General features: G+C 65.3%; 5 protein-coding genes across 7 annotated transcripts in view; 3 read left to right on the plus strand and 2 right to left on the minus strand.

The window, feature by feature from the left end:
* The first annotated feature begins 5,777 nt into the window (after window positions 1–5,777).
* Window positions 5,778–9,163, plus strand: TRIM56 (tripartite motif containing 56). Its single transcript, XM_039499717.1, is given in 3 exon segments — window positions 5,778–5,846; window positions 6,689–7,403; window positions 7,406–9,163. Coding segments are annotated over 2 exon segments (2,331 nt in total). The 5' UTR covers window positions 5,778–5,846; window positions 6,689–6,733; the 3' UTR covers window positions 9,067–9,163.
* An 11,071-nt stretch (window positions 9,164–20,234) lies between these two features.
* On the plus strand, window positions 20,235–26,876 carry SERPINE1 (serpin family E member 1). 2 transcript variants are annotated; one of them, XM_039499562.1, is made up of 9 exons: window positions 20,235–20,368; window positions 21,149–21,411; window positions 22,278–22,511; window positions 23,209–23,403; window positions 23,560–23,758; window positions 24,503–24,603; window positions 24,721–24,807; window positions 24,989–25,072; window positions 25,722–26,876. In XM_039499562.1, the coding sequence occupies exons 2-9, from the start codon at window positions 21,150–21,152 to the stop codon at window positions 25,757–25,759; spliced, it is 1,200 nt and encodes a 399-aa protein (XP_039355496.1). In that variant the 5' UTR covers window positions 20,235–20,368; window position 21,149; the 3' UTR covers window positions 25,760–26,876. The 2 variants fall into 2 exon arrangements, with proteins under 2 accessions (XP_039355496.1, XP_039355495.1); XM_039499561.1 differs by lacking the exon at window positions 20,235–20,368 and having other exon boundaries at window positions 21,148–21,411.
* A 1,547-nt stretch (window positions 26,877–28,423) lies between these two features.
* On the plus strand, window positions 28,424–35,627 carry AP1S1 (adaptor related protein complex 1 subunit sigma 1). The gene is made up of 5 exons (XM_039499980.1): window positions 28,424–28,561; window positions 30,560–30,738; window positions 32,483–32,591; window positions 34,106–34,243; window positions 35,107–35,627. Exons 1-5 carry the CDS (start codon window positions 28,460–28,462, stop codon window positions 35,152–35,154), a joined length of 576 nt encoding a protein of 191 aa, XP_039355914.1. The 5' UTR covers window positions 28,424–28,459; the 3' UTR covers window positions 35,155–35,627.
* Window positions 35,628–39,443: 3,816 nt separating this feature from the next.
* Window positions 39,444–46,147, minus strand: VGF (VGF nerve growth factor inducible). The gene is made up of 2 exons (XM_039499996.1): window positions 46,091–46,147; window positions 39,444–42,373 (listed from the first exon to the last, which is right to left on the minus strand). Exon 2 carries the CDS (start codon window positions 42,364–42,366, stop codon window positions 40,939–40,941), a length of 1,428 nt encoding a protein of 475 aa, XP_039355930.1. The 5' UTR covers window positions 42,367–42,373; window positions 46,091–46,147; the 3' UTR covers window positions 39,444–40,938.
* Window positions 46,148–62,375: 16,228 nt separating this feature from the next.
* NAT16 (N-acetyltransferase 16 (putative)) overlaps window positions 62,376–67,643 on the minus strand; it is a 13,656-nt gene continuing 8,388 nt past the window's right edge. For both annotated transcript variants that reach the window (XM_039499781.1, XM_039499782.1), the window contains exons 3-4: window positions 66,659–66,883; window positions 62,376–64,830 (exon numbers count right to left, since the gene is read on the minus strand). In XM_039499781.1, coding sequence (XP_039355715.1) covers window positions 64,276–64,830; window positions 66,659–66,883 — 780 coding nt within the window. In that variant the 3' untranslated portion in view covers window positions 62,376–64,275. The remainder of the gene's footprint in view (window positions 64,831–66,658; window positions 66,884–67,643) is intronic.

Raw genomic sequence — 67,643 nt, forward strand, 5'->3', positions numbered from 1 at the left:
CCGACCCTAACCCCTGACCTCTAACCCCGACCCTAACCCCTAACCCTAACCTCTAACCCTGACCCAACCCCTGACTTCTGACACTAACCCTAACCCCTGACCCCTGACCTGACCCCTGACCCCAACCCCTAACTCTGACCCCTGACCTCTAACCCTGACCTCTGACCCTGACCTTGACCCTAACCCTGAACCTGACCCCTGACCTCTGACCCTAACCCCAACCTCTAACCATGACCCCTGACCCTAACCCTGATCCTAATCCCTGACTGCTAACCTTAACCCCTAATCTTGACCCCTGACCCTAATCCTTTACTGATTTAAAACACCAACCCTACCTAACTCCTGATCCTAACACCAACCCTAACCTCTGACCCCTGACCCTAACCCCGACTCTGACCCCTAACCCTGACCCCTGAACCTACGCAAACTCTGACCCCAACCCAAATCTGAAACCCGTACCCCTCACCCCGCTTCTCCCTTGGGCGGGGAGGTCTCTGTCTCGCCCCCGGCCGTAACTCCTGACTCTAGCCCCATTGGGGGTTGGGGGCAGCCCGGGGAAGGGCCCATTCTCACCTGCGGCGTCTGCCCCCCACCCCAGCTGCCCAGCGAGTGGCCGGTTCTGGTACCTGGGTGCCAGCTGCGAGGTGCAAATCGACCGGGTCGGCGGCACCGTCGCCATCGTCGTCATCGTCGCCTTTGTGCTGCTCAACGGCGCCGTCCTGCTGGTGAGAGAGAACCCGCCCGGCCCGGGGGGGGCTGCGGCTGGACCCCTGGGGAGGTGGGGGGGACCCTGCGGCTGGACCCCTGGGGTGGTGAGGGGGGGACCCTGCATCTGGACCCCCAGGGAAGTGTGTGTGGGACCTGCGGCTGCCCCCCCCGGGGTGGTGTGGGAGGGGGGACCCTGGGGCTGGACCCCCAGGGAGGTGTGGGGGGACCCTGAGGAGATGAGGGGGACCCTTAGGCTGGCCCCTGGGATGATGTGTGGGGGGGGGGCCCTGTGGCTGCCCCCTGGTGAGGAGTGGGGGGGACCCTGCAGCTGGCATTAGGGAGCTGTGGGGGGGGACCCTGTGGCTGACCCCCTCCCCCATGGAGGCGGGGGGGCATTTTAATGTTAATGCTCCTTCCTTGCAAGATCTCACAAGTCTTCTCTGTGTTCTCCTCCCCCCACTTTTGGCTGCAGACCTACAGGTCAAAGGTCAGGGGGTGCCTGCGCTGCCGTCGGGGGCGCTGACCTCATCGCCCCCCCCCCCGGCCCGGCCCCGCATGGGGAGGGGAGCCCCGTGCAGCCGACGGACACTGACTGGAACCTGGGCCGGGTCACCCAGCACTGCAGTGTGGGGGGGGACACACGTCCTATCTGGGGTCTGTACAGCGCCCGGCGCGGCGAAGGACCCCGGGTCTCAGCCGGGGCTGCTAGGATCTGCCGAGATCCCCACCGCAGAGCTGGTTTCACCAGTGGACGGGAAGCCGCCGCCCACGGTGCTGGAACGCCGACCGCCGACCACATGTGCCGACAGCGGGGACTTCTGGGGAGCGGGGGGTTCGTGGGTGCTTGACACGTCTCAGCCGGACCCCACCCCCATCATCCTGCCCCAGCTGTGGGCAGGCAGAGGTTTCGGGGCACCCTGAGCAGAGGGCTGCGCCACCGACCCTCTTGGCGAATAGCCAGACACGGCCCCATCCATCAACAGGGGAGGACGGGGTGAGGAGACCAGGGGACAGGCTCAGGTTAGCAACAGGAGCCGGGGGGAGGTTTGGGGTTGCAATGGGAGCCGGGGGAGGTTTGGGGTTATGGGGGGAGCTAGGGGAGGTTTGGGTTTACGGCGGGAGCTGGAGGGAGGTTTGGGGTTACGGCGGGAGCTGGGGGAGGTTTGGGTTTACGGCGGGAGCTGGGGGGAGGTTTGGGTTTACGGCGGGAGCTGGGGGGAGGTTTGGGGTTGCAATGGGCGCCGGGGGAGGTTTGGGTTTACGGCGGGAGCTGGAGGGAGGTTTGGGGTTACGGCGGGAGCTGGGGGAGGTTTGGGGTTGCAATGGGAGCTGGGGAGGTTTGGGGTTACGGTGGGAGCCGGGGGAGGTTTGGGGTTACAATGGGAGCCGGGGGGAGGTTTGGGGTTACGGCGGGAGCCGGAGGAGGTTTGGGGTTACGGCGGGAGCTGGGGAGGTTTGGGGTTGCAATGGGAGCTGGGAGGTTTGGGGTTAAGGCGGGAGCCGGGGGGAGGTTTGGGGTTAAGGCGGGAGCTGGCGGGAGGTTTGGGGTTGCTATGGGAGCTGGGGAGGTTTGGGGTTAAGGCGGAGCCGGGGAGGTTGGGGTTAAGGCGGGAGCTGGGAGGTTTGGGGTTGCTATGGGAGTTGGGGAGGTTTGGGGTTACGGGAGCTGGGGAGGTTTGGGGTTAAGGCGGGAGCTGGGGAGGTATGGGGTTGCAATGGGAGCCGGGGAGGTTTGGGGTTACGGTGGGAGCTGGTGGAGGTTTGGGGTTACGGCGGGAACTGGGGGGAGGTTTGGGGTTACGGCGGGAGCCGGGGGGTGGTTTGGGGTTACGGTGGGAGCCGGGGGGAGGTTTGGGGTTACGGCAGGAGCCGGGGAGGTTTGGGGTTATGGCGGGAGCTGGGGGAGGTTTGGGGTTGCAATGGGAGCCGGGGGAGGTTTGGGGTTACGGCGGAGCCGGGGAGGTTTGGGGTTGCCGCGGGAGCCGGGGGGAGGTTTGGGGTTGAAATGGGAGCCGGGGGAGGTTTGGGGTTGCCGCGGGAGCTGGGGGTGGTTTGTGGTTACGGCAGGAGCTGGGGGAGGTTTGGGGTTACGGTGGGAGCCGGGGAGAGGTTTGGGGTTGCCGCGGAAGCCGGGGGGAGGTTTGGGGTTATGGCGGGAGCCGGGGGGAGGTTTGGGGTTGCAATGGGAGCCGGGGGGAGGTTTGGGGTTACGGCGGGAGCCGGGGGGAGGTTTGGGGTTATGGCGGGAGCCGGGGGGAGGTTTGGGGTCGATGGAACAGAGGCAGGAGGCAGGTGAGGGAACCCATGTTAAACGGGGCGTTCAGACCCACGGGGGGGCTCATACGAGACCCCGAGGAAAAGGGGGCAGAGAGATCGTCGCGGCGAGCGAGTGGATCCTGCCAGCAGAGCCTTGGCTCCGGCCCCTCTGAATCCTGCCGTCACCTTTGTGACCCACTGGTCGGCCCCCCCCAAGTAGAACCCAGGGCCCCAGATCTGCCCCCTGAGTCCTCCCCAGAGCCGAGCCCAGTTGTGGCTGACGGAGACGCCGCCTGCCCCCGGGGGGCGGTTCCAGGGGCGAGTTTCAGTCACCGTGCGACGTGTCTTGCCCCCGTGGCCGGGCTCACGCTGTCTGGACGGGACGCCAGAGCCCGCTATTAAATATTTGCTCCCGCACCGTGGCGGCACTCGCATCGGCCTCGCGTCGCCCCTGCACCGGCTCCGGGTTCAGCCCCGTGGCCGTTCTCCGAGCCGGATCCGCACGCCCAGCCCCCGAGCTCACCCCCAGGAGCAGGCAGGGGGTTGGAGGCCGCGGGCGCCGGAAGAGCGGGACCCCTTGAGGGTCTGGCTGGAGCACGGCACTGGCCCGGTGGGTTCACGGCGCTGCCCCGAGAGAAGGATGATGCTGCTCACCTCGGTGTGCAAACTCACACACACCCTGCGCACACTAACCACACGGACACACTGATAGTAATGCACACGTCTGCGCACACACTGACACACTGACACTAATGCACACGTCTTCACACACTGACTGCACAGACACTAACACACACTGACACACTAACCACACAGACACACTGACACTAATGCACACGTCTGCAAACACACTGACCGCACAGACACTAACACACACACGTCTGCACACACACAGACACACTAACCACATGGACACACTGACACTAATGCACGTCTGCACACACACAGACACACTGACCGCACAGACACTAATGCACACGTCTGCAAACACACTGACCGCACAGACACTAACACACACACGTCTGCACACACACAGACACACTAACTGCACAGACACTAACGCACACACATCTGTGCACACACTGACACACTAACCACACAGACACACTGACACTAATGCACACGTCTGCAAACACACTGACCGCACAGACACTAACACACACACGTCTGCACACACACAGACACACTAACTGCACAGACACTAACGCACACACATCTGTGCACACACTGACACACTAACCACACAGACACACTGACACTAATGCACACGTCTGCAAACACACTGACCGCACAGACACTAACACACACATGTCTGCACACACACAGACACACTAACCACATGGACACACTGACACTAATGCACGTCTGCACACACAGAGACACACTGACCGCACAGACACTAACACACACACATCTGTGCACACACAGACACACTAACCACACAGACACACTGACACTAATGCACACGTCTGCAAACACACTGACCGCGTCTGCACACACACAGACACACTAACCACACTGACATTAACAAACACACATCTGTACACACACACACTAACCATACACTAATCACACTGACACTAACAAACACACATCTGTGCACACACACTAACCACACTGACACTAACAAACACACATCTGTGCACACACACGTGCCCACACTGACACTAACACACACGTGCCCACACTGACACACTGGCACTAACACACACACATCCGCATGCACACACAGACACACTGACACTAGCCCATGCACGTCTGCTCACACACACGTGGACACACTGACACTAACCACCCACGAAAGCTTATGCCCAAATCAATCTTAGTCTTTAAGGTGCCACCGGACTCCTTGTTGTTTCTGTGGCTACAGACTAACACGGCCACCCCCCGATACTGAACCTCACAGACACTAACCCATGCACGTCTGCTCTCTCACACACACACACTGACAAATGAAGCTGTTACACAAACACTGCGGCTCACACACACACATGCACGTGCTGCCATAGCACGGTGAGACGTGCAGAGGTGCACACAGGCTAACAGCCACTGCAGCCGCACACCCCCTGCACACAGAAATTAACCACACACCTGCACCCCCATGGGGCCTGTGACCCACACACACAAACCGCAGACCCCCGTGCGCACAAACATCCACGCAGAGCAACCCAAATGCACCTGGCCCCACACGCACACACGTGTGTGCACGAGGAGACACAAACACAGCCGTGTGAACGCACCCCCGCCCCTCCCCAGACACAGCCGTGCGTGCTGCACTCTCCCCTCCAGCACCAGCTGGGGACACAGAGCCAGGCGGGGAGCTGTGATTTTGGGGGTGGGGGAGGCCAGGTGCCCAGAGCTGCAGCAGCGCCCCCCCCGCCCCGCTTTCCGTTAATCTCAAAGCTCTTTGTGCACAGAGACCGTCTGCTGGGACCAGGCTGGCGGGAGGGGGACACCCCAACTGCCCAGATGGGGAAACTGAGGCACAGGGATGGGGGCACGCAGCCCTGTGGGGCTGGCGCAGTTGCTCTGGCTGGGGGCCTGGGAGCGGGGCTTGCCACGATGCTGACGCAGGGGCTGGGGGGAGGATGTTGCTTTGGGCTGTGGGGGGTCTCGTGGGGCTGGGAGAAGGGGGCTGTGCAGGGCCAGAGGGGCTGGGAGCCGGCCTGGGGCTCTGGGGCTGTGTAGGGCACTGTGGGGCTGGAGCTGGGGGGCCGGTGTTTGGCAGCCCGGGGGTCGCTCTCCCATGCGCGCCTGGGGGAATCTAAGGGACCGAAACACCAGCCCGGGCAGAGCCCGCCCCTGGGCCGAGTTTCACTTTCGTTTCTCTGTCGGAGCCTGCATCGCGGGTAGGCGAGAGACCTGAACCCCCCCGGGCTCAGGTAACCCCCCCCGACCCCCACAGGCCCAGCCGCGGCTCCCCCCGCGCTCCCCCCACTGCAAACAGAGCGGGAGCTTCTGCTGTACCCCCCAGCCCCCACTCCCCTCCCGGAGCGGGGGAGAGAACCCAGGAGTCCTGGCTCCCAGCCCTCCCTGCTCTAACCACCAGCCCCCACTCCCCTCTCAGAGCTGGGGAGAGAACCCAGGAGTCCTGGCTCCCAACCTCCTCTGCTCTAACCCACCAGCCCCCACTTCCCTCCCAGAACCGGGGAGAGAACCCAGGAGTCCTGGCTCCCAGCCTCCCCTGCTCCAACCCACCAGCCCCCAATCCTCTCCCAGAGCCGGGGAGAGAACCCCGGACTCCTTGCTCCCAGGCCCCCATGGTCCTACCCCCCAGCCCCCACTCCCCTCCCAGAGCCGGGGAGAGAACCCAGGAGTCCTGGCTCCCAGGCCCCCCTGCTCTAACCCACCAGCACCCCCTCCCCTCCCAGCGCCGGGGAGAGAACCCAGGAGTCCTGGCTCCCAGCCCCCCCTGCTCTAACCCCCCAGCCCCCACACCCCTCCCAGAGCCGGGGCGAGAACCCAGGAGTCCTGGCTCCCAGCCCCTGCTCTAACCCACCAGCCCCCACCCTCCCAGAACCAGGAGAGAACCCAGGAGTCCTGGCTCCCAGACCCCTGCTCTAACCCCCCCGCCCCCCCTCCCCTCCCAGCGCCGGGGAGAGAACCCAGGAGTCCTGGCTCCCAGACCCCCCTGCTCTAACCCACCAGCACCCCCTCCCCTCCCAGAGCCGGGGAGAGAACCCAGGAGTCCTGGCTCTGAGTCCCGTAACCTCACTGTACCTAGGTGCTTCCAGCAGACTCCCTGCCGCTGTCTCTTTGCCGGGGCGTCATGGCCTCGGCCACCCCGTCCCTCTCGGACGCTATCGCCACCGACTTCCTGACCTGCTCCATCTGCCTGGAGCGGCTTCGCCGGCCCAAGATCCTGCCCTGCCTGCACACCTACTGCCAGGGCTGCCTGGAGGGGCTGCTGGGCGCCGGGCCGGGGCTGCGGTGCCCCGAGTGCCGGGAGGACGTGTCCCTGCCGCAGGGGGTGGCCGGCCTCAAGACCAACTTCTTCGTCAACGGGCTGCTGGAGCTGGTGCGGCCGGCGGGCGAGGCGGGGCTGACCTGCGCCCTGTGCCCGCTGATCGGGCAGGAGGGCGGCCGCCCGGCCGTCTCCCGCTGCCTGGACTGCGCCGACAGCCTGTGCCAGGCCTGCGCCGCCGGGCACCGCTGCTCCCGGCTCACCCACGCCCACCGGCTGGTGAGCCTGCAGGGTTACCTCTCCGGGGAGCACGACGTGGAGATCCGGCAGCGCCAGGCCGCCTGGTGCCCCGAGCACCCGGCCGAGGAGGTGCGCTTCTTCTGCCAGCCCTGCGCCAGCCCCATCTGCCGGGAGTGCCGGCTGGGCCCGCACCTGGAGCACCCCTGCCAGACGCTGGAGGAGGCGGCCGAGGCCCGGCGGCCCCTGGTGGCCGAGCTGCTGGCCGGCGTGGAGGAGACGGCGGGGCGGGTGGCCCGGGGCGGGCGGCGCTGGAGGAGGAGCTGGAGCAGCTGCGGCGGCACGAAGCCGGCCTGCGGGACGTGGTGAAGCGCGCCTGCGCCGACGCGGCCCGGCGCCTGCTGGCCCAGCAGGAGGAGGTGCTGGCCGCCCTGCGGCGCCACGTGGAAGGGCGCGAGAAGGCGGCCGGCCTGCTCCGGACCGAGCTGCAGCTGCAGGAGCAGCTGGCCCGCGGCACGGCCGACGTCGCCCGCCAGGTGCTGGCCCTGGGCCGGCCGGTGGAGATCGTCTCGCTGGAGGCCTTGCTCACCCAGCGGCTCGCCCGGCTCCGGGGCTTCCACTGGGAGCCCCTTGGGGGGCCGCGCCCCCGGCTGGTCGTCCGGGCCGATCTCCAGAACCTGAGCAGCCTCTTCCAGCTGGACACGGGCGAGGCCGAGACCCAGGGCCGAGGGGAGGGCAGGGCCCAGCATGACGCCCCTTCCCCGGAGCTGCTGGCCCCTTCCCTGGAGCCGTCGGCCTCTGCCCTGGAGCCACGGGCCCCTTCCCTGGAGCCGTCGGCCTCTGCCCCGAAGCCACGGGCCCCTTCCCTGGAGCCGTCGGCCTCTGCCCCGAAGCCACGGGCCCCTTCCCTGGAGCCATCGGCCTCTGCCCCGAAGCTGCCGGCCCCTTCCCCGAAGCCATGGGCCTCTTCCCTGGAGCCGTCGGCCTCTGCCCCGAAGACACGGGCCCCTTCCCTGGAGCCGTCGGCCTCTGCCCCGAAGACACGGGCCCCTTCCCTGGAGCCGTCGGCCTCTGCCCCGAAGACACGGGCCCCTTCCCTGGAGCTGTCGGCCTCTGCCCCGGAGCTGCCGGCCCCTGCCCCAGATCCACCCTCGTGCCAGCCGCCCCCCACCGCCCGCTTCTCCTGCAGCTTCTCGGTGCGGGTCCCCGGGGACAAGCATCGGCCCCGAGTCACGGGGCTTTGCCCCCTGGGCTCCAAGGAGCTGCTCCTGGCCGACGAGGAGAACCGCAGCCTCAAACGCTTCTCGCTGCAGGGGGACTTCCGGGGCGCCGTCCCGGTGCATGGCGGCGCGGCCCCCTGCAGCGTGGCGGCCGTGGGCAGCCGGGTGGCCTACACCGCCGGCTCCCGGCTCTACCTGGCGGAGCGGGACGGCGCCCTGGTCTGGCAGAAAGCCCTGCGCCCCACCCAGGCCAGCCACGCCGTCACGCCGGCGGCGGAGGGGGGCGAGGCCGTGGCGGTGAGCGTGGCGGGGCACCTGGAGGTCTACGATGCCCGGGGGGAGCTGGTGGAGAAGATTTTCCCGGACGGGCACGACCGTCTGGCCATGGTGTTCGTGGCCGGCCGGCGCGGGCGCTACGTGGCCTTGGACTGGCACCGGCGCAGCGTGGTGGCGTTTGATGGGCACGGGCAGCTGCTGGCGGAGCTGGGCGAGGAGCGCCTGGAGCGGTGCCAGCCGGGGGCCGTCTGCGCCGACGACAGGGGCCATTTCTACGTGACCCTGCGGGAGCTGAACAAGGTGATGGTGTTCGGGCCGGGCGGGGAGGCGCTGGGGCCCTTCCTCACCACCCGGCACGGCATCGAGCGAGCCCGGGTGGCCACCGTCACCGGGGACGGGCACTTCGCCGTGGCGCTGAGCGATGGCACCGTCCACGTCTTCCGCATCCAGTACCCGGGTCAGTGAGCGGGGGGAGCACGGGGACGGGGAGCTGAGAAGAGTGAGAGTGTGTGTGTGTCAGTGTGTGTATCGGTGCGTGCATGTGTGTGTGTGTCAGTTCATGCATTAGTGTGTGTTTGTGCATGTGTGTGTGTGCATTAGTGTGTGTGTTTGTGCATGTGTATGTGTGTATTAGTGTGTGTGTGCATTAGTGTGTGTGTCTGTGTGTGCTAGTGCATGCATTAGTGTGTGTGTGCATTAGTGTGTTTGTGTGTCAGTGTGTGCATTAGTGTGTGTGTTTGTGTCAGTGTGTGTGTTAGTGTGTGTGTGTCGGTGTGTGCATTAGTGTGTCTGTCTGTGTGTGCTAGTGCATGCATTAGTGTGTTTGTGTGTCAGTGTGTGCATTAGTGTGTGTGTTTGTGTCAGTGTGTGTGTTAGTGTGTGTCAGTGCATACATTAGTGTGTGTGTCAGTGTGTGCATTCGTGTGTGTGTCAGTGTGTGCATTAGTGTGTGTGTGTCGGTGCGTGCATTAGTGTGTGTGTTTGTGTGTGTCGGTGCGTGCATTAGTATGTGTGTCAGTGCGTGCATTAGTGTGTGGGTATGTCAGTGCATAGATTAGTGTGTGTTTGTGTGTCAGTGTGTGCACTAGTGTGTGGGTGTGTCAGTGTGTCTGTGATCTGTGAGTGGGAGTATCTGAGGAATGTCTGTGTGTCTGCAATGAGTGTGTTAGTGGCAGTGTGAGCACACACGTGTGAATGTGCACTGAGCATGCGCCCGCGTGTGCAGTGGTTGTGGCTGAGTGTGCGAGGGATTGCACTGTTGTGTGCATGCTGGGCTCAGCCTGGCATTTTCTGGGCAGGGTCCCAGGAAAGGAGGGGGGGGCAGACCCCCATCCCTGCCCCCTCAGCCCAGCCCACACTCTCCACCCCCCGGCTCCCCATGCCCCCCCATGTCGTCCAGGGCAGACCCCCCCAGGGCTATTGGGGAAGACCCCCAAACACAGGACACCCCGCCCGGCACCCGCCCCTGGCGTCTGAGGGGGGCTGGGTGTGAGGGGCTTGGAGCGGGGCAGGGGGCGTGGCCCCGCTGTGGCTGGGTCTCGGAGGGGGGCACCGATGGTGGACAGGGGGCCCGGCAGGGGGAGCTGTCTGTCTGTCAAACCTGCCCTGTGTCTCGCGGGTGTAAAACCAGAAGGACTCACCAATAAAGAGATGGATTTTATTCTAGAGCTGCTGCCTCTCTGCAGGGGCAGGAGATCAGTTGGGGGGCTGGGGTCAGGCCCCAAGGGGGCAGGGTCTCAGGAGGGGGCTTAGGGGCAGGAGGAGGCAGGGGCTCAGGGGCTCAGGAGGGTGGATCGGGGTCTCAGGAGGGGGTTTCGGTGGTGGGGGCTCAGAGGAAGGAGGGGGCTCAGGAGGGAGGCAGGGGGCTCAGGAGGGGGCCTGGGGGCTCAGGGGAAGGAGGGGGCTTGGGGGGCTCAGGAGGTTCAGGGGCTCAGGAGGGTGGATCGGGGTCTCAGGAGGGGTTTCAAGGGGTGGGGGCTCAGGAGGGGTTTCGGTGGTGGGGGCTCAGGGAAGGAGGGGGCTCAGGAGGGGGCAGGGGGCTCAGGAGGGGGCCCGGGGGCTCAGGAGGTTTGGGGCTCAGGAGGGGGCTCAGGAGGGGCAGGGGGCTCAGGAGGGGATTTGGGGGCTCAGGAGGTTCAGGGGGCTCAGGAGGGGTTTCAGGGGTGGGGGCTCAGGAGGGGTTTCGGGGCTCAGGAGGTTCAGGGGCTCAGGAGGGGTTTCGGGGGCAGGGGCTCAGGAGGGGTTTCGGTGGTGGGGGCTCAGGGAAGGAGCGGGGCTCAGGAGGGGCAGGGGCTCAGGAGGGGGCCCGGGGGCTCAGGAGGTTCAGGGGCTCAGGAGGGGGCTCGGGGGCTCAGGGAAGGAGGGGGCTTGGGGGCTCAGGAGGTTCAGGGGCTCAGGAGGGTGGATCGGGGTCTCAGGAGGGGGTTTCAGGGGTGGGGGTCTCAGGAGGGGTTTCGGTGGTGGGGGCTCAGGGGAAGGAGGGGCTCAGGAGGGGGCTCAGGAGGGCAGGGGCTCAGGAGGGGTTTTGGGGGCTCAGGAGGTTCAGGGGCTCAGGAGGGGGTTTCAGGGGTGGGGGGCTCAGGAGGGGGTTTTGGGGGCTCAGGAAGTTCAGGGGCTCAGGAGGGGTTTCGGGGGGGCAGGGGGCTCAGGAGGGGGTTTTGGTGGTGGGGGGCTCAGGGGAAGGAGGGGGGCTCAGGAGGGGATTTCAGGGGCTCAGGAGGGGGCAGGGGCTCAGGAGGAGGGCCCGGGGGCTCAGGAGGTTCAGGGGCTCAGGAGGGGGCTGGGGTTCAGGGGCGGGGCTCAGGAGAGTGGATCGGGGGCTCAGGAGGGGGTTCAGGGGCTCAGGAGGGGGCTCAGGTGGGCTCAGGGAAGGAGGGGGCTCAGGAGGGGATTTCAGGGGCTCAGGAGGGGCAGGGGCTCAGGAGGGGTTTCAGGGGCTCAGGAGGGGGCAGGGGGCTCAGGAGGGGGTTTCAGGGGCTCAGGAGGGGGCAGGGGCTCAGGAGGGGGCTTTCAGGGGCTCAGGAGGGGGCTCAGGGGCTCAGGAGAGGGGCTCAGGAGGGGGCTCGGGTGGGCTCAGGGAAGGAGGGGGCTCAGGAGGGGATTTCAGGGGCTCAGGAGGGGGCTCGGGGGCTCAGGAGGTCTGGGGGCTCAGGAGGGGGCTTGGGGGCTCAGGAGGTTCAGGGGGCTCAGGAGGGTGGATCGGGGGCTCAGGAGGAGACAGGAGGTTCAGGGGGCTCAGGAGGGGGTCTGGGGGCTCAGGAGGTTCGGGGGCTCAGGAGGGGGTTTCAGGGGCTCAGGAGGATGCAGGAGGTCTGGGGGTCAGGAGGGGGCTCAGGGGGCTCAGGAGGGGGCAGGGGCCTCAGGAGGAGACAGGAGGTTCAGGGGCTCAGGAGGGGCTTTGGGGGTGGGGCTCAGGAGGGGGCCTCGGGGCTCAGGAGGTTTCAGAGGGTGGGGGCTCAGGTGGGTGGATCGCGGGCCTCAGGAGGGGGCCTCGGGGCCTCAGGAGGGGGTTTCAGGGGTCTCAGGAGGGGGCTCAGGAGGGGCTCAGGGGCTCAGGAGGGGGCTCAGGAGGGGGCTCGGGCTCAGGAGGAGACAGGAGGTTCAGGGGCTCAGGAGGGGGCTCGGGGGCTCAGGAGGGGTTTCGGTGGTGGGGCTCAGGGGAAGGAGCGGGCTCAGGAGGGGGCAGGGGCCCAGGAGGGGGCTCGGGGGCTCAGGAGGTTCAGGGGACTCAGGAGGGGGGCTCGGGGGCTCAGGAGGGGGCCTGGGGGCTCAGGAGGGGCTCAGGGGCTCAGGAGGGGGCCTGGGGGCTCAGGAGGTTCAGGGGGCTCGGGGGCTCAGGAGGGGTTTCAGGGGCTCAGGAGGGGGCTCAGGAGGGGCTCAGGGGCTCAGGAGGTTCAGGGGCTCAGGAGGGTGGATGGGGGCTCAGGAGGGGGTTTCGGTGGTGGGGGCTCAGGAGGAGCAGGGGCTCAGGAGGGGGCCTGGGGGCTCAGGAGGGGCGGGGGCTCAGGAGGGGTTTCGGTGGTGGGGGCTCAGGGAAGGAGGGGGCTCAGGAGGGGCAGGGGCAGGGCCCCACACGGCCCAGCCGAACCCGGCTGTGGCCGGCGCTGGGAACCGTGACTCAGCCCCCGCCTCGCACTCGGCCCCGGGGGACGTGACTCAGCAGCTGGGAGCCGAGTGGGGGCCTGGCCTCTGCCCCGGCCTGGGTCACGTTGGGGGCCACGTGCTGGGAGGGGCCCAGGAACGGGCTGGGGTGGAGGGACGTGGGGCAGGGAAGGGTGCGGAGATGGGGGGTGGAGGAGGGATGTGGGGCAGGGACGTGGGGCAGGGAAGGGTGAGGAGATGGGGGTGGAGGGGGGATGTGGGGTAGGGAAAGGTGAGGAGATGGGGGGTGGAGGGGGGATGTGGGGCAGGGAAGGGTGAGGAGATGGGGGGTGGAGGAGGAATGTGGGGCAGGGAAGGGTGAGGAGATGGGGGGTGGATGCGTGTGGGGCTCTGTCCCTGCGCCAGGGGCCAACCCTTCCCCCCAGCCCCAGGGCTCCTGGACAGGCACGTGCCCCCCACCTGCCCCCCATCATGGCCCCTCGCTCCGTGACTCCCTGGGGGGCTGGCCCCGCCCCAAGGGACAGACTCTCTGCTTGGGGGGCCGAGCTTTCAGGAAATGTGGGCCCCAAACAATGGGGTTCCCCTGCTCACGTCCGGGCGGCCGACCCCCGACGGGGTGGGAGTTGGGGGCACGAAACCCCGGCGAGTTTTAAGGCCAATGTCTGACCCCAAACCCCGTCCCCACTGCAGGCTTTGGGTGTGACAACCCCCCCCCACGCACGCCCCGATCTCAGTGCCACGGCCCCCAGCGTCCCCCCGCCCCGCGTGGGGCGAGAAAGGGCCGGCCCGGCTCTGCCTGAGCGCAGGGCGAGGCCGCGCTCCCGTGACTCCGGGAGCTGCAGATTTGGGGAAGGCACCCGGGGCCGGAGACGCCGCAGCAGGAGCCGGAGGGTGCGAACCCCACGGGTGCCGCGGTCCCTCTGTCCCCGCCCCCCGGACACCTGGGTTCTCGGGGAAACCCGCTGGCAGCTCCCGGCGTCTGGCTCTGGAGCGCTGCCCGGCAGGAAGCGTCTCCACCGGGGAGAGGAAACCAGGGTCGGTGTCTGGGCGAGAGATGAGCTAACGGGGGCCGGGGGGGCACTCGGGAACCGCGCGCCCGTGACGTGACCCATCCCTGCGCCGGGAATTGCCGGCCCACCCCCTCGCGGGGAATTTCAGGCTGATTCATGCCGCGCCATGGGGCAGGGGCCTGTCCCCTCTGGGGGGCGCCGGCTCCCCCCCGGCCCCAGGGCGGGGACTGGCTGGCTCAGGGGGCCGGGGAATGGGGCAGGGGCCTGTCCCCTCGGGGGGGCGCCGGCTCCTACCCGGCCCCAGGGCGGGACTGGCTGGCTCAGGGGGGGCGGGGAATGGGGCAGGGGCCTGTCCCCTCTGGGGGGCGCCGGCTCCCACCCGGCCCCAGGGCGGGGCCTGGCCGGCTCAGGGGGGCGGGGAATGGGGCAGGGGCCTGTCCCCTCTGGGGGGCGCCGGCTCCCCCCCGGCCCCAGGGCAGGGACTGGCTGGCTCGGGGGGGTGGGGAATGGGGCAGAGGCCTGTCCCCTCTGGGGGGCGCCGGCTCCCACCCGGCCCCAGGGCTCAGGGCCCCCATGGGGCCAGGCACCGCCCAGACCTGGCTGAGATCGGGGGCACTGCCCAGCCCTGGGGGGGGGAACGGGGGTGCAGACTCCCACGCCCGCTGTCAGACCCCCCCAGGCCCCGTCTGGCGGGCGCGGTGAGGGGGCCGTGGTGGCGGCGGGGAGCCGCAGGCCGCAGGCAGCCGGGCGCCCGGGGGGGCCGTGAGTAAGAGCTGCCTCATCCGGCTGAGCGTGCAGGGAAAGTGCAGGGGCGAAGCAACCCCCTCCCCCCAGCAGCCAGGCTGAGAACCCAGGAGTCCTGGCTCCCGCCCCTCCCCCAGGCCCTGGGTCCCAGCCGTCTGGGTGTCTGGGCCCCTGCGCTCTGGCCGTGTGGGGCCGGGCTCTGCCCAGACCCAGCCGCGCGGGGGGCCCCGTCGCACGGGGCACTGCCCAGCCCTGCGGGGGGGGGGAACGGGGGTGCAGACTCCCACGCCCGCTGTCAGACCCCCCCAGGCCCCGTCTGGCGGGCGCGGTGAGGGGGCCGTGGTGGCGGCGGGGAGCCGCAGGCCGCAGGCAGCCGGGCGCCGGGGGGGCCGTGAGTAAGAGCTGCCTCATCCGGCTGAGCGTGCAGGGAAAGTGCAGGGGCGAAGCAACCCCCTCCCCCCAGCAGCCAGGCTGAGAACCCAGGAGTCCTGGCTCCCGCCCCTCCCCCAGGCCCTGGGTCCCAGCCGTCTGGGTGTCTGGGCCCCTGCGCCAGGCTCACCCTCTGGGTCAATATTGACCCGCCAGCCCTGCCCACAGAGCCTGACTCCCCACAGATCCGGTAAACAGCCCCACGGATCCGGCTGGCCCCACGCCCTGGGACAGGGGGCCGGGAGCCCGGCTGGGGAGATGTGGGGACAGGGGGTGTCTGGGAATGGGGGGCCGGGGCAGTCGGGGGGCACCTCTTTGCAGACCCGCCTCCTGGCCCCCTGGGGTGTCCCGGCTGGCCCTACCCCCCCCCCCGGCTCCCCAACCTTGCTGCTCTGTAGGGGACCCCTCCGGCAGCCCCCCTCGCCCCTGCTGCCCCCCCAGTGACCCCCTTGACCCCACTCACCCCACACCCGCCACAAGCCCAGCCCCCTAACCGCTCAGCGGTTTCCCAGAAGCCGGTTCCAGACTTCCCCCACGCCCGCTTCCAGGGAACGCCGGGGTGGGGATCCCCCCCGGGCCAGCTGCTGGGTCGGGGGGGGGGGGCTGCTATGGGCCAGTGTCTCTGAGTCGCGGGAGCTGTTTTTTCCGGGTCGGTGTCCCCCCCCCCGGCGCACGCCCCACATCACCTGTTTCCTCCTCCCCCCCCGCCGCCAACTTCCTGGCCACTTCCGCCTTCCCGAAGGGGAACCCCAGCGAGCGGGGCTGGCCTGCGGGGCTCTGATCTGCCCCCTCCCGCCCTGCCCCCTGGGAGGGGCTGGCTCCGTAGGGCGCGCCACGGCCTGGCCCTCATGGAACGGCCTCGCCGTCTATATTTAGCTCCCAAAATATGTTCCGGGCGCATGGAAAGTTCTTGATGTTCGAGGGATTCCACTGCCCCCCCCCCCGCCCGCGCCGTCAGAGGCGGAAATAGCTCTGGGGTTTGGGGTTTGGATCCAGCCCAGCCCCACAGCCGCTCCCAGCTCTAACCACAGGACCCCACTCCCCTCCCAGAGCCGGGGAGAGAACCCAGGAGTCCTGGCTCCCAGGGCCCCCTGCTCTAACCACCAGCCCCCACTCCCCTCCCAGCGCCGGGGAGAGAACCCAGGAGTCCTGGCTCCCAGCTCCCCACTGCTCTAACCCACCAGCCCCCACTCCCCTCCCAGAGCTGGGGGGAGAACCCAGGAGTCCTGGCTCCCAGCTCCCCACTGCTCTAAGCCACGAGCCCCCACTCCCCTCCCAGAGCCGGGGAGAGAACCCAGGAGTCCTGGCTCCCAGCCCCCCCTGCTCTAACCACCAGCCCCCACTCCCCTCCCAGAGCTGGGGAGAGAACCCAGGAGTCCTGGCTCCCAGCCCCCCTGCTCTAACCCACCAGCCCCCACTCCCCTCCCAGAGCTGGGGAGAGAACCCAGGAGTCCTGGCTCCCAGCCCCCCCGGCGCTAACCCACCAGCCCCCACTCCCCTCCCCGAGCTGGGGAGAGCACCCAGGAGTCCTGGCTTCCAGCCCCCCTGCTCTAACCCAGCCGCCCCACTCCTCCCAGAGCCGGGAGAGAACCCAGGAGTCCTGGCTCCCAGCCCCTGCTCCGACCCACCAGCCCCACTCCTCCCAGAGCCAGGGAGAGAACCCAGGAGTCCTGGCTCCCAGCCCCCCTGCTCTAACCACTAGCCCCCCGCCTGGCCCAGGCTCTGAGCGCGTGGGTCAGGAATGCCGGCTCAGCCTCTGGTCACTGTGGGGAGACCCTGGCCAGCAAGTCTGGCTGGTGAGTGGCCGGGATGGAATGTTCTGCCGGTCGCCCCCTTGTCCAGTCACCAGCGTACACAGCGTCCTCAGCCTCCGGGGGGCTGGGAACCAGGACTCCTGGGTTCTCTCCCCGGCTCTGGGAGGAGTGGGGCTGGTGGGTTAGAGCAGGGGGCTGGGAGCCAGGACTCCTGGGTTCTCTCCCGGCTCTGGGAGGAGTGGGGGCTGGTGGGTTAGAGCAGGGGCTGGGAGCCAGGACTCCTGGGTTCTCCCGGCTCTGGGAGGAGTGGGGCTGGTGGGTCAGAGCAGGGGGGCCGGGAGCCAGGACTCCTGGGTTCTCCCGGCTCTGGGAGGAGTGGGGCTGGTGGGTCAGAGCAGGGGGCCGGGAGCCAGGACTCCTGGGTTCTCCCGGCTCTGGGAGGAGTGGGGCTGGTGGGTTAGAGCAGGGGCTGGGAGCCAGGACTCCTGGGTTCTCCCCGGCTCTGGGAGGGCAGTGGGGGCTGGTGGGTCAGAGCAGGGGGTCCGGGAGCCAGGACTCCTGGGTTCTCTCCCCGGCTCTGGGAGGGCAGTGGGGGCTGGTGGGTTAGAGCAGGGTGGGCTGGGAGCCAGGACTCCTGGGTTCTCTCCCCAGCTCTGGGAGGGGAGTGGGGACTGGGGGTCAGTGAGAGCAGCAGGGGGGCGGGGAGCCAGGACTCCTGGGTTCTCCCCGGCTCTGGGAGGGGAGTGGGGGCTGGGGGTCAGTGAGAGCAGCAGGGGGGCGGGGGCACACCCACCCTGTCCCTGTTTCGCAGCACTCGGGGTCGGAGCCCCATGTGCGGGGGCTGCTGGGGCCTTGGGGAACAGGCTGGATTTCAAACCGCCCCGGCCGCAGCGCGATGGGGACCAGATGTGAGAGGCCCAGGGCTGGCGTGGGCAGCAGGCCTGAGTCACAGCTGGGGGACAAGGCGGGGCTCAGAGACCCCCAAACCACAGCCCCCACCCACCCCACATCTGTACATGGCCCTGCCCACACAGCACCAGTGAGAGAACCCAGGTGTCCTGGCTCCCAGCCCCCCCTGCTCTAACCCACCAGCCCCCACTCCCCTCCCAGAGCCAGGAGAGAACCCAGGAGTCCTGGCTCCCAGCCCCACTGCTCTAACCCCCCAGCCCCCACTCCCCTCCCAGAGCCGGGTAGAGAACCCAGGAGTCCTGGCTCCCAGCCCCCCTGCTCTAACCACCAGCCCCACTCCTCCCAGAGCCAGGAGAGAACCCAGGCGTCCTGGCGCCCAGCCCTCCTGCTCTCACCCCCAGCCCCCCCTCCCCTCCCAGAGCCGGGGAGAGAACCCAGGAGTCCTGGCTCCCAGCCCCACTGCTCTAACCCACCAGCCCCCACTCCCCTCCCAGAGCTAGGGAGAGAACCCAGGAGTCCTGGCTCCCAGCTGCCACCCCCCTCTGCTCTAACCCCTAGACCCCACTCCCCTCCCAGCTGGGGTGGAACCCAGGTGTCGGGGGGGAGCGGGGTTGTGAGGGAAGTGAAAGCCAGGGGCTATTTTTGGAAGGGGGCTGTAGCCAAGGGCAGAAATAGAAGCTGGGACTCACGCCCCCCCCCCAGCCCCCTGCACGGTTCATGTCCCCCACACCACCCCGGCCGGTTCCCCCCCCACGTTCCTCCCAGTCTTTGCCAAGCTTCCGGCCCCTTTGCGAAATGCGCCCACGGGCGGCCTCCCTCTTGCCCCACAGGAAGGGGGCTGACATCAGCCCTGCGGCGGGGGGAAATCCTGGGGGGGTCATCGGGGGGGACAGCGGTTTCAGCCATGACAGAGGGGTGGGGCAGATCGGTGGGGGGGGGCGTGATGCTCCCTTGGGGGGAAATCCCTCAAAGTTCATAGCCCCCCCCCCGCTCCCTCTGGACCCTGTGTCCCCCTGCCCCTGGGCTGGGACACCCAGAGCCCCCACAGACACATGCACACGGGACACCCAGCCACACACACAGAGACACCCAGCCACACACACACACACACACAGAGACACCCAGCCACACACACACACACGGAGACACCCAGACCCACACCCACACACACACACACACACACACACACACACACACACACACACACACACACAGACACCCACCCACACACACACACACACAGAGACACCCAGCCACACACACACACACGGAGACACCCAGTCCCCCCCCCACACACACACAGAGACACCCAGCCCCACACACAGGCACACGGAGACACCCCGCCACCCACACACACACACGGACACACCCAGCCCCAAACACACACACACGGAGACACCCAGTCCCCCCACACACACACACGGAGACACCCAGCCACACACACAGGCACACAGAGACACCCAGCCACACACACACACACACACACACAGAGACACCCAGCCACAAACACACACACACACACACAGAGACACCCAGCCACACACACAGAGAGACACCCAGCCACACACAAACACACACACACACACACACAGACACCCAGCCACACGCACGCACACACAGAGACACCCAGCCACAAACAAACACACACACACACACAGACACCCAGCCACAAACACACACACACACACACACAGAGACACCCAGCCACACGCACACACACACACAGAGACACCCAGCCACACACACACACAGACACCCTGCCACACACATGCACACGGAGACACCCAGCCACACACACACACACGGAGACACTCAACCACACACATGCACACGCACACAGAGACACCCAGCCACACACACACACAGACACCCTGCCACACACATGCACACGCACACTGAGACACCCAGCCACACACACACACACAGGCCTGTCTGACACACACCTCCACACCCAAGTTCACATGCTGAGAACATCCTCCCTGTAGAAACAAACGTCCACCCCCCCACATAGAACCTCCACAGGCAGACACTGCATCTGCCCCAGTGCACACCCGTCACACACACGGCTTTCTGATACACACACACACACCCTGTGAGACATGACCTGTCTGACACACTCTGCCAAAACAGGCCTGTCTCACATGTACACACACTGCCGAGACAGGCCTGTCTGACGCACACCCTGCCAAAACAGGCCTGTCTGACACACACACACACACACACACACACACAGCCTGCCAAGACAGGCTTTTTGTTTATTTTGTTCCAGTTTCCCTGTGGCAACGTCCCCAGCTCTTCCCCCCGCCCCCCCGCAGCGTAGCACTGGCACGGGCACCACTGGCCAGACCTGGCAGCAAGGGGGGATATGCACTGGGGGGGTGACAGGAGGGGGCGCTGTGCCCGAGGGGGTCACTGTGCACTGGGGGCAGTAACCAGGCCTCCGGCCCCCTTTACCTGGGGGTACCGCACTCCCCTGGTGAGGGGGGGCGCCGGGGGCCCACGGTGAGCCCCTCGGGACACAGAGCCACGCCTGCCGTCTGGGGCCCCTGACACCACCAGCCCCCAGGGAGGGGAGTGGGGACAGGACAGGAACTCCAACCGCCCCCCCGCCTCTGCCCCCCCTCCACGAGGGCAGGCGCTAGGACCGGGGACTGCAGCCGGGGAGGAGTGTGCCCACCCCCGCCGCAAAGGGAGGAGGAGGCGGGGTGCGGAGGGATGAGTTCATCCCGGCTTCCTGCGCCCTGGGCGCACGGGGAGCGCATATAAGGCGGCGGGACCCGGGTGCTCGGCACAAACCTCCGGGGCCCGGCACGTCTCCAGGTGAGGACAGCGGCTGGGGGGCGCGGCCACCCACCCACCCACCGGGGGGCCGGGCTCTGGGTTCCCTGGAGCCGGCCCGGGGAGCGCCCCCTTGGAGAGCCCCTGCTTCGGGGTGGCCAGGCTGGAATCGGCCCGGGCTCGGGGAGGGAGCTGCCCCATTGCAGCGGGGGGCTTAGGGGGAGCCATGGGCTGCTTGTAGCGGGGCTGGTAGAGATGCCACTGGGCGCTGCTCTTCCACCCCGGCTCTGGGAGGGGAGCGGGGGCTGGGAGCCAGGACTCCTGGGTTCTCTCCCCGGCTCTGGGAGGGGAGTGGGGGCTGGAGGGTCAGAGCAGGGGGTGGGCTGGGAGCCAGGACTCCTGGGTTCTCTCCCCGGCTCTGGGAGGGGAGTGGGGGCTGGTGGGTTACAGCAGGGGGGCTGGGAGCCAGGACTCCTGGGTTCTCTCCCCGGCTCTGGGAGGGGAGTGGGGGCTGGTGGGTTAGAGCAGGGGGGGCTGGGAGCCAGGACTCCTGGGTTCTCTCCCCGGCTCTGGGAGGGGCGTGGGGGCTGGTGTGTTACCGCAGGGGGGGCCGGGAGCCAGGACTCCTGGGTTCTCTCCCCGGCTCTGGGAGGGGAGTGGGGGCTGGTGGGTTGGAGCAGGGATGCTGGAAGCCAGGACTCCTGGGTTCTCTCCCCGGCTCTGGGAGGGGAGTGGGGGCTGGTGGGTTAGAGCGGGGGTGGGGGTTGCTGGGAGCCCGGACTCCTGGGTTCTTTTCTAACTCTTCCTGCCTTCTCCCTCTAGGATGCAGCTCCCACTAGTGGTTCTGTCCGGCATGGCCCTCCTGTGCGTGGCCGACCCTCTGCGCCACCCCACCGGCTCCCGCATAGCCCAACTCTCTGCCAACTTTGGGGTGAAGGTTTTCCAGGAGGTGGCCAAGGCGTCCCCAGATCGTAACGTGGCCTTCTCCCCTTTCGGGGTGGCCTCTGTACTGGCCATGCTGCAGATGGCGGCCGCCGGGGAGAGCCGGAGTCAGATCAAGGCAGCCATGGAGTATGGGGTCAATGGTAAGGGGCTGGAGAGGGGGCGCTCACCCCAACAGTCACTGCTGGGTGGGCCCCTGTGTTGCCAGCCGCCCCGCCCCAGAGGTGGCTGCATCTCAGCGCCGGGCGAGGGGTCCCTGGGTAACCGGCCGCCCCGCCCCAGAGGTGGCTGCATCTCAGCGCCGGGCGAGGTCCCCGGTAACCGCCGCCCGCCCCAGAGGTGGCTGCATCTCAGCGCCGAGTGAGGGCTCCCCGGGTAACCGGCCGCCCCGCCCCAAAGGTGGCTGCATCTCAGCGCCGGGCGAGGGGTCCCCGGGTAACCAGCCGCCCCGCCCCAGAGGTGGCTGCATCTCAGCGCCGGGCGAGGGGTCCCCGGGTAACCGGCCGCCCCGCCCCAGAGGTGGGCGCATCTCAGCGCCGGGCGAGGGGTCCCTGGGTAACCGGCCGCCCCGCCCCAGAGGTGGCTGCATCTCAGCGCCGGGCGAGGGGTCCCCGGGTAACCGGCCGCCCCGCCCCAGAGGTGGCTGCATCTCAGCGCCGGGCGAGGGGTCCCCGGGTAACCGGCCGCCCCGCCCCAGAGGTGGCTGCATCTCAGCGCCGGGCGAGGGGTCCCCGGGTAACCGGCCGCCCCGCCCCAGAGGTGGCTGCATCTCAGCGCCGGGTGAGGGGTCCCCGGGTAACCGGCCGCCCCGCCCCAGAGGTGGCTGCGTCTCAGCGCCAGGCGAGGGGTCCCTGGGTAACCAGCCGCCCCGCCCCAGAGGTGGCTGCATCTCAGCCCCAGGCGAGGGGTCCCCGGGTAACCCACTGCCCGGCCCCGTCTCCACCCTGGGCAAGGGACCCGTCATAGCATTAACCCTCCGTTGCCCTGACAAGCCGTGCCTCCCCTGCAGAGCGGGGCATCCCCCAGGCGCTGCGTTGGCTGCGCAAGGAGCTGACGTCCCCGAAGAACCAGGACAGGGTGGACGTTGCCGACGCGCTCTTCGTGCAGCGGGACCTGGGGCTGGCGCCCGGGTTCATGAAGACGTTCGCCCGCGCCTTCCGCCAGACCGTCAAACAGGTCAACTTCACGGAGGGCGAGCGCGCTCGCTCCATCATCAACAGCTGGGTCAAGGACAGCACCCACGGTGAGCAGCTGGGACGCCTGGGTTCTCGGGGACGGGAGGGGGCGCTGGTGGGTCGGAGCAGGGGGTGCCGGGAGCCAGGACTCCTGGGTTCTCTCCCCGGCGCTGGGAGGGGAGTGGGGGCTGGTGGGTCAGAGCAGGGTGGGGCTGGGAGCCAGGACTCCTGGGTTCTCTCCCCGGCGCTGGGAGGGGAGGCGGGCCTGGAGGGTATAGCCGGGGGCGGGTGGAGCCAGGACTCCGGGCTTGTGTCCCCGGCGCTGGGAGGGGAGTGGGGGCTGGTGGGTCGAGCAGGGGCTGGGAGCCAGGACTCCTGGGTGCCCTCCTGGCGCTGGGAGGAGTGGGGCTGGTGGGTCAGAGCAGGGGGCTGGGAGCCAGGACTCGGGTGCCTCCCTGGCGCTGGGAGGAGTGGGGCTGGTGGGTCAGAGCAGGGGGCTGGGAGCCAGGACTCGGGTTCTCCCGGCTCTGGGAGAGGAGTGGGGCTGGTGGGTCAGAGCAGGGGCTGGGAGCCAGGACTCGGGTGCCCTCCTGGCGCTGGGAGGAGTGGGGGCTGGTGGGTCAGAGCAGGGGGGGCTGGAGCCAGGACTCCTGGGTTCTCTCCCCGGCTCTGGGAGAGGAGTGGGGGCTGGTGGGTCAGAGCAGGGGGGGCTGGGAGCCAGGACTCCGGGGTTCCATTGCCCTCTGACCCCCCCCATGGTTGCAGGGATGATCAGTGACTTCCTGGGGCCGGGCACCGTGGACGAGCTGACCCGCCTGGTGCTGGTGAACGCTGTGTATTTCAAGGGGCTCTGGAAGCTGCCCTTCCCGGAGGCGGACACGCGCCAGCGCGTCTTCCACAAGTCGGACGGCAGCCGGGTGGTGGTGCCCATGATGGAGCAGACGGCCAAGTTCAACTACGGTCAGTGGCGCCCCCTGCTGGGGTGGGTGGGGAGGGCAGTTGGCGGGTCTCCAGCTCTCTCCCTCCGCTCCCCAAGGAAGGGGGAAGAACCCCACATACCCCCCAGCCCGGGGCCGGGCCTGCCCTGCTAACCCCGGCTCTCCCTGCTCCCCCCAGGCGAGTTCTTCACCCCGGAGCGAGTGGACTACGACGTGGTGGAGCTGCCGTACCACGGGGACACGCTCAGCATGCTCATCGCCGCCCCCTACCGCCGAGAGGTGCCCCTGGCCACCCTCACCCGGCTCCTCGACGCCCGGCTGCTCGGCGAGTGGAAGGCCAACATGACCCAAGTGCCCCGGCAGCTCGTGCTTCCCAAGTGAGAAACACCCCCCACCCTTGTCCTCAAGCCAGGACTCCTGGGTTCTCCCCTCGGCTCTGGGAGGGAAGTGGGGGCTGGTGGTTAGAGCAGGGGGGGGCTGGGAGCCAGGACTCCTGGGTTCTCCCCTCGGCTGTGGGCGGGGTGTGGGGGCTGGTGGGTTGGAGCCGGGGGGCTGGGAGCCAGGACTCCTGGGTTCTCCCCTCGGCTCTGGGAGGGAAGTGGGGGCTGGTGGTTAGAGCAGGGGGGGGCTGGGAGCCAGGACTCCTGGGTTCTCTCCCCGGCGCTGGGAGGGGAGTGGGGACTGGTGGGTTAGAGCAGCGGGGCTGGGAGCCAGGACTCCTGGGTTCTCCCCGGCTCTGGGAGGGGAGTGGGGGCTGGTGGGTCAGAGCAGGGCGGACTGGGAGCCAGGACTCCTGGGTTCGCTCCCAGGCTCTGGGAGGGGAGTGGGGGCTGGTGGGTTAGAACAGGGGAGGCTGGGAGCCAGGACTCCTGGGTTCTCCCCTCGGCTCTGGGAGGGGAGTGGGGGCTGGTGGGTTAGAGCAGGGGGGCTGGGAGCCAGGACTCCTGGGTTCTATTTCTGCAGCAGGGCGCTCGATGAAGCCCTGGCGCTGCTGTCGTACTTCATGGGGTTTTCTGTGCCCACACGCCGGGGCAGACACCGGGGGGCTGCAGCTGTTCCCCCCCCACACACACACACACTTTCTCCTGGTGCTGAGTCCCTTCTTCGCCCCCCCCTTACAGGTTCTCCCTGGAGAGCGAATCCGACCTGCGCCGGCCCCTGCAGCAGCTGGGCGTGAGGGACGTCTTCAGCCCCGGCGCCGCGGACTTCAGCAGCCTCTCAGGTGAGGCCCTCGCCCCTGCGGCCGCTCCGTCCCCTTCCTGCCTGGGCTCCGTCTCTCGGCTGCTGGGCGCGGGGGACCCCCGGCTCACGGCTCTCTCTCTCTCTGTCTCTCTCCCAGCCGAGGAGTCGCTGTACGTGGCGCAGGCCCTGCAGAAGGTGAAGATCGAGGTGAATGAGAGCGGCACCAAAGCCTCCTCCGCCACAGGTGAGCAGGTCGGGGTGCACCGGGGGCTGGCCGGGGAGCTCCCCCTCCCGCGGCTTTGCCTGAGCTGGCTGGCCAGTGGGTGCAGCAGGGCCTAGACGGAAAACCCCTCTAGTCTGCCAGGCCCCATCTCGCAGGTCTGTGAGCGGGACAGCCCGGCTGACTCCCTGTTCCTCTCCTCCAGCTGCCATAGTCTACGCCCGGATGTCGCCCCTGGAGATCATCATGGACCGGCCCTTCCTCTTCGTGGTGCGGCACAACCCCACAGGTGAGGATCAGCCCCGTGTCCTAAACAGCTGGACTCCCCTCCCATCCCTTCCCAGAGCCGGGGAGAGAACCCAGGAGTCCTGGCTCCCAGCCCCCCTGCTCTAACCACCAGCCTCCCCTCCCAGAGCCAGGGAGAGAACCCAGGAGTCCTGGCTCCCAGTCCCCCTGCTCTGACCCACCAGCCCCTGCTCCCCTCCCAGAGCCGGGGAGAGAACCCAGGAGTCCTGGCTCCCAGCCCCCCTGCTCTGACCCACCAGCCCCCGCTCCCCTCCCACAGCCGGGGAGAGAACCCAGGAGTCCTGGCTCCCAGCCCCCCTGCTGTAACCCACCAGCCCCTGCTCCCGTCCCAGAGCCAGGGAGAGAACCCAGGAGTCCTGGCTCCCAGGACCCCCTGCTCTAACCCACCAGCCCCCACTCCGCTCCCAGAGCCGGGGAGAACCCAGCCCAGAATGAGGAATCACAGCGGGGGCTCCGCCATGGGGCCCATCCACCCTGGCACCCTGCGTCCTGTCCCAGCTGTCAGAGGACCTGCACCCTTTGGCCTATGGGGAGGAAAGGAGAGAGCAGTGGGGGGGGCAGGGTTGGGAGGGGGCCAGCTGTGACCATCCTGACTTCCCCCACCCACTCACCCCCTGTTCTCTGCCCCCCAGGTGCCATCCTCTTCATGGGACAGGTGATGGAGCCCTGAGCACGGGGAACCCCCCGTGCTGGGAGCAGACTGGAAAGCGAGGCCATCTCGGGGGGCACCCCCACTCCCTGGCTGAGGAGGAGATGCCTGTTCTGTTCAGTTTGACTCTCTGGGTCCCCCCCCACGCTCCCCCGGATTTCAGGGCAGCAAGCCCCCAGCGGTGGGGCCCTGTCTGACAGCAGTCGCTGGGCTGTCCCAGGCATGCTGTCATCCTGCGGGGCCCAGCCTGGGGGTCCCATCTGCCCCCCAGCGACTCAGTTTCCCTGGTCCTACCGTGCCTGGGCCCTGGGACTAGCACGGATTCTAATGGATTTACACTGGAGGCTGCTACCTCACCCCCTCCTCTGGGGGTGTCAGGAACCCTGTTCCCGCTCAGAGGGCTGGGCATGAATGTATGGGAGAGTAATATATTGCAGAGGAGATAATATATTCCTAGCTTTGTTCGCGGTTGAGGGGCCTGCGTGGGGTGGGGGGGAGAGGCTGGCACCCCAAAGCTTTAAGCTTTGCTTCACGGGGGAAGCACAAACTCCCCATTTCTCCCCCCAAGAGCTCGGCGTGAGCCACGGCGGGCGAGCAGGCGGGCAGGGGGCCCTCCTCTGGGCTTGTCACTCCCCCACCGCGCAGGAAGCTGGGTGAAGCAATCGTCACGTGTGGCCGGCAGATAAGGGCCGGCGGTGAGTCATCCTCACCAGCCGCATGCAGCCCCCCAAAAAAACTCAGCAGCTGTTTAAAAATAACTGAGGTGATTGGCCTTGGCCAGTCACGTTTTCCCACCCCTCACCGCCAGCGGCTTCCTCATCGGTGTGAAACCAACAGCCTGCAGGGTGGGGATTTAAATACCCCCCCACCAGCCCCACGCATCCCGCTCAGCAGTGCCTTAAAGGGACGTCCCTTTCCCTATACCCCCTCTGGGGCCTGGGGTGCGTGGGGACCCCCTCTCCCCTTTGCAGTGAGGCAGGGTTTCTGCACTTTGGCAGTGAGTTGCATGGGATGTAGGTGCGTCTATGGATTTTTTTTTAATTGAATGGTTTTTATTCCACTTTTGATATGTAAGAAAAGCAATAAAAATCTCTATGGAAACAGTGTCTGTTTGGTACGACCCTGGCCTCACTCGCTACCCGCCCCAGCTCCGTATCCCTGGCCCTGGCACCCTCCGTTCTCCAGATCCACACGCCGGCACCCGTGCTGCACCCTGAGCCCGCTGGCTGTGGGAAAGGGCCTGGGGTGGGGGGCACAGCCTGTAGTGGGGTCTGATAAATGGGTTGTAAGGTCAGCCCTGCATCAGAGGGAGAGCAGCCCTGCCCCATGGCATGGGGGGCAGCACTAGCTGCAAGGGAAACCCCCCCCCAGCCCTGCTCCCAGCAGCACAGGCCCCCTGGCACAGCAGTGGGGTCCATACTGATTGCAGGGTTGTGCCATCCACCCCCTCCTTCCTCTATGGGGCAGGCCCTCAGCCTTCTTAACTGCTGGCAGGGGGCGGCTTCCCCCTGGCTGAGGGGCTCAGCTCGGCCTTCAGCACCCCCTTGGCTCTGGCTGGTGCACGGCCAGGGGGCTCCGCCACGCGACTCCCTGCTGCCGGGGCTGGGTGGGGCAGGGGGACGAGATGCCCCAGCAGAAGAGGGGGCATAACCCTGGGTCCAGCTGTGCCCACTCAGCCATGCCCCCATCTCTCCCCTTGGCCCCCCTTGACTCAGCCATGACCCCCATTCCCCCTCCACTCTGCCATGCCCCCATCCCTCTCCCCCCATGGCTCCCCCCCATTCCATCCTGGGCCCCTCCTGCTTCCCATGCCCCTCAGGACCCCCCCTTCACCTTAAAGCCCCCCATGATCCCTGACACCCCCTTCCTCTCCCCAGCAACCTCCTCCCCGTGTTGCCATGGAAACACACCCAGCCCCTCCCCTGGGTCCCACCTCACTGCCACTTGTAAAGGAGACAGCACCCCTGCAAACCCCCCACACACACTCATCCTGCCCCCCCCCGTTGCCATGGACACATCTCCCGCGTGCCCTATTGCCATGGTTACAGGTCCCTGTGCCTCCTTCTTGCCCCCGTTGCCATGGAAATGCCCACTCTTGCCCCATTGCCATGGTTACAGGTCACCCACCCCTCCAGCTCGCCCCGTAGCCATGGACACAGCTCCCTCGTGCCCTATTGCCATGGTTACAAGTCCCTGTGCCTCCTTCTTGCCCCGTTGCCATAGAAACGCCCACTCTTGCCCCATTGCCATGGTTACAGGTCACCCACCCCTCCAGCTCGCCCCGTAGCCATGGACACAGCTCCCTCGTGCCCTATTGCCATGGTTACAGGTCCCTGTGCCTCCTTCTTGCCCCCGTTGCCATGGAAATGCCCACTCTTGCTCCATTGCCATAGTTACAGGTCACCCACTCCTCCAGCTCGCCCCCGTTGCCATGGAAATGGATCCCTCTTACCCCCACTGCCATAGTTACAGGTCACCCACCCCCCTCCCTCCTGCGCCCGTTGCCATGGAAACAACTCCCCCCTCCCGCCACTTTCCGGAAGTGGCTCCTGCCCCTTGTTATGGGTCCCTCGCCCCCCCTCCAGTTTACCCCCGTTGCCATGGTTACAGATCTCCCCCCCCCCCGCACTACCACCCTGCCCCCCGTTGCCATGGAAACGGCTCTCCCTTTCCCCGCCCCTCCCGTCCCGGAAGTGGCTCCTGCCCCTCGATCCCTGGCGCATGCGCAGCGCGGGGAGGCCGGGCCCGGGCTCGGTACCTGGCCAGGTTGAGCGAGGCGGACCGGACGGGACCGGACCGGACCGGCGGGGAGGCGGCGCCATGGTGAGCGCGGGGAGGGGCTGGGAGTGGGGAGCCAGGCCTATGGGGCTGGTCCCGGGGAGCCCGGGGGGGGGGAGGAGGGGGGGGGGGAAGGGGCTGGGAGGGGGGGGGGGCTGAGGAGGGGCTGGGGAGCCCGTGGGGGCTGGTCCCATGCGGGGATTCCATGGGGGCGGGAGCACCTGGCGAGGGGCTGGGGAGCCGTGGGGGAGCCCGTGGGGAGGGGCTGGGGAGCCTGTGGGGGCTGGTCCCGTGGGGAAGGGGCTGGGGAGCCTGGGGGCTGGTCCCATTGGGAGCCCGTGGGGGCTGGAGCACCTGGCGAGGGGGCTGGGGAGCCCGTGGGGGCTGGTCCGTGGGGGAAGGGGCTGGGGGAGCCCGTGGGGGCTGGTCCCATGGGGGGAAGGGGCTGGGGGGAGCCCGTGGGGGGGGGCTGGTCCCGTGGGGGGGAAGGGGCTGGGGGGAGCCCGTGTGGGGGCTGGAGCACCTGGCGTGGGGGGCTGGGGGAGCCCGTGGGGCATTGTACCCATGGGGAGACAGGCTGGGGGAGAAGTGGGGAGGCTGAGCTGGGGGGCAGCCTAGAGGTGGCAGCTCATGGTGGGGGGGCTGGGCTGGGCGGGGGGGCACCCCCGGCTGGGACCGCTGGGCACTCAGGGACCCAGGAGTCCGGGCGGCAGGGCGCGGGGGCCCCGGCGCCCGTGTCCGTGAGGGCTGACGAAGGGGGCGGGTTGCCAGTGGGGCTGGGTTTGCGTCGAATCCGCGACGTTCCCGCGGTCGGGGGTCGGGGCCCGGGGCGCATCTGCCCCCCCACGCTGTCTCGTGAGCAGCCGCGCCGCTGAACGACCCCCCACCCCGCCCCGTGATCGTAACGCGCTGGCCACCTGCTTTGCATCCCGGCCGGGCCGTGGCCTCGAACACTGTTGCCGCCCCTAGTGTAGACGGGACCTGCGCGCCGGAGGCCGGGCTGCTGGGTGGGGCTGGACCCCTGAGATACGGCCACACACGGGGGCTGCGTCTGACATCGATGGCAGAGGAGCCGGCTCGGTGCCGCCCCTCGTGTAGACGGGACCTGCCCGCGCCGCGTGTCAGGCGCGGTGCGTTTTGCGTGGGAGGTGACGGCACGCCGCTCGGGGTGCCGTGCCGGAGCGCGGTGGTCACGGGGTGGGGCGGAGGAGTGGGGGCAAACACCGGAGCAGTCCCGGGTGGAGCTGGGACCTGCGTGGGGATCGTGTGTGCGGCTGAATGGCTGCGATGGGACTGTTACAACCCCTAGTGTAGACAGGACCTGCGCTCCGGGAGCGTTGCCGGCACTGAGCGGCCGGCCGCAGCCGCCGAGCGGCTCCTCCGCGGGGCCCGTTTGAACGGAGCGGGGCTGCCCCCGCGAACGGGCCGGGCGGGTTTGCGTCAGCGCGTCGTGACTAATGGAGGGGGCCGGGACGGGTCGGGGCTGGTCGGGCTCGGGCCCAGACTCAGACGGTGAAGTCGTCATCCGGCTCCCTGCCCCGGCACGGCTTGTTTCCGGCTCGCCCAGCCGCGGGCGCTGGATCCTTGGCCTCGTTAACCCCTCCGGGGCTGGGGCCGTGCCAGGGCTCACGCGGGGCCTGGGGGCGGGCGGCGCTGCTCCAGGGTCACCCTCTGCCAGCTGGTGCGTGCCAGGGCCCAAGCGGCCTTCGGGGGGCGCCAGGAGCCCATTTACAGCTGCTCTAGCTGGGAGGGTCCCAACCTGAGGGGATGGGGGGGAATCAGCCAGCCTGGCTAGGGCCCTTGCTGCCCCCCGACCCTGGCGCTCCCAGCCACCTGTCTGCCACACTCAGTGTCACCGGGTGGGGAAACTGAGGCACGGAACCGGGGGGGACCGGGAGTCACCCAGGGATAGACCCCAGCCGCCTGTCAGCCACGCTCAGTGTCACCGGGTGGGGAGACCGAGGCGCGGAACCGGGGGGGACAGGGCGCCCCCCAGGCGGCCCTGCCCTGACCCCCCCCCCGCCCCGCTCTCTCCTGGCGCAGATGCGGTTCATGCTGCTGTTCAGCCGGCAGGGGAAGCTGCGGCTGCAGAAGTGGTACCTGGCCACCTCGGACAAGGAGAAGAAGAAGATGGTGCGGGAGCTGATGCAGGTGGTGCTGTCTCGCAAGCCCAAGATGTGCAGCTTCCTCGAGTGGCGGGACCTCAAGGTGGTCTACAAAAGGTGAGGGGCCCCCCCAGGCCAGCCCTGCCCCCTCCCTTGCACTCCCCTGGCAGCCCTGCCCCCCTGGGAGCGGCGGCCCCACCCCACGGCCAGGTGAGTCAGCGCACGCAGCTGCCTCTCCGCCCTCCATGTCGGGGGGGGGGGGGCTGTCGCGGCCCCATCCGGCAGCCAGGCAGCGACCAGAGGCCCTGATGGGGGCGGGGGACTTTGAGGGAGCCCCCCCCTTTTGACAGTCTGTGTCCAGGTACCCCCCCCCTGCTGTCCCCCCACAAATCTCCCCTCAGAAGCCTTGGCTGGTGCGTGCCAGGGCCCCAGCTGCCTTCAGGGGGCGCCAGGAGCTGGTCTAGCTGTGAGGGTCCCAGCCCTGGGGGGCAGCTCGAGCAGACAGCTCCCCCCTCTAATGCACAACCCCACAGCTCCTCCCCATCCCCGCCACCACCCTAGGGGAGGAGGGAATTTTCCTGATGCCAGCACCCCCTAGAGGGGACAGGCCCCTGCCCCATTCCCTGCCCCCCTGAGCCAGCCAGTCCCTGCCCTGGGGCCGGGGAGCAGCGCCCAGACCCAGAGGACAGGCCCCTGCCCCATTTCCCGCTCCCCTGAGCCAGCCAGTCCCGCCCTGGGGCTGGGGGGAGCCGGCACCCCCAGAGGGGACAGGCCCCTGCCCCATTCCCCGCCCCCCTGAGCCAGCCAGTCCCGCCCTGGGGCTGGGGGGAGCCGGCGCCCCCACAGGGGACAGGCCCCAGGCCCCAGTCCCGGCCCCCCTGAGCCAGCCAGTCCCCGCCCTGGGGCTGGGTGGGAGCCGGCGCCCCCAGAGGGGACAGGCCCCTACCCCATTCCCCACCCCCCTGAAGCAGCCAGTCCCCGCCCTGGGGCCAGAGGGGGTCGGTGCCCCCCAGAGGGGACAGGCCCCTGCCCCATTCCCTGCCCCCCTGAGCCAGCCAGTCCCTGCCCTGGGGCCGGGGGGAGCCGGCGCCCCCCAGTGGGGACAGGCCCCTGCCCCATTCCCCGCCCCCCTGAGCCAGCCAGTCCCCCCAGAGGACAGGCCCCTGCCCCATTCCCCACCCCTGAGCCAGCCAGTCCCTGCCCTGGGGCCAGAGGGGTCAGTGCCCCAGAGGACAGGCCCCTGCCCCATTCCTCGCCCCTGAGCCAGCCAGTCCCGCCCTGGGGCTGGGTGAGCCGGCGCCCAGAGGACAGGCCCGAGAGGGGACAGGCCCCTGCCCCATTCCCCGCCCCCCTGAGCCAGCCAGTCCCCGCCATGGGGCCGGGGGGGGTCGGTGCCCCAGCCTTACCCGGTCTCCAGGCCACTCGGTGGCCCGTAGGCTGCATTATCGTCTCATCAGGGACCTGCTGCCAGGCTGGAGCCAGAGGCCAGCCCCCCGTCACAGGGCATTGTCAGCACCTGCCCCCTCCCACGCTGCCCGCCCGAGCGAGGCGCCGGAGGCCTGAACGGGCCGTGGGGAACCTGGGGTGGGGCTGCGCTGCCCTGCTCTGAGCGCGGGAGGGGCAGGGGACGTAGGGGGAGGGGCAGGGGGCTCTGCCTCTGCCCGTCCTGCGGGGCCCTGGGATCGGAGCCGGTTATGGGAGCCTCCCGTGCGGGTCCGGCCCGGTCCCAGGGGGAGGTTTGGGTACTGGGGGTTGTGCCCCCAGCAGCGGGGGGGGGCTTGGGGATGTGCCCCCCCCCACGTACACTCCCAGGCCTGTGCTGGCTGGATCTCACCCCCCACCCCCCGCCGTGCGCCCGTAGATACGCCAGCCTGTACTTCTGCTGCGCCATCGAAGGGCAGGACAACGAGTTGATCACGCTGGAGCTGATCCACCGATACGTGGAGCTGCTGGACAAATACTTCGGCAGCGTGAGTGCGGCCCCCCCCCCCTCCACGTGCGGCCTGCGGTCGGGTCCCGGGGGAATGGGGCAGGCAGTGACCCTGGGGGTGCCCTGCAGACGGGCAGCGGGACTTGCTGACCCTGGGCAAGGGGCCTGGGTGCCCCCGGGAGCCTCTGATCCGTGTGGCTGGCTCTGGCGCTCGGGCAGGGCCCCGTGGGTGGGCGGGCGGCGTCCAATCCCAGCTAATCCCCCGCGCATTAACCCTGCCTCGTTAATCCCCCCGGCCCGCTGAGCCGCGGGGATAGAAACGCTAATTGGGCTTAGCGGGAATCCGGCTAATTCCCTGTCACGGAGCCGCAGGCCCCACTCTGCCTCCAGGCCAGGTCCCGCGGCCTCGACCCTCCTAGACAGAGCCTCCCGCCCGAACTGGGGTGTCTCGCGCCGCGGAGCGGCCCCCGTTTCCGGCTCACGCGCTCGGCCGCCCTCCCCCAGTCAGGCCAGCAGGGAGCCGCCAGCGTCTTCCCAAGCCCCTGCCCCGCGGCGTTCCCTGCGGGGAATCCTCCGCCCTCTGGGGCGTGGGGCACCAGGCGTTAATGTCCGGCCTGCTGGGTCGATCCTTTTAATGACCCCTTCAGCCCACTCGTGTGGCTCCGGGGTGCGGATATTCCACCCGCAGCCACGTCCGTTACCCCGACGTGTGCGTCGCGCTGTGCTGGTGAGAGCGGCTCTCCTGTCGGCACAGAGCGTCTGCACCACGCGCGCTGCACGGGCGGATGTTCCCTTAGTCCTTGTTACCCAATGGGAGCCGTGCAGAGTATGGGGGAAACTGAGGCACACATCAGTGACATAACATATATTACAAAAAATTCCCACTTTGTCACTTTTTCACCCCCCTCCCAGCTGTATGCACCCCTCCCTCTGAGAGGGGAGCCGAGCCCCTAGCACAGGGCAGGGGGCTACTGCAGTGCAGGGGCTGGGAGCCAGGACTCCTGGGTTCTCTCCCCAGCTCTGGGAGGGGAGTGGGGGCTGGTGGTTAGAGCAGCGGGGGCTGGGAGCCAGGACTTCTGGGTTCTCTCCCCAGCTCTGGGAGGGGAGTGGGGGCTGGTGGTTAGAGCAGCGGGGGCTGGGAGCCAGGACTTCTGGGTTCTCTCCCCGGCTCTGGGAGGGGCGTGGGGGCTGGTGGTTAGAGCAGGGGGGCTGGGAGCCAGGACTCCTGGGTTCTCTCCCCGGCTCCGGGAGGGAGTGGAGGCTGTTGGTTAGAGCAGGGGGGCTGGGAGCCAGGACTCCTGGGTTCTCTCCCCGGCTCTGGGAGGGGAGTGGGGGCTGGTGGTTAGAGCAGGGGGGCTGGGAGCCAGGACTCCTGGGTTCTCTCCCCGGCTCTGGGAGGGGAGTGGGGGCTGGTGGTTAGAGCAGGGGCGCTGGCAGCCAGGACTCCTGGGTTCTCTCCCCGGCTCTGGGAGGGGAGTGGGGGCTGGTGGTTAGAGCAGGGGCGCTGGCAGCCAGGACTCCGGGCAGCTCTGACGCTCCCCCCTCCCGCCCCAGGTGTGCGAGCTGGATATCATCTTCAACTTCGAGAAGGCCTATTTCATCCTGGACGAGTTCCTCATGGGCGGGGAGATCCAGGACACCTCCAAGAAGAGCGTGCTGAAGGCCATCGAGCAGGCTGACCTGCTGCAGGAGGTAGGGCGGGTAGCCTGCCAGTGCCCCCCGGCTGGAGCAGAGCCAGGCTGGGTTCATGTCGGGCTGGGTGTGGCCTGCTCCTGCCTCCATCCAGAGACGGGAATTACCCCACACCGGCACCCCCGGAGACAGGACCACCCCCCAGCTGGGCATGAACCCCTGGGGTGCCACCGCGCTCCCAGGGATGGGGATCAGAGCCGAGCAGCCCCCCAAGTTCTCCCCTGTGCACTGCTCCCTTCACACACCAGCGGCTGGGGCGAGGGGGCTGGGATCCGCCCCCCCCCGGCTGTGTCGCAGCTTGGGGGGCGGGGGGGGCTCCCACTGCAGGTGCTGTCTCATTGCCTGGGCTGTGGTGCAGGGGGATGAGTCACCGGGCTCTGCAGCCTTCTCCTGCGCTCAGCGTGGGCGACCGGGCTGCCGGCAGAAAGCAGCCACTTCTCGCTCGCAAACTCCCGGCGCCCGAGGGGTTAACGCCCGGCCTGCTCTGTGTGGGGGGGCTGGGTCCCTCAACCGTCCCCGGGGGGCGCTGGGGGGCTGGCATGGCGGGCTTAGTGGTAACTAAATCCAGCCCTCTCCGGCACCTTGGGGGTTAATGCCGGGAGTCCCATGGTCCCAGCCATCCTGGGGGGCGCTAGACTGCACTGGGGGGTGCTAGGCTTGGCCTGGGGTGCGGGGAAGTGAGTGCTCAGAGCCCCCCACTCTGCCCGCAACAGGGGTCCCTGCCCTCTGTGGGGCGCGGGTGGCTCCGTCCCTGAATCCCAGCGGGCTCCCACCCGCTCACCATGTGGGGGGAGGACGGAGGGACTCTGTCTCCCACCCCCTGACGGCCCCTCCCTCCCTCCCCCCTTATCTCTGTGCTGCAGGAGGATGAGTCACCCCGCAGCGTGCTGGAGGAGATGGGGCTGGCATAGCGAGCGGCTCGCTGTGCCTCCCCCATTCCCCATCCGTCCCCGGCTGCGTCGGACACCGCGGGGGCCACATCTCCGTCTTCCTGCAGCCAGACGTGGGACCAAGTCGCCCTGGAGCCGCCGGGGGGGTGAGCCCCATGAACTGTGTGTAAATATATAGATAGACACCACGCGGGGAGCCCCCCGCCCCGGGTCCGTCTCCTTCCCTGCTCCCGGGCGTTCCCCTGCCTGCCGATGGCGGCTCAGAGCAGGGAGCCTGGGGAGGGGACTGGCTGGGCGGGGGGGGCCTGTGCACAGCGATCCTGCCGCCGCCCGGAGCAATCGGGACCCCGCAGCTGTGTCCCGCCGGGCAGGGGGCTACAGGCCAATCCCGGGGTCCCATTTCCCCCGGCATCTCCGGGGGCGGGGCGCTCAGGGCGTGCCCCCCCCCTTGGGGAAACGGGGTCCCCCCTTTGGAATAAAGTGTGTGTGGAGAACTCGGCCGTGTGGAGTGAGTTTTTATGTGCCGGGTGGGGGCATTTCTAGCTAACCCCTATGGGTGCGTCTGCACCCGCGTCCCTTCCCCCGTCTGCTGTGTGCAGTGAGTTTTATATGGCTCCGCAGCCGGGGTCGGTCTCGAGGGTCTGTCCCCACCCCGCACCCCCCCAGCTGCTGGGGCCGCCTGCACCCCAGGCTGGCGCTGAGACCTGGGACAGTTCTCCTGTTCCTGGGGCTGCTGCGTGGAGCTCGGGTCAGGCCCGAATTCTGCAGCCTCCCTGCCTCGGTCCCCGCGGTGAAATCGTGGCTGTTTAATTCGGCTCCTTCCCCCGCAGCAGGCGCGTCCGCGGCATCAGCCCCCCCCCCCTTCCCGCTCTGAGAACGCAGCCCGGCCGGCGTCGGCGCTCCGCTCCCTGCCTGGGCTCGAGGTGAAAGATCCGGGCCTGGCTCTGGAACTCAGGGCTCCTGTTCTCACATAGTCCCGCTGCGTGACCTTAAGAGCAGCCAGACTGGGCCAGCCTGACCGTCCATCTAGCCCTGGGTCCTGTCTGCCGACTGCAGCCAGTGCCAGGCGCCCCCGAGGGAACGAACAGAACAGGGAATCCCCGAGTGACCCAGCCCCTGTCGCCCATTGCCAAGTGCTGGCAAACAGAGGCCAGGGACACCGTCCCTGCCCAGCCTGGCTAGTAGCCATCAATGGACGTGTCCTCCAGGAACTGATCTAGTTCTTCTTTGAACCCTGGTATAGTCTTGGCCTTCACCACATCCCCTGGCGAGGAGTTCCCCAGGTTAACAGTGTGCTGGGTGCAGAAATACGTCCTTGTGTTTGTTTTAAACCAGCTGCCTGTTCATTTCATTGGGTGGCCCCTAGTTCTTGTGTTATGAGAAGCAGTAAATAACACTCCCTTATCTACTTTCTCCGCACCCGTCATGATTTTATAGCCCTCCGTCATATCCTCCCTTAGTCGTCTTTCCAAGCTGAAAAGTCCCAGTCTGATTAATCTCTCCTCACATGGCAGCCGGTCCAGACCCCTCATCATTTTTGTTGCCATTTTCTGTTCCTTTTCCAAATCCAGTAGATCTTTTCTGAGATAGGGCGACCCCATCGGCACACAGTGTTCAAGGTGTGGGGGTACCATGGATTTATAGAGAGGCACCATGATATTTTCTGTCTGATTCTCTCTCCCTTTCTTAATGGTTCCCAACATCCTGTTTGCTTTTCCGGCTGCCGCTGCACATTGAGTGGATGTTTTCACCTTGGGTGAGTCACTGCAGCCTCGGTTTCCCTATGTGTGACTAAGGAGACTTTGTCTGTTTACATGGTCAACTCTGTGGGGCAGAAACTGTCATTCACTTTGTCTGTGCAGTGCCAGGCACCGGGGGGAGAACCCCGATTTTGGTCGAGGGGGGTCTGTGCGGCGCCCAGAACAAGGGAGGACCCCGATTTTGGTCAGGGGTGATCTGTGCGGTGCCCACGACAAGGGGGAACCCCGATCTGAGTCAGAGGGGGTCTGACAAGGGCCCTGATCTTGGTCAGGGAGGGTCTTAGCGGCACCTGGCACAAGGGGCGTTTCTGGGTGACCAGCTAAGTTCATGCCTCTAGACGCTCCCATGATGTATGTAATAGCGTACGAGGTTTTCATATGGCCGGCCGGCCCGTAGACCCCAGACCAGGGAATCTCAGCCAGACACGCCTGCGTCGTGCCTGCAACAGGCAGGTTAGGCCGCTTGCTTTGAGGGCCTGTGGGGTCCCTGCACTCGGCTGAGGTCTGTGAGCTGTAACACCAATCCCAGGCAGTGGAGACAAGGTAAGGGCCATGTGGGTCAGTTGGTTGGGGGGCTCAGGCACAGTGGGGTGAAGGTCATACCACTCCCTAGGTAGATGGTGAGGTGGCGGCTGCACTGTGGGGGAGACTGGCCTGGAGGGGCAAACGGGTCTGCACCAGTAAGATAAAAGGAAGGTGAGCCCATTGGTTTCACCCAGTATGTGGGTGCGGTGGGATCCGGGCTGGATGTGCCCACTGATCTGGCCTGAGGGTTATGGGTGGGTGCCGTGGGATCCGGGCTGGATGTGCCCACTGATCTGGCCTGAGGGTTATGGGTGGGTGAAGGGGGATCCGGGCTGGTGGGGCCAAGTGATCTGGCCTTCGGGTTTTGGTTGGGTGCGGTGGGATCCGGGCTGGATGTGCCCATTGATCTGGCCTGAGGGTTATGGGTGGGTGCGGTGGGATCCGGGCTGGATGTGCCCATTGATCTAGCCTGAGGGTTGTGGGTGGGTGCGGTGGGATCCGGGCTGGATGTGCCCATTGATCTGGCCTGAGGGTTATGGGTGGGTGCGGTGGGATCCGGGCTGGATGTGCCCAGTGATCTGGCCTGAGGGTTATGGGTGGGTGCGGTGGGATCTGGGCTGGATGCGCCCACTGGTCTGGCCCGAGGGTTATGGGTGGGTGCGGTGGGATCCGGGCTGGATGTGCTCATTGGTCTGACCTGAGGGTTATGGGTGAGTGCAGTGGGATCCGGGCTGGATGTGCCCATTGATCTGGCCTGAGGGTTATGGGTGGGTGCGGTGGGATCTGGGCTGGATGTGCTCATTGGTCTGACCTGAGGTTCTGTTTACCAGACCGGTGCTTTCGCCAACTAGGTTGTGGGTGGGTGCGGTGGGATCCGGGCTAGATACACCCTTGCTATGATTCTAAAGGTTGGTGGGAGCAGTGGAATCTGGGCTAGATATGTCCATTGGGCTGACCTGAGGTTGTGGGTGGGTGTGGTGGGATCCAGACTGGATACGCCCATTGGGCTGACTTGAGGTTGTGGGTGTGGTGGGATCCAGACTAGAATAGACTCATTGGGCTGACCTGAGGTTGTGGGTGGGTGTGGTGGGATCTGGGCTGGATACGCCCATTGGGCTGACATGAGGTTGTGGGTGGGTGCGGTGGGATCTGGACTAGAATAGACCCATTGGGCTGACCTGAGGTTGTGGGTGGGTGCGGTGGGATCTGGACTAGAATAGACCCATTGGTCTGACATGAGGTTGTGGGTGGGTGCGGTGGGATCTGGACTAGAATAGACCCGTTGGGCTGACCTGAGGTTGTGGGTGGGTGCGGTGGGATCCGGACTAGAATAGACCTATTGGTCTGACCTGAGGTTGTGGGTGGGTGCGGTGGGATCGGGACTAGAATCGACCCGTTGGGCTGCCCTGAGGGGGTGGGTGGGTGCGGGGGGATCGGGACTAGAATAGACCCATTGGTCTGACCTGAGGTTGTGGGTGGGTGTGGTGGGATCTGGGTTGGATACGCCCATTGGGCTGACATGAGGTTGTGGGTGGGTGCGGTGGGATCCGGACTAGAATAGACCTATTGGTCTGACCTGAGGTTGTGGGTGGGTGCGGTGGGATCCGGACTGGATACGCCCATTGGTCTGACCTGAGGTTGTGGGTGGGTGCGGTGGGATCCGGACTAGAATAGACCTATTGGTCTGACCTGAGGTTGTGGGTGGGTGCAGTGAGATCCGGAGTGGATACGCCCATTGGGCTGACCTGAGGTTGTGGGTGGGTGCGGTGGGATCCGGACTAGAATAGACCCATTGGTCTGAGCTGAAAGGGGTGGGGGGATCAGGGCTAGATGCACCCTTGGTTTGATACGATGCGGGGTTGCCAGCCTGGTGGCCTGGGGTGGAGGCGAGGCAGGTTCTGAGCCAGACAGGCCCACTGGCGTGGGATCTCCGTCGCGTCTCCTCGGGAGCCCATCTGTAAATAATGAGAGTAACTCGTAATAAAATAGTTGCTTTTATTTCTTAGCAAAACTAGTAATTCCACATGCTATTTACAACAGGCCAAACGTGTTTTATTAAGTACAACACAGAGGTCAGGACATCGAAACAAACGGCACAGGACTGGGAGCCGGACGCCACAAAGCCAAGATTCTCACACACTCGGAAACTGGATGCAGGTGAAAACGCCCTTAGTACAACGCCCATCCCCGACCCGCGCGCTCCCCTGGGTTAGAACTGGTCGGGTGCTTGACTGGAAATGCTGGTAGTGTTCGGACGGTGGTGAATTCACAGCACGCAGCATGCCTGCAGGGGTGGGGGGGCATGGTTGTGGGGTGCGTAACACTGGCAAAGTCACAATATTTAACCTCGAGCTTCGGTGTCGGTTGATGGAAGAAACGACCCGGTGGAAAGAGAGCTTGATAAGGCAGTTTGGTATGGAAATCTCACCCTGCTCTCCCCTCGTTCCTTCTCCGGCCGCCGGGCAAAGCTTAATCCTGGGGCACCAGGAAGGATCGGTGTTGGATTGTAGAGGAGAGAAGGTGTGTTGGTGACACAGATCTGGGCACGGAAACGTGCGACTGTGAAGGGTTCTGGCGTTTTAACAACTGGGAGACCCTCACCTGGGCTCACTTGACGGCCCCTGGTTGACGCCCTTCTCCCGAACTCAGAGTCTGGAACTCAGGAGACCAGCTCAACCCCCAGCTATGGGCTGGATGTCTGTGCGCCGCCGGACGGGCAGGGTGGCTTTGTGGCGCTGTAAGTGTTAGGATCGGCCCCCCCCGCGGTCAAGTCGCCGGTTCCTTAAAGTCAACAGAGTGGGGCCGATTTTACCCCCGGGGGACTGAGTTTTCCCCAAGTCGATAACCCCCCCCCCCCATCCACCCACCCACCCTCTCTGGTTTTTCACATCCAAACGTCGCGCTTCCCTCCACTGCGTTCGTCTTTGAAAATTGTACAGAAGGGAGGAGGGTGGGAAGTCGCGGAGATGAGAGAAGGGAAAACACTGAAGCCGGGACGGGAATTTTGGAGCCAATTGGGTCTTTGCTCTGTTTTCAGTGACCTGGTCTAGATTTTTTTCGCCCCCACACTGGCGGCTGGTGAGCGAGTGGCCCCCCCTTGCCCTTCTGACAGGGGGGTTGGGGGCATTCTCCGTGTCCGCACTAGAAGGGGCTGTGGCGAATTCTGATGCGCCTGTGAGCTGCCGACACACAGGGGTCTTGTCCCTGGGGGGCTCGGAGAAGGGAGTCGGGATCGGGTTCTCCCGGGGCTGGCACCTCCTGGCACCTGCACAGAGCGTCTCCTCGGAAGGAGGCATGTTCCCCCATGGCCAGCTGGGCCTGTCTCTTCCACAACCCCCCCACGCCCGGTTCCTTCAAGCGCGGCGGGCTTGGTGGGACCCGGGGATCCTACAGTCTGGGGGGGCGTCGCGGGCGCGGGGAGGGAGGGGGTCGGTTCTCCTGACTCATGCACAACCTGAAATGCTTGGGACACTCAGCATGACCACGCTTCTCCATGGGGAGCTGGGGGCAGGGGGGGGATTCACTGGAACGCCTGGGCGCGGTCCAGCAGCACCTGCTCGATGTAGTTCTCCAGCTCGTCTTCCCGGGCCCGGCTGGCGGCGGCCTCGTCCCGGGGCGCCAGGGGGCCCGGCAGCTGGCGGCTGCGGGCGTAGGCCGGCGGCTGGAAGGCCCTGGGCTGGATGTAGTTGGAGAAGTCGTTCTGCTTGGCCAGGTACCTCTTGGGGGCGAGGTAGTCGTCCCCGTGCAGCACCTCGTTCCAGTCCCGCTCGTCCGGCTTGGGGCGGCGCCAGGGGGCGGCCGGAGAGTAGGGCCGGGCCGGGGCGTAGGGGAGCGGCTTGGCCTGGTGCTTGGGGGGCACCGCCACTGCCGCCGCCTCCTTCTTCTTCTTCTTCTCCTCCACGTCGCTGATGATGTCGATGACGTCCTCGGCGGGCAGGTGCAGCTTGGTGGAGAGCTCGATCAGCTGGTCGATGGTGCTGGGGTCGAGGTCGTCGTCGTCATCCTCCTCGTCGGAGCGCTTGTCCTCCGCCACGTTGCCTTCCTCGTCCTCGAAGAGCAAGGGGCTGCCCTTGGCCCTCCCGCCCCGGACCCTGCCTTCCTCCTCCTCCTCCTCCTCCCGCTCCTCGTGGGCGTCGGCCCCCGGCTCGCCCTCCTCCTCCCGGCCCTGCAGCAGGTACTGCAGCAGCAGGTCGGAGGCCATGTCGGCCAGGCGCTCCTCCTCGGCGGCCGCCTTGCGCGCCTCCTCGGCCTGCCGCCGGCTTTCGGCCAGCTCCTCGTAGCGCCGCTGCAGGAGCTGGTGCTCCAGCTGCTGCTGCTGCCTCAGCTTGCGAGCGCCGGCCCAGGGCTCGGCCGGCGGGGCCCGGCGCCTGGGGCCAGCCCGCAGCCGCTCGTACTCCTCCAGCTCCGGCAGCACCGCGGTGTGGCCGGCGTCCCCCTGGGCCCGCTCCCGCTTGGCCGCCGGGCCGAGCGGCCGCAGCTCACGCAGCAGGGCCTGGAGGCTTTCCAGCTCCTGGGAGCTGCTGTCTCTGCCGCCTTCCTCCGCCTCGTCTTCCTCCAGCTGCTGCCCCCGGGCCCGGCCCGCCCCCAGGCTGCTGCTGCGGCTCTGGCTCTGCACCCGCTCCTCGTCCGGGGCCCGGCGCTTGTCCGGAGTGTCGTGACCCCCGGTGCCCAGCGCCTGGAGCAGCACGGCGGCCAAGGCCTTGGGGTCCACGTCTCGGAAGAGCTCGTCGTCTTCCTCCTCCTTGGCGTCCCCGCCTTCCCGGCCGGGGGCGGGCAGGGCTCTCGCCCGCACCTCCTTGGCGGGGGGCGCGGGGCTGGGCGGGTGGGGCTCGTCGGGGCGGGCGTCCTCCCCCAGGGGCAGGGGGGCGGCGTGCAGGCGGCACTGCGTCAGGAGGCTGATGGAGAGGAGCAGGGCAGCTCCGCGGAGAGGGGCGTGGGAGCCCAGCATGCTGCTTCTGCAGGGGAGACAGAGAAGGGGGGACAGACAGGGTCAGAGCCCGGCTGGAGGGGGGACGGGACTCCCGACACCCCAAAGGGAGAGCCCCAGCGATCCCCCCCAGCCGGAGGAGGGATCCAGCCATCCCCGGCCACTGGCCCTGCTTTCCCTGCAGAGAAAAGGGCGGGGCCTTTCCCGTGTCTTCCCTGCTCACCGAACCCGGGTCGGGAACCCCCCCACGCCGCCCGGTTCGCTGGCAGTGGAGATGTGCTGCTCCCCCCCCCCGAGCCTCTCGCACGGGGGCGCGCCCCCAGTCACGCCCCGTCGTTCCTGTTCCACGCTCACCGTGCGCAATCGCGAGGACGCATTCGTGGACACGCACAGGACCCTGGCAGTTGCACGCCCAATGCTGTCACCGGGAGCAGGGGCACGTGCGCACACACGCAGTAGCCTACGCTCACACAATTACACACCCAGCACCTCTCGCAGGGGGGACGTGCGCGCGCACAGCCCACGCTCACACAATTACACACCCAGCACCTCTCACAGGGGGGACGTGCGCACACACAATAGCCCATGGTCACACAATTACACGCCAGCACATCTCTCAAGGGGGGATGTGAATGCACACGCAATAGCCTACGCTCACACAATTACACACCCAGCGCCTCTCACGGGGGGGACGTGCGCGCACACAGCCCACGCTCACACAATTACACGCCAGCACATCTCTCAAGGGGGGATGTGAACACACACGCAGTAGCCCACGCTCACACAGTTACACACCCAGCACCTCTCGCAGGGGGGACGTGCGCGCACACAGCCCATGCTCACACAATTACACGCCAGCACATCTCTCAAGGGGGGATGTGAATGCACACGCAATAGCCTACGCTCACACAGTTACACACCCAGCACCTCTCGCGGGGGGGACGTGCGCGCACACAGCCCACGCTCACACAATTACACACCCAGCACATCTCTCACGGGGATGTGAATGCACACGCACTAGCCCACGCTCACACAATTACACACCCAGCACCTCTCGCGGGGGGGACGTGCGCGCACACAGCCCACGGTCACACAATTACACGCCAGCACATCTCTCAAGGGGGGATGTGAATGCACACGCAATAGCCTACGCTCACACAATTACACACCCAGCACCTCTCGCGGGGGGGACGTGCGCGCACACAGCCCACGCTCACACAATTACACACCCAGCACCTCTCGCAGGGGGGACGTGCGCGCACACAGCCCATGCTCACACAATTACACGCCAGCACATCTCTCAAGGGGGGATGTGAATGCACACGCAATAGCCTACGCTCACACAGTTACACACCCAGCACCTCTCGCGGGGGGGATGTGCACACACACAGCCCACGGTCACACAATTACACACCAGCACATCTCTCAAGGGGGGATGTGAATGCACACGCAATAGCCTACGCTCACACAATTACACACCCAGCGCCTCTCACAGGGGGGACGTGCGCGCGCACAGCCCACGGTCACACAATTACACGCCAGCACATCTCTCAAGGGGGGATGTGAATGCACACGCAATAGCCTACGCTCACACAGTTACACACCCAGCACCTCTCGCGGGGGGGATGTGCACACACACGCAATAGCCTACGCTCACACAATTACACACCCAGCACCTCTCGCAGGGGGGACGTGTGCGCACACAGCCCACGGTCACACAATTACACACCCAGCACCTAGCACAGGGGGGATGTGAACACACACGCAATAGCCCACGCTCACACAATTACACACCCAGCACCTAGCACAGGGGGGACGTGCGCGCACACACACACAGCCCACACACACACAATTACACGCCCAGCACCTCGCACAAGGGGGGATGTGAATGCACACGCAATAGCCTACGCTCACACAATTACACGCCCAGCGCCTCTCACGGGGGGGACGTGCGTGCACACAGCCCACGCTCACACAATTACACGCCCAGCACCTCGCACAAGGGGGGATGTGAATGCACACGCAATAGCCTACGCTCACACAATTACACGCCCAGCGCCTCTCACGGGGGGGACGTGCACACACACAGCCCACGCTCACACAATTACACGCCCAGCACCTCTCACGTGGAGGACGTGCGTGCACACGCAATGACACACCCAGCACCTAGCACAGGGGGGACGTGCGTGCACACACACACAGCCCACACTCACACAATTACACGCCCAGCACCTCGCACAAGGGGGGGACGTGCATGCACACGCAATAGCCCACGCTCACCATTACATGCCCAGCACCTTGCACAAGGGGGGGACGTGCACACACACACACACACAATAGTCCACGCTCACACAATTACACACCTATATTTTCACCTCCATCCCTCCACTCAGCCTGCAGGATTTCCCGTCCCTGGTTCTCTCCGGCCCCCCCCCCGCCCCCGCTCGCTAATGTGTAATGCAACCAGCGGCTGCAAGCCTGCGGCTCGCCCCGCCCTAACAGGGATGGGGAAGGGGGGGTCTGTGGAGGGGAAATAGGGAAAGGGGGCTGGGGTGGGGGCTGCAGACGGGACGTGGGGAGGGGAGTATGGGGGGTGTGGAGGGGTGCTACAGGCGAGGATGCAGGGGCGAGGAGGTTGGGAGTGCACAGAAGAGGGGGGTTGGGGCAAGGGTGCAGAGGTGGGAGGGGTTTGGGGTGCAGAAGGGAGGTGGGTGCAGGGGACAGGGGATGTAGGGGGGGTGGAAGACTTGAGGGGGAGCGGCTGCCTCTCCTCTCTCCCCACGGGAAGGGGGAACCCCCCCCCATCTCTCTCTCTTCTCTCTGCCTCCTGCCCGCTTCCCTTCCCCCCACCCTCCCGCCCCCGCATGCGGGTTTGCTGGGAGAACCGCTTCCCGGCATGAGGGAATCCCCGCCCTGGCTGCCTACCAGCGCATCTCCTCCACCGCATTCTCCCAGCGGGGTACCCCTTCCCAGCACCCCTGTATCAGAGCCCCCCCAATTCCCCCAGCGGGTACCCCTTCCCAGCACCCCTGTATCAGAGCCCCCCATTCCCCCAGCGGGGTACCCCTTCCCAGCACCCCTGTATCAGAGCCCCCCATTCCCCCAGTGGGGTACCCCGTCCCAGCACCCCTGGATCACAGCCCCCATTCCCCAGCGGGTACCCTTCCCAGCACCCCTGTATCAGACCCCCCCCATTCCCCCAGCGGGGTACCCCTTCCCAGCACCCCATACCAGAGCCCCCCATTCCCCTAGTGGGGTACCCCTTCCCAGCACCCCTGTATCAGAGCCCCCCATTCCCCCAGTGGGGTACCCCTTCCCAGTATCCCCGAATCAGGGACCCCCCATTCCCCCAGCGGGGTACCCCTTCCCAGCACCCCTGTATATCAGAGACCCCCCCCATTCCCCCCGCGGGGTACCCCTTCCCAGCACCCCTGTATCAGAGATTCCCCCATTCCCCCAGCGGGGTACCCCTTCCCAGTATCCCCGAATAAGGGACCCCCCATTCCCCCAGCGGGGTACCCCTTCCCAGATCCCTGTAACAGGGACCCCCAATTCCCCCAGCGGGGTACCCCTAACTAGCGCCCCTGTATCAGGACACACCCCGCATTCCCCCAGCTGGGTACCGCTTCCCAGCGCCCCTTCCCGGGGATCCGCCCCACATATGCAGCAAAGGGGGGGGTCCCCATTGACCCCCCCCATAGACGGGACCCTCCCCACGCCCGGGTGTGGGGGGCGGGCTGTTTACCGGCTGTGCGGCGGGGCGGTGTCCGTCCCCCTCCCCAGAGCTGGGCGCGATCTGCCTTCAGCACCCTGGACAGGCGCCGCGCGCCGCCTTTATAGACAGGCGCGAGCCCACGTGGGGAGGGAGGGGGCTCCATTGACGTCAATGGCCCATTCATAAAATCCGACCGGGATTGGAGGAAGGGGGAGGGGGAGCCTCACGCATGCGCGGAGCTACGGAGGGTTCGCTGCCTCGGAATGAATGAATGAATGAATGAAAGGCAGCGGGGAGGGGTCAATGGAGGAGCGATGAATGAAAGGATGAATGGGGAGGGGGGAGGCAATGAGCCATGGAGATAATGTACCCCCCCTTCAGGGAAGAGCGGGGGGGCTGGTTAATGCCCCCCCCCCATGAATTCTAGGGCCGGCTTCGTGCCAAGGGTGCGGCGCAGCTGCTGCAGTGTGTGTGTGTGTGTGTGAATGTGTTTGTGCTGGGGTGGGATTGTGTGTGTATGCTGTGTGTGGGGGTGGTCTCTGTGTGTGTGTATAGGAATGTGTTTGTGCTGGGGTGGGATTGTGTATGTATGCTGTGTGTGTGTCTGTGTGTGTGTGTGTAGGAATGTGTTTGTGCTGGGGTGGGATTGTGTGTGTATGCTGTGTGTGTGTGTGTAGGAATGTGTTTGTGCTGGGGTGGGATTGTGTGTGTATGCTGTGTGTGTGTGTGTGTAGGAATGTGTTTGTGCTGGGGTGGGATTGTGTATGTATGGTGTGTGTGTGTCTGTGTCTGTGTGTGTAGGAATGTGTTTGTGCTGGGGTGGGATTGTGTATGTATGCTGTGTGTGTGTGTCTGTGTGTGCAGGAATGTGTTTGTGCTGGGGTGGGATTTTGTGTATATGCTCTGTGTGTGTGTGTGTGTGTGTGTATATATATATATAAGAATGTGTTTGTGCTGGGATGGGATTGTGTGTGTATGTGTGTGAATGTGTTTGTGCTGGGGTGGGATTGTGTGTATGCTCTGTGTGTGTGTCTGTGTGTGCAGGAATGTGTTTGTGCTGGGGTGGGATTTTGTGTATATGCTCTGTGTGTGTGTGTGTGTGTGTGTGTGTGTGTATAGGAATGTGTTTGTGCTGGGGTGGGATTGTGTGTAGGAAGTGAGGGGTTTTTATCCACAAAAGCTTATGCCCAAATCAATCTGTTAGTCTTTAACGTGCCACTGGACTCCTTGTTGTTTTTGTGTGTAGGAATGAGTTTGTGCTGGGTGGGATTGTGTGTGTGCATATGTCTGTGTGTGTACGTGTAAACATGTGTGTTTGTGCTGCACAAGCTGCTGTGTGTGCTGAGTGATGATGTGCTTGTATTTCTGCCAGTGTGTCTGCTGGGAATGTGTGTGTCTGTGTGTGTAGGAATCTGTGTGTGTGCTGGGTGGGATTCTGTGTGTGTGCTGTGTATGCTCCGTGTGCTGGGTGGGATTGTATGTGCGGGTGGACATGCTGTGTGTGTGTTTGTGCTGGGGTGTGTGTCCCTGTATTGGGTCTGGTTGGCTGGAGGGAAGGGGGACACTGCCGCTGTCCCTGCGTGTTTGTGTGAGAGCAGCATGGGTGTGTCTGTGTCTTTGGGCCTGTGGCGTTGTGCGGCTGCCTTTGTCCGTGTGTCTGGGGCCGGGGGGAGGGTGACTGTCGTGTCCCCCCATCGGTTCCCACACACCCCGGGCTGTCTATCCCCATGCACACATCCATCTATCCTCCCCATCCACTATCTATCTACCTATCTATCCCCATCCACCCCCTCTATCTATCTATCTATCCCCACCCACCCCCTCTATCTATCTATCTATCTATCTATCTATCTATCTATCTATCTATCTATCTACCCCCATCCACCCCCTCTATCTATCTATCTACCCCCATCCACCCCCTCTATCTTTCTATCTATCCCCATCCAACCCCTCTATCTATCTATCTATCTATCTATCTATCTATCTATCTATCCCCACCCACCCTCTATCTATGTATCTATCTATCTATCTATCCCCTGACACCCCATCTATCTATCCCCATCCACCCCATCTATCTATCTATCCCCCCACACCCCCTCTATCTATCTATCTATCTATCTATATATCTATCTATCTATCCCCATCCACCCCTCTATCTATCTATCCCCACCCACCCCATCTATCTATCTATCTATCTATCTATCTATCTATCTATCTATCTATCTATCCCCATCCACCCCTCTATCTGTCTGTCTATCCCCATCCACCCCCTCTATCTATCTATCTATCTATCTATCTATCTATCTATCTATCTATCTATCTATCTATCTATCTATCTATCCCCACACACACTCCTCTCTCTCTCTCTCTCTCTCTCTCTCTCTCTCTCTCATGCCATCCGTCATGAGATGACAGCCCCCCGTCCTGTGGCCATAAAGCCCCTCACACCCCCCATCCCGGGGAGGGGGAAGGGATCTTTCTAGGGCATTTTCAGGCGGGGAGGGGAGCAGGCAGGATGAGTCACTAATTGCAGCAGCGTCCCCCCCACCCACCACCACGTTGAGATTCTCCCCCCCGAGAGGTTTCTTGCTATTAACATGCAAAGAGCCGTGACAACAGGCTCAGAGATAGTGGGAGGGGTCGCTGCACAGGCAGCTCATGGCGGGGGGGAGGGGTGCAGAGGCAGCTAATCCAGGAGCTGAGGGGCTGGATACAGCCAGAATCCCCACCCCCCCAGCTCTCCCCCCCCCCCCCGGTCCCTGGATGATTCACCCTGCAGTAGACGGATCCCACGGGGGGGGGGGCATGGGGAGGGAGCTGACGACAGCAGAGTCGCACGTGGGTCCGGCTGGGGCGGGGGGAGGGACTCCCACTGCAGGGGAAGGACCCCCTCCCCGCGCCCATGTCCTTGGTGCTGGACTCACCCTCCCCAGCACATTCCTCCCACTGAGGGTGGGGGCAGCTTTAAAGACACAAATTCCTGCGCAGCCCGCGGGTGCTGCTGCTGCTGGTGGGGGGGCGGGGGGGCTGAGGCAGGTGGGAGCAGCGAGGGGGGGTGGGGCTGGAAAGCAGAGACGGGAGAATTTTAATAGTTTCTTTCTCTCCTGGTGGTTTTTTTCCCCGTCCTCCATGTTGGGCCGGGTGCTGCCCAGACCCACCTGAGTTCGGGGCCCCCTGGGGCCGGGTGCTGCCCAGACCCACCTGAGATCGGGGCCCTCCTGGGGCCGGGCGCCGCCCAGACCCACCTGAGATCAGGGCCCCGTGGGGCCGGGCGCCGCCCAGACCCACCTGAGATCAGGGCCTCCTGGGGCCGGGCGCCGCCCAGACCCACCTGAGATCGGGGCCCCGTCAGGCCGGGCGCCGCCCAGACCCAGCTGAGATCGGGGCCCCCTGGGGCCGGGCGCCGCCCAGACCCACCTGAGATTGGGGCCCCGTCAGGCCGGGCACCGCCCAGACCCACCTGAGATCGGGGCCCCCTGGGGCCGGGCGCTGCCCAGACCCACCTGAGATCGGGGCCCCCTGGGGCCGGGCGCCGCCCAGACCCACCTGAGATCGGGGCCCCATCGCACTGGGTGTGCAGAAGTGGGAGGTTTTCTTGGGTTTTCTGTGGTTTCCAGGGGGTTACATGCTGAGGGGCTGGGACTCAGTGTCCTATGGGGCACGGTTTGCAGGCACAGGGGCTGGGACTCAGTTTCCTGTGGGGCACGGTTTGCATGCCGAGGGGCTGGGACTCAGTTTCCTGTGGGGCACGGTTTGCATGCCGAGGGGCTGGGACTCAGTGTCCCCGGGTGTTACGGGATTAACGAGGGGAGGGGAGAGGCAGTTCGTTGGACACAGGACGGGAGAGGGACTCGGGACCCCGGCCGATGGCCTGGAGGATGGAGACCCCAGTGCCTGGCGACCCGGAGACCCAGCTCGGGAGTCGCAGCCGGTTCTGGCCAGTGGGGGACAATGGGCTGCGGGGAGAGGACCCCGGTGACCTGACCAGCCGGTTCCAGCCAGAGGGGCCAGAGGACAGGAGAGGGGAGAGGAGACCCAGGCCACCCTGCTTCCCTGGAGAGAAGCCAATGGACGGGGGGTCTTGGGGCCGGGGGTATCGGAGGCCCAGCTGGGAAGCAGGGGGGCTCTGGGCTGGAGGGGGGAGCAGGCAGAGCCCCCCTGGCTGCAGGGGGACTGGGATGTGCTGGGCTGGGGGAGGCCAGGCCTGAGCCCCGGAGAGTTTCCTGTGCTGGGGTCAACGCTCGATAAACCCTCCTGTGTTACGCTGGGGGAGAGTCGCTCCGGGCTAGAGAACAGGGGGGTGGAGGCCCCGGGGGGGCCCAGAGCGAGGGGACTCCCTGGGGGGCCCACGGCAGAGCCAGACGTGCTGAGGCTCAGAGAGGTGCGGCTCCCGGAGGTGGAGGGGCCTGACCCCAGCAGAGAGTGGCCCCCTGAGAAGGGCTGTCGCACTGAAGGGGCACACGCCCCGCCCCCAGACCGCACAGAGCCACACGTGGGCACCATCTGTGATCCGTGACACTGGGCACTGCCCTGACCCAGCTGAGATTGCGGCGTCTATCTATCTATCTCTCTATCTATCTATCTATCTCTCTATCTCTCTATCTCCAGCACTGCTCTGTAGGCCACGCTCCCCCCGACACACGCCCATTTCTCTGCCCCCGGTCCCTGGCCCCGTGCCACCCCGGCCCGGCGCTAATGGCAGGTTCCAGGCTGTCTGGCGGCCAATGATGCTTCATGTGTGAGTCACCCCGAGCGGCTGCTGCGACCGAGGGGCCAGAGCATGTGTGTGACTCAGTGGGGCCAGATCCCAACTGGTGTAAATCAGCATCACGCCATCGGAGTCCATGGGGCCGGATCCCAGCTGGGGTCGATGGGCCGTCGCTCCATGGGGTCCATGGGGCCGGATCCCAGCTGGGGTCGATGGGCCGTCGCTCCGTGGGGTCCATGGGGCCAGATCCCAGCTGGGGTTGAAGGGCCATCGCTCCATGGGGTTAACGGGGCCGGATCCCAGCTGGGGGTCCATGGGGCCGGATCCCAGCTGGGTCGATGGGCCGTCGCTCTGTGGAGTCCGTGGGGCCGGATCCCAGCTGGGGTCCATGGGCTGTCGCTTCATGGGGTCAACGGGGCCAGATCCCGGCTGGGGTCCATGGGCCATCGCTCTGTGGGGTCCATGGGGCCGGATCCCAGCTGGAGTCCATGGGCCGTCACTCCGTGGGGTCCATGGGGCCAGATCCCAGCTGGGGTTGAAGGGCCATCGCTCCATGGGGTTAACGGGGCCAGATCCCAGCTGGGGGTCCATGGGGCCGGATCCCAGCTGGGTCGATGGGCTGTCACTCCGTGGAGTCCGTGGGGCCGGATCCCAGCTGGGGTCCATGGGCTGTCGCTCCATGGGGTCAACGGGGCCGGATCCCGGCTGGGGTCCATGGGCCGTCGCTCTGTGGGGTCCATGGGGCCGGATCCCAGCTGGGTCGATGGGCCATCGTTCTGTGGGGTGAAGGGGCCGGATCCCAGCTGGGGTCCATGGGCCATCGCTCCATGGGGTTAACGGGGCCGGATCCCAGCTGGGGTCCATGGGGCCGGATCCCAGCTGGGGTCCATGGGCTGTCGCTCTGTGGCGTCCATGGGGCCGGATCCCAGCTGGGGTCGATGGGCTGTCGCTCCGTGGGGTCCATGGGGCCGGATCCCAGCTGGGGTCGATGGGCCGTCACTCCGTGGGGTCCATGGGGCCAGATCCCAGCAGGGGTCGATGGGCCGTCGCTCCGTGGGGTCCATGGGGCCGGATCCCAGCAGGGGTCGATGGGCCGTCGCTCCGTGGGGTCCATGGGGCCGGATCCCAGCAGGGGTCGATGGGCCGTCGCTCCGTGGGGTCCATGGGGCCGGATCCCAGCTGGGGTCGATGGGCCGTCGCTCCGTGGGGTCCATGGGGCCGGATCCCAGCTGGGGTCGATGGGCCGTCGCTCCGTGGGGTCCATGGGGCCGGATCCCAGCTGGGGTCGATGGGCCGTCGCTCCGTGGGCTCCATGGGGCCGGATCCCAGCTGGAGTCGATGGGCCATCTCCCCGTGGGGTCCATGGGGCCTGATCCCAGCTGGGGTCGATGGGCCGTCGCTCCGTGGGGTCCATGGGGCCAGATCCCAGCAGGGGTCGATGGGCCGTCGCTCCGTGGGGTCCATGGGGCCGGATCCCAGCAGGGGTCGATGGGCCGTCGCTCCGTGGGGTCCATGGGGCCGGATCCCAGCAGGGGTCGATGGGCCGTCGCTCCGTGGGGTCCATGGGGCCGGATCCCAGCTGGGGTCGATGGGCCGTCGCTCCGTGGGCTCCATGGGGCGGATCCATCTCCCGTGGGGGGTCCATGGGGCCTGATCCCAGCTGGGGTCGATGGGCCGTCGCTCCGTGGGGTCCATGGGGCCGGATCCCAGCTGGAGTCGCTGGGCCGTCGCTCCGTGGGGTCCATGGGGCCGGATCCCAGCAGGGGTCGATGGGCCATCACTCCGTGGGGTCCATGGGGCCGGATCCCAGCTGGGGTCGATGGGCCATCGCTCTGTGGGGTCCATGGGGCCGGATCCCAGCTGGAGTCGATGGGCCGTCGCCCCGTGGGGTCCATGGGCCGTCACTCCGTGGGGTCCATGGGTCCTGATCCCAGCTGGGGTCACTCAGCCGGAGCTGTACTGGCGTAGATGGGCCAGATCCCTGCCACGGTGGGGGTCAGTCCCTGCTCTCTCTGCGTCTCTAGGACGGAGCAGTGGGGGGCAGCAGGCTGGCTCAGCTGCTGCTCCAGGTGGGCGGCTGGATTTAATTTCATGCTTGGCCAGTCCTGGCAGAGAGGAGTTGGGCAGCTGGTGGAGCCGGGGGGCGGGCGGGCGCTGACAGTCACTAATGTCCTTTCTGCACTTCGACTTTCGTTTCTTTTCTCCACGCTGCTGGGTTTGCTCCCACCCTTTGGGCCGTAATTCTGTGTCTGTCCGTGTGTCTAGCTACCCATCCCCATCCACCCTCTCTATCTATCTATCTATCTATCTATCTATCTATCTATCTATCTATCTATCTACCCCCATCTATCTATCTATCCCCACCCACCCCCTCTATCTATCTATCTATCCCCAGACACCCCCTCTATCTATCTATCTATCTACCCCCATCCACCCCCTCTATCTATCTATCCCCATCCACCCCTCTATCTATCTATCTATCCCCCACCCACCCCCTCAATCTATCTATCTATCTACCCCCATCCACCCCCTCTATCTATCTATCTATCTATCTATCTATCTATCTATCTACCCCCATCCTCCCCCTCTATCTATCTACCCCCATCCACCCTCTCTATCTATCTATCTATCCCCATCCACCCCATCCACCCTATCTATCTATCTATCTATCTATCTATCTATCTATCTATCTATCTATCCCCAGACACCCCCTCTATCTATCTATCTATCTATCTATCTATCTATCCCCACCCACCCCCTCTATCTATCTATCTATCCCCAGAAACCCCCTCTATCTATCTATCTATCAATGTATCTATCCCCACCCATCTATCTATCTATCTATCTATCTACCTATCTATCTATCTATCCCCACCCACCCCTCTATCTATCTATCTATCCCCACCCACCCCTCTATCTAATCTATCTATCTACCCCCACCCACCCCCTCTATCTATCTATCCCCATCCACCCCTCTATCTATCTATCTACCCCCACCCACCCCCTCTATCTATCTATCTATCCCCACCCACCCCCTCTATCTATCTATCTATCTATCTATCTATCTATCTATCTATCTATCTACCCCCATCCACCACCTCTATCTATCTATCTATCCCCACCCACCCCCTCCTATCTATCTATCTAGCCCCGTACACACACACACTCGCTTTCTCACTCACTGACCCATGGTGGCCCCGATGGTTCTGGACCCCGAGGAGCCCGGCTGTCACCTGCCAGCACAGTGGCACCACTGGCTGGGCATGATTCATGGTGAGTACTGAGTGGGGGAGGTGGACGCGACACCCCCCAGCACCGTGTGCCCTGGGTCTGCATATGCCAGGGTGTTGGGTGCCAGCCTCTCACCTGTCCCTGAATAGAAGGGGGCAGCTGGGGAGCGCTGGGGCAGTGTCTCACCCCGACTGCAGCCAAGCTTCCCCTGGATGGAGCCCCAGCCCCTTTGCACCCCGAGAGGATAAATGGCCCGCAGCATCCGTACAAGCATTATGGGCTTGTGTTTATTTATGTGGTCCTGTCGGGCTGGGCACCGCCCAGACCCAGCCGAGATCAGGCCTCTGCAACTTCTTACCCAGACAACGGCAGAGTGACTCTCCCCATTTCACAGCTGGGGAAAGTGAGACCCAGAGAAGAGAAGTCACTTTGCCACAGTGGTTCTGCAGCAGAGCTGCAAATAGAACCTAGGAGCCCTGGAACCACGAATAGAACCCAACTGATCTAGAACCAGGAGTGGAACCCAGGAGTCCTGAGCCCTAGAACCAGGAGTGGAACCCAGGAGTCCTGAGCCCTAGAACCAGGAGTAGAACCCAGGGGTCCTGAGCCCTAGAACCAGGAGTAGAACCCAGGGGTCCTGAGCCCCAGAACCAGGAGTAGAACCCAGGAGTCCTGAGCCCTAGAACCAGGAGTAGAACCCAGGGGTCCTGAGCCCCAGAACCAGGAGTAGAACCCAGGGGTCCTGAGCCCCAGAACCAGGAGTGGAACCCAGGAGTCCTGAGCCCTAGAACCAGGAGTGGAACCCAGGGGTCCTGAGCCCCAGAACCAGGAGTGGAACCCAGGAGTCCTGAGCCCTAGAACCAGGAGTAGAACCCAGGGGTCCTGAGCCCCAGAACCAGGAGTAGAACCCAGGAGTCCTGAGCCCTAGAACCAGGAGTAGAACCCAGGGGTCCTGAGCCCCGGAACCAGGAGTAGAACCCAGGAGTCCTGAGCCCTAGAACCAGGAGTAGAACCCAGGAGTCCTGAGCCCTAGAACCAGGAGTAGAACCCAGGGGTCCTGAGCCCCAGAACCAGGAGTAGAACCCAGGAGTCCTGAGCCCTAGAACCAGGAGTAGAACCCAGGAGTCCTGTGCCCCAGAACCAGGAGTAGAACCCAGGAGTCCTGAGCCCTAGAACCAGGAGTAGAACCCAGGAGTCCTGAGCCCCGGAACCAGGAGTAGAACCCAGGAGTCCTGAGCCCCAGAACCAGGAGTAGAACCCAGGAGTCCTGAGCCCCGGAACCAGGAGTAGAACCCAGGGGTCCTGACTCCTGTTGTGTTGACAAGCTGGGGGAATCCGAGGGAGCTGTGGGGGTCTCCTCCCTATGCACCATGTCCTCCCGCAAAGTTGGGGGGACGGTGGTGAGGGCCCCCCCTGCTGGAATAGCCGACCCCTCCCTGTAGCGTCCCAGTGGGTCTTGCAGGGGGAGCCCAGGACTCACACCCACACGGAGCCGCGCTCCCAGACAACAGCAGAGTGACTCCCCCCATTTCACAGCTGGAGTGCCAGGACTTTACCGCCTGTGAAGGGGGTCAGGCCTGGCCCCTTCACCCTACACACACACACGGCCAGCAGCGCCTGACGGCGGGGGGGCGGGGCGACACCCTAACACCCAGGAGACAGCTGGATACTGGGGGGCAATGGCGGGAGATAGACAGAGAACAGTTCTTCAAGTCTGGCAAGATCCGTCCGCCTGTCTGTCAGTGTCTGTGTGTGTGTGTGTGTGTGTGTCAGTGTCTCTGTGTCTGTGTGTCAGTGTGTGTGTGTCTGTGTCTGTGTGTGTGTCTATCTGTCTGTCTCCGCGTGTGTGTGTGTGTCTGTCTGTGTGTGTCTGTCTGTCTGTCTGTCTGTCAGTGTCTCCATGTCTGTGTGTCAGTGTGTGTGTCTCTGTGTGTCTGTCTGTCTGTGTCTGTGTGTGTGTCTATCTGTCTGTCTCTGCGTGTGTGTGTGTGTGTCTGTCTGTCTGTCTGTCAGTGTCTCCATGTCTGTGTGTCAGTGTGTGTGTCTCTGTGTGTGTCTGTCTCCGTGTCTGTGTGTGTGTGTCTGTCTGTCACTGTCTCTTTGTGTGTGTGTGTGTGTCTCTGTCTGTCTCCGTGTCTGCGTGTGTGTTTGTGTCTCTGTGTGTGTCTCTCTCTCTGTCTCCGTCGCTGTGTGTGTGTTTCTGTGATTCTGTGTTTGTGTGTGTCTGTCTGTCTGTGTCTGTCTGCCTGTCTCCATGTCTGTGTGTGTGTGTGTGTGTTTCTGTGTCTGTGTTTCCATGTTTCTGTATCTGTGTGTGTTTCCATGTTTCTGTGTCTGTGTGTGTGTGTGTTTCCATGTTTCTGTGTGTCTGTCTGTCTGTCTGTCTCTGTTGCCTTGTTTCTGTGTCTCTGTGTGTCTGTCTGTGTGTCTGTGTCTGTCTGTCTGTCTCCACGTCTGTGTGTGTGTGTGTTTCCGTGTTTCTGTGTCTGTGTGTGTGTTTGTCTGTCTATGTCTCCATGTCTGTGTGTGTGTCTGTGTGTGTGTGTGTCACTGTCTGTGTGTGTCTGTCTCTGTGTCTGTGTGTGTTTCCGTGTGTGTGTGTCAAGATCTGTGTGTGTGTGTCTCTGTCTGTCTGTGTGTTTCTGTGTTTCTATGTGTGTGTGTGTCTGTCTGTGTCTCTCTGTCTGTGTGTCTGTGTCTGTCTCTGTCTGTCTGTCTCCACGTCTGTGTGTGTGTGTTTCCGTGTTTCTGTGTCTGTGTGTGTGTTTGTCTGTCTATGTCTCCATGTCTGTGTGTGTGTCTGTGTGTGTGTGTGTGTCACTGTCTGTGTGTGTCTGTCTCTGTGTCTGTGTGTGTTTCCGTGTGTGTGTGTCAAGATCTGTGTGTGTGTGTGTCTCTGTCTGTCTGTGTGTTTCTGTGTTTCTATGTGTGTGTGTGTCTGTCTGTGTCTCTCTGTCTGTGTGTGTGTGTCTGTCTCTGTCTGTCTGTCTCCATGTCTGTGTGTGTGTGTATGTGTATGGGTGTCTCTGTGTGTTTCCGTGTTTCTGGGTCTGTGTTTCTATGTCTCTGTGTGTGTGTCTCTGGGTGTGTGTGTCTCTGGGTGTGTCTGTGTCTGTCTGTCTGCCTGTCTCCTGTGTGTGTATGTGTCTGTGTGTGTTTCCATGTTTCTGTGTTTGTGTTTCCATATCTGTGTGTGTGTCTCTGTGTGTCTTTCTGTGTGTGTGTGTCTTTGTGTCTCTGTCTCTGTGTGTGTCTCCATGTCTGTGTGTGTGTGTTCTGTGTTTCTGTGTCTCTATGTGTGTGTCACTATCTGTGTGTGTCTGTCTCTGTCTGTCTGTCTCTGTGTCTGCGTGTGTGTGTTTCTGTGTGTATGTCTCTGTCTGTGTGTCTGTCTGTGTGTCTGTGTCTCTGTGTGTGTGTCTGTCTGTGTCTCCGTGTGTGTGTGTCTGTCTGTCTCTGTGTCTGTGTTTGTTTCCGTGTCTCTGTGTCTGTGTGTGTGTCTCCGTGTCTCTGTGTGTCTCCATGTGTGTGTTTCCATGTCTCTGTGTGTGTCTCTGTGTTTGTCTGTGTGTGTGCATGTCTCTGTGTGTGTGTCTCCATGTCTGTGTGTGAGTCTGTGTCTCTGTGTGTGAGTCTGTGTGTGTGTGTGTCTGTGCGCACGTCACACTGGAGCTAATCCCTGTTTATGGCTTTCGGAAGATGAATCACGAAGGACAATTTCATGCCGACTCAAAGCTGCAGTGAGCAGCAGATGCGGCGCTGCTGGGGGGGGAAAGGGGGGGCCAGGCCTGACAGGGTCCAGGCCCTAGCTGAGGTCTCTGCAGCCCAGTAGGGGGGCCGCCCCACGGGGATGGGGGGACACGCTACATGGGGATGAGTCACCGCCCATAAAGGTTAGTGAGTTACGCGCCATAACCCCCCCCCCCCCGCCGCCCCCCATCGCTGTGGGAGCCAGGCCGGGGGGGGGGGGGGAGGGCGGAAGGACAGACAAGCTAAGAGCCCCATTCAGGGGGGGGGGTGGATTTTTTGCACATGGGTCGGGGGGGTTGCACACTTCACCCCCGTGCTCAGGGTCTTTTGTCCAACGAGCTGTGATGGTTTTACACACATATTTGCGTATGGGTCCCCTTCTCGCACACTGTGTGTGTGGTATTTGCACACTCATTTACACACACCCCTTCTCACACACCATGTGTGTGGTGTTTGCACACTCATTTGCGCACGGCCCCCGGTCTCACACACCATGTGTGTGTGTGCACGTGTGTGTGCGCGTGCACACATGATATATTTGCACACTCATTTCAACATGCCCCCTTTTCACACACCATGTGAGTATATGATGTTTGCACACACATTTGCACACAGACCCCCTTCTCACACACTGTGTGTGTGTGGGGGGGGTAGTTGCACATGTCCCCGTCTCACACACTGCATGTGTGTTCCTGTGGTATCCACACACTCAATTACACACACCCCTTCTCACACACCATGTGTGTGTGTGGTGTTTGCACACTCATTTCAACATGCCCCCTTTTCACACACCATGTGTGTATATGATGTTTGCACACTCATTTGCAGACGGACCCCCTTCTCACACACTGTGTGTGTGTGGTAGTTGCACATGCCCTCTTCTCACATACCAAGTGTGTGTGGTGTTTGCACAGTCATTTGCTCTCGGCCCCCGGTCTCACACACTGTGTGTGTGTGTGTGTGCATGGTATTTGCACTCTCATTTCAGCATGCCCCCTTCTCACATACCGTGTGTGTGTGTGTGTGTGTGTGTGGTGTTTGCACACTCATTTGCACACCCAGCGCTGCGGGGCCTCTCCACCATCTCTCTCACGCTGGGGGGGGGGGGTTGCAGCCACCAGAGCCTCCCCCCCCCCGGCCACCGCCCCCTCGGCTCTGACGCAAGAAGCGGCGGCAGCGAGTGAGTCACCCCCGGCTCCGGGAACGGCGCGAGGGCCGCTAAATATAGCGCGTGCCGGAGCTGGGGGGGGGGCGCAGGACGGAGGGGCACGGGAGGGGAGGGGAGGAAGGGGCTGGGGGCTCGGGAGGGGGAGGGGCGGAGGAGGGAGGGGCCTGGGGGGAGGGGGAGATTAGGGAGGGGGCTGGCGGGGGGGCACACGGGAGGGGGAGGGGTGCAGGGGGGAGGGGCGGCGGAGGGACGGGCCTGGGGGCACACGGCAGGGGAGGGGCAGAGGAGGGAGGGGGCTGGCGGGGCACACAGGAGGGGAGGCTTTCAGGGGAGGGCGGATGAGGAGGGGCCTGGGGAGGGGCAGAGTAGGGAGTGGGCTGGCGGGGGGCACACGGGAGGGGGAGGGGCGGAGGAGGGAGGGGCTGGGGGGGTCACAGGGGAAGGTGGAGGGGCTGGGGGGAACCTGGGGACCAATACCACTTGTAGGGGAAACTGAGGCACACCCAGGGGCTCCCAGCAATCTCACCACTCGGTCCCGGGCAGTCGGAGTCCCTGAGGTCGGGGTGGAGGGTTTCTAGCCTCATGTGCACAGAGCTGGCCCCGTCCCCCCAGCTGGGGGGCTCAGTCGTGCTAACAGAACGGGGCGACCCCCCCCCATCTCACCAGCGACCTGAGTGGGGCTGCAGCTGAGGGGCGAGTGGAGAGAATGGGGGCATCTGGCTCTTACACGTGCACACCCACCCATGCACACCCATGCACACCCTCCCCCACCCATCTACATGCACGCGCACACCCCTGAGCACACAAACATACATCCATGCGCACACATGCACGCGCACACCCCATAGCACACAAACACACACACGCCCACGCATGCTCACTTCCACACACAAATTTACACTTCCACAAACATGCACATGCACACACTTGTGCATTCATGTGCACACATGCGTGCGTACCCACATGCACACCCACACACATGCATGTGCGCACACATCCTTGCATGTGCACACACAGCCATGCACACAGCCACTCACACACACAGCACTGCCAGCAGCTGCACAGTTGACCGGGAGCCGACGCCTTCACTAATGGATCCCGAGGGCGGCCTTCCCAGCAGTGCGGGGCGGGAGGGGGGGGGGTGCAGCTGCTCGGAGGGGGGTGGGGGGGATTCCCAGAATTGCTGGCCCATTAGCACGTCAGCACAACCAGCCCCACACCAAGCTGTGCTAGGAGGCCGGGAGCCAGGCAGGGTGTGGGGTGGGGGGAGGCAGGGACAGGCTAGACAGGGGCAGGCATGGTGGAGGGGGGATGCCTTCCTAAGGAGATGGCGGGGGGACAGACCTGCTCTCTGCAGCCCTGACTTATGTGTTTACAGGCAGAGGAAGAGCTGGGGAAAGCGGTGAGGGAGGGAATCTATACTGGCTCTGGGAGGGGAGTCTGGTGGGTCAGAGCAGTGGGGGCTGGGAGCCAGGACTCCTGGGTTCTCTCCCCAGCTCTGGGAGGGGAGTGGGGCTGCTGGTTAGAGCACCGCCCCGCCCCAGAGGTGGCCACATTTCAGTGCCGGGCGACGGGTCCCTGCGTCAATAGCCACCCTGCCCCAGAGGTGGGCGAAGCGAGGGGTCCCTGGGTAACCAGCCACTCTGCCCCAGAGGTGGCTGCATCTCAGCACCGGGCGAGGGATCCCTGGGTAACCAGCCACTCCGCCCCAGAGGTGGCTGCATCTCAGCGCCATGAGAGGGGTCCCCGTGTCACCGGCTGCCCCGCCCTACAAGTGGCCACATCTCAGCCCCCCCGGCGAGGGGTCCCCAGGTCACTGGCCGTCCTGCCCCAGAGGTGGCTGCATCTATGTACTCGGCGAGGGGTCCCCGGGTAACCAGCCACCCCACCCCACCCCAGAGGTGGCTGCATCTCAGCACCGGGCGAGGGGTCCCTGGGTAACCGGCTGCCCCGCCCCAGAGGTGGCTGCATCTCAGCACCGGGCGAGGGGTCCCTGGGTAACCGGCTGCCCCGCCCCAGAGGTGGCTGCATCTCAGCACCAGGTTAGGGGTCCCCGAGTAACCGGCCACCCCGCCCCAGAGGTGGCCGCATCTCAGCGCCGGGCGAGGGGTCCCCAGGTAACTGGCCGCTCCGCCCCAGAGGTGGCTGCATCTCAGCGCCGGGCGAGGGGTCCCTGGGTAACCAGCCACCCCGCCCCAGAGGTGGGCACGTCTCAGCTCCTGAAGCCCAGCTCCCAGCGAGGCGGTGGTAAAAGTGAAGAACCAGAAGGAGCCAGATATGGATGGAGGCAGCCACAGAGGCCAGACCCGAGTTCCCCCTTGTGGTGAGGTGGCAGAAGCGTGGGAGGGAGTCCGTGTCCATGGATCTGGGATCTGTGTCTTTGTGTAGGCATGAGAGCGTGTGTGTGGGTACACCCCAACGTGTGCCCATGACTTCTGGGCACACTGGTGCCTCAGTTTCCCTCTCGGTGGCATTGGGAGGGGCAATCTGAGGGTTAATTTAACAGCACAGAGTGAGCGCCCCCTTGTCTGTGTGGCTTGGGAAAAATATCACACACCTTCTCCCCATATCCCCAGACACACACACACACACACCCCTGCCCCCATCCTGGGGGGGTTAAATCAGCTGGTGCTGGTGTGAGAGGGGTGCCCTGGGTGAGGCCCCCGCCCCATCTGATCCCCATGGCAGATAAGGTCCAACTACAGCAGACAGCTTAGGGAGGGGTGGGACATGGGGCAGGGGCCTGTCCCCTCTGGGGGGCACCGGCTCCCACCCAGCCCCAGAGCGGGGACTGGCCGGCTCAGGGGGGCGGGGAATGGGGCAGGGGCCTGTCCCCTCTGGGGGGCGCCGGCTCCCACCCGGCCCCAGGGCAGGGACTGGCCGGCTCAGGGGGGTGGAAATGGGGCAGGGGCCTGTCCCCTCTGGGGGGCGCCGGCTCCCACCCAGCCCCAGGGTGGGGACTGGCTGGCTCGGGGGGGCGGGGAAGGGGGCAGGGGCCTGTCCCCTCGGGGGGGCACCGGCTCCCACCCAGCCCCAGAGCGGGGACTGGCCGGCTCAGGGGGGCGGGGAATGGGGCAGGGGCCTGTCCCCTCTGGGGGGCACCAGCTCCCACCCGGCCCCAGGACGGGGACTGGCTGGCTCAGGGGGGCAGGGAATGGGGCAGGGGCCTGTCCCCTCTGGGGGGCGCCGGCTCCCCCCGGCCCCAGGGCGGGGACTGGCTGGGTTGAGGGGGCAGAGATTGGCTGGCTCAGGGGCGCCGGGGAATGGGACACATGGCGGGTGCAGCTGTGACACTTGGGCTCTCACCCCAGGTTCAGACACTGGACAAAGCAGCCCCTGCCCACCACCTCCCTTCTGCAGCATGGCCCCCCCACCCCCCACAGGGGCACCCCACCTCCCCTGGGGGAGCGTCCGGGCGCCGGGCAGAAACGAGAGGCGAGGCAGGGGTGGAGGGGAGAGGGGTTTATTGCCACATGGGATGGGGGGAGGGAATCACAGCTTGGGGGGTAAGAAACCAGGGCCCCCAGCCCCCCCCCCATTCTGTTCAGCCCCGGAGTTGGGGTGGGGGGATCGCTGATCTAACCTGGATCAGAGACTAGCGTTAATAACACAGTGGGCTCAGCCCAGCCTGGGAGAGCAAAGGCAAAGCGGGTGGGAGGGGCACCCCACAAGTTAATGCCCCAAGGGAGGGAGGCAGGATCCCTGCTCCTGACCTCCCCGGGGCGGGGCAGGGAGAGGAAATGCGCTGGCGGTGGGGAGGGTTTAGTGTGTAGTGCCGGGGGGGGGCGGCGATCCAGCGGCGGGATGGGGGGGATGGGCTCTAGCGCTGGGGGGGGCTCTAATGGCACGATGAGGGGGAAGGATTCATGTTGCAGGCGACTTTATAAATATATCTCCGTTTACGAGACTCTATATTGCACGTTACTCAGTTTAGAGGCATCACTGGGGGGGGGGGGGTTCTAGGCCTGGCTTCCAGGCGGGTTTTTTAGGGGGAGGGGAGAGCTGAGCCCTGCACATGGGTTTCCAGCAGCCATTGCTAGGGCTCCGTCGGCATGGCGACCATCTCAGGGATCCAGCAGCCTGTGGGAGGGTCTGTCAACCACTGCAGGGCACTGTTGTCATGTTAACTGTTGCTAGGCTCCATCAACCATCACTGGGATCTGTTGCCATGCCAACCGTCACTAGGCTCCATTCTCACATCAACTCTTGCTCAGCTCCATCAGCCATCAATGGGCTCCGTCACCGTGTCAACTGTTGCTAGGCTCCATCAACCATCACTGGGCTCTGTCACCGTGTCAACTGTTGCTAGGCTCCATCAACCATCACTGGGCTCCGTCACCGTGTCAACTGTTGCTAGGCTCCATCAACCGTCACTGGGCTTCGTCACTGTGTCAACTGTTGCTAGGCTCCATCAACCGTCACTGGGCTCCATTGTCATGCCAACCATCACCGGGCTCTGTTACCGTGTCAACTGTTGCTGGGCACCATCAACCATCACTGGGCTCCGTCACCATGTCAACTGTTACTAGGCTCCATCAACCATCACCGGGCTCTGTTACCGTGTCAACTGTTGCTGGGCACCATCAACCATCACTGGGCTCCGTCACCATGTCAACTGTTACTAGGCTCCATCAACCATCACTGGGCTCTGTCACCATGTCAACTGTTGCTACGCTCCATCAACCATCACTGGGCTCTGTCACCATGTCAACTGTTGCTAGGCTCCATCAACAATCACTGGGCTCCATTGTCAAGCCAACCATCACTGGGCCCTGGCACTGTGTTAACTGTTGCTAGGTTCCATCAACCATCACTGCGCTCTGTCGCCATGACAACCATCACTGGGCTCCATCACCATGTCAACTGTTGCTAGGCTTCATCAATCATCACTGGGCTCTGTCATCGTGTCAAGAGTTGCTATGGTCCATCAACTATCAGTGGGTTCCATCGCCATGCCAACCCTCACCAGGCTCTGTATCCATGTCAACTGTTGCTAGGCTACATCAACCATCACTGGACTCCGTTGCCATGTCAACTGTTGCTAGGTTCCATCAACCATCACTGGGCTCCATCATCATGTCAACCATCTGGGGCCTGGCACCATGTCAATTGTTGCTAGGCTCCGTCAACCATCACTGGGCTCTGTTGCATCACTAGGTTCCATCGCCATGCCGACCGTTGCTCAGCTCTATCGACCATCGCTAGGGCTTGCCAAGCGGGTGGGGGGGGTCACGTCTCCTAGGGGAGTTCCTCTAGGGGGCCAGGAACGGGTTGGGGAGGGATGAGAAACAAGGCTCAGAAAGTGCTTCTGCAGGGCCAGGAAGTGGGGGGGGGAGTATCCCCCTGCCCCCCAGCTCCCTAGATATCCGCCTCCAGCAGGTACTGCTCGGTGTAGCCCTTGGCCAGCTCCAGCCGCAGGCCGGCCCGGCAGAACTCGGCCAGCTCCCCCCAGAGGCCGGGCTCCAGGAAGAGCTGGCACATGACGTTGCCCCGCAGGGCGGGCAGGCGGGCCCGCAGGTGGTGCAGCAGCTGGCTCTTGAGCTGGGCGGGGTGGCGGCCGAAGGCGTCGATGTTGAGGTAGACCCAGTCCTCGCCCAGCGGGATGGGGAAGGGCTGGGTGCAGAGGGAGGCGGCCGTGGGCCGGGCCTTGCAATCCACCACCCAGTGCAGCTGCTTCTGCTGCAGCAGGGCCAGGTTGGGCTCGCTGGGCTTGTAGGGCTGCCAGTCCTGGATGATGGTGCGGTTGGGCAGGACCTCGCTCTGGAAGGCCGGGCTCAGCACCAGGCCCCGCACCTCGCCCGGCTCCAGCGCCTCCGTGGGCAGCGGCTGGAAGCCGCCCGCCCGCAGCTGGGCCACGGCCGTGTCCAGCCGGGCCAGCAGCTCCGCCGCGTTGAACCGCACCAGCAGGATGCCCTGGGGGAGAGACGCAGGTGAGCCAGCTGGGGGCCACGGGGACCTCCCTGCTGGGGACACGGGCCGGCTCCGGGGGGCGGGGAATGGGGCAGGGGCCTGTCCCCTCTGGGGGGCGCCGGCTCCCACCCGGCCCCAGGGCAGGGACTGGCTGGCTCAGGGGCGGGAATGGGGCAGGGCCTGTCCCCTCTGCGGGGCGCTGGCTCCCACCCGGCCCCAGGGCGGGGACTGGCTGGCGCAGTGGGGCGGGGAATGGGGCAGGGGCCCGTCCTCTCTGGGGGGCGCCGGCTCCCCCCGGCCCCAGGGCGGGGACTGGCTGGCTCAGGGGACTGGCTGGCTCAGGGGGGCAGGGAATGGGGCAGGGGCCTGTCCCCTCTGGGGCGCTGCTCCCAACCGGCCCCAGGGCAGGGACTGGCTGGCTCAGGGGGGCAGGGAATGGGGCAGGGCCCTGTCCCCTCTGGGGGGGCGCCGGCTCCCACCCGGCCCCAGGGCAGGGACTGGCTGGCTCAGGGGGGCAGGGAATGGGGCAGGGGCCTGTCCCCTCTGGGGGGCGCCGGCTCCCACCCGGCCCCAGGGCGGGGACTGGCTGGCTCAGGGGGGCGGGGAATGGGGCAGGGGCCTGTCCCCTCCGGGGCGCCGGCTCCCACCCTGCCCCAGGGCGGGGACTGGCTGGCTGAGGGGTGCAGGGAATGGGGCTGGGGCCTGTCCCCTCTGGGGGGCACCGGCTCCCACCCGGCCCCAGGGCAGGGACTGGCTGGCTCAGGGGGGCAGGGAATGGGGCAGGGGCCTGTCCCCTCTAGGACAGAGAACCCAGGATTCCTGCCTCCTGCTCTCACCCACCAGACCCCACTCTGCTCCCAGAGCCGGGCAGAGAACCCAGGAGTCCTGGCTCCCCCTCCACACCCCTCGTGGCTGCTGCTCCATTTTGTCCCCGGTATCACATGACACGACTGATTTCCACTAATTGAACTAACCCCGCCCGCCCCCGCCAGGCACTGCTCAGGCGGCTCACGTGGCCAGGGAAAATGGGTCAGCAGCCACGACCTTCCCGGGAGCCAGATACCAGGGTGATGGGCAGCCTGACCCTGGGCGGAGAGGCCTGGCAGCCCGGAGCTGACCGATCAGCCGCCAACCGCAGCCGACTCCAGTCCGGGGACGGGAAGGGCCCCGGGGCCAGCGGGAGTAGCCAGGCCAAGCCAGAGACTCCCCCGGCCCAGGCAGCAGAGATCCCCCCAATCCCACCCCCACACAGGGGCTGCCGGACCCCCACAGCTCCCCCTGCTCTGGGAGGAACTACTCAGTGCTTCTGCCCTGTGTTCCCGCTGGGCTCTCCAACCCTGAGCCCTCGGGGGGTCCGTTCCCTGTCTCCCCCCTTTTCCCATCACCTCCCCAGGCTTCCAAGGGTGGGCCCCAGAGCCAGGCCCATTGGGTTCTGTGCCCGGTTCTAGAACCCCTGGGTTCTGTGCCTGAGGCCCCTGGGTTCTGTGCCTGGTTCTGGGACTCCTGGGTTCTGTGCCTGGTTCTAGAACCCCTGGGTTCTGTGCCTGAGGCCCCTGGGTTCTGTGCCCGGTTCTAGAACCCCTGGGTTCTGTGCCCGGTTCCGGGGGGCCCTGGGTTCTGTGCCTGGGACCTTTTCCCAGCTGTGTGTGACCTCAGGCAAGCCACTGGGCCTCAGTTTCCCCGTCAGTGGGGAGGATGGTTCTTCACCTAGTCAGCGGGTCTCTCGCTGTGTGGGGGTTTGTGGTGCCCAGAACAAAGGGGCCCCGAACTCAGTCCCCCCTCCTCCCTCCTCTACCATAATGCACTTAATATCCCCTCCTCCTGCGTCTACCTGCTTGGTGATCAGCCGGTATTTCTTGAAGTCCTTGGGGCCCAGCTTGTCGTCCCGCGTCAGCCGCGACACCTTGACCCCGGGGTGCTGCTCCTTGACCAGCTCGGTGCAGAACCGCTGCAGGACGCCGGCCACGCCCTTGCCCCGCTCCCAGGGCGCCACACGCAGCCCCTCCACCAGCGCCGTCTCCCCGGCATCCACCACGCAGACTGACTGCAGCCCGATCTGGGGAGGAAAGGGGGGTGGAGGGGGGAACAGCGGGTTAGCACCGGGCAGGCGGGAACGGAACCACCACTGGAATTAATGAGGGGGGGGAGCCGGTTAGCACCGGGCGGGAACGGAACCACCACTGGCATTAACGAGGGGGGGCAGGTTAGCACCGGCCAGGCGGGAACGGAACCACCACTGGCATTAACGAGGGGGGGCAGGTTAGCACCGGCCGGGTGGGAACGGAACCACCACTGGAATTAACGAGGCGGGGGGCAGCGGGTTAGCACAGGCCGGGCGGGAACGGAACCACCGCTGGAATTAACGAGGGGGGGAGCAGATTAGCACCGGGCGGGAACGGAACCACCGCTGGAATTAACGCGCTGGGTGGGAACGAACCCCACCTGGAATTAACGCAGGGGGGGAGCAGATTAGCACCGGACGGAAAAACCACCTGGAATTATTAGGGGGGCGGGCAGCACCGGCCGGGGGTGGAAACGGAACCACCGCTTGAAAGGGGGAGCAGATTAGCACCGGGAGGGAACGGAACCACCGCTGGAATTAACGAGGGGGGGCAGGTTAGCACCGGCTGGGTGGGAACGGAACCACCGCTGGAATTAACGAGGGGGGGCGGCGGGTTAGCTCCGGCCGGGCGGGAACGGACCCGCCACTGGAATTAACAAGACTTAAATCCCTGAGACTTGCCCGGTTTCAGTATTGTAACTTCTCTTCACCGTTTGCCAGATTGGAATTCAAATTTCATTTTACACCCCTGTCA

The sequence above is a fragment of the Mauremys reevesii genome, linkage group 14, assembly GCF_016161935.1.
Source record: "Mauremys reevesii isolate NIE-2019 linkage group 14, ASM1616193v1, whole genome shotgun sequence".
Classification (NCBI taxonomy): domain Eukaryota; kingdom Metazoa; phylum Chordata; order Testudines; family Geoemydidae; genus Mauremys; species Mauremys reevesii.

Coding starts and splice junctions, on each gene's coding strand:
- AP1S1 (XM_039499980.1), top strand. CDS start 28,460: ATGCGCAGCGCGGGGAGGCCGGGCCCGGGCTCGGTACCTGGCCAGGTT. Junction 30,739..32,482: donor CTCAAGGTGGTCTACAAAAG/GTGAGGGGCCCC, acceptor GTGCGCCCGTAG/ATACGCCAGCCTGTACTTCT. Junction 32,592..34,105: donor TGGACAAATACTTCGGCAGC/GTGAGTGCGGCC, acceptor CTCCCGCCCCAG/GTGTGCGAGCTGGATATCAT.
- VGF (XM_039499996.1), bottom strand. CDS start 42,366: ATGCTGGGCTCCCACGCCCCTCTCCGCGGAGCTGCCCTGCTCCTCTCC.
- SERPINE1 (XM_039499562.1), top strand. CDS start 21,150: ATGCAGCTCCCACTAGTGGTTCTGTCCGGCATGGCCCTCCTGTGCGTG. Junction 21,412..22,277: donor CATGGAGTATGGGGTCAATG/GTAAGGGGCTGG, acceptor CCTCCCCTGCAG/AGCGGGGCATCCCCCAGGCG. Junction 25,073..25,721: donor GGTGCGGCACAACCCCACAG/GTGAGGATCAGC, acceptor TCTGCCCCCCAG/GTGCCATCCTCTTCATGGGA.